The following is a 60,567-nucleotide window of genomic DNA, read 5'->3' on the forward strand; positions in this document are numbered from 1 at the left end:
GCCTCCAAAGCAGTGGGGTTTGTCACATGTCTGTGTTTTCTGGTGACTGACCTCCAGCCTCTCTTCTCTCCCTCTCCTCACTGTGTGCTGCTGCTTCCCTTTGTTCTCCGGGGAATTCAGCCCGTGCTCGCCAGCTTTACTCCTGCAATTCCCCAGACACCGCGGCACTCGGTGCTTGCTGTGTTCTCCCTGTGCCTCAGGGGCCACCCGCGGCTGTGGCACCCCGCAGCAGCGCTGGGCTGCAGCCCCCAGGAGGTGCAGGACGGGCCCCGAGCCTGGAGCTCACAGCGGGCTCTGGAAAGGTGCAGGGGGAGAGAAACAGCAAAACAGTAACGGGCTGCGGCTGCCTGCTGCGTGGGGTTGGTGGGTTTGTCTGCGGGGCTCTTCGGGCATCATGACGGTGATGATGACGATGATGATGACGGGGCTCAGTCAGGCTCAGCCTGGGCTGCCCCGATGATGAGGGCTGTACTGCCCAGCCTCTCCTCCCGAGCGGGTGACTCGGTGGTGTCGGACTCGGGGCTCTCTTCCAGCCCGGTGGGCTCTGTGGCTGCGTGCCGAGGTGTGAGGGCGGTGCCGGGGCCGGGGCCGGCCTGACCCGGCCAGCAGCTCCCCCAGGGAGGCTGGCGAGCGTGCGCCCCTGGCCGCTCTTCCCCAGGAAGCGGGATACAGCGGGATACAGCGGGAGGGCTTTGTTCTGCGGCCGTTCCCACGCCCGGCCCGGCCCCGCGCCGCACCCCCGCCCGCCTGGGACCGTGCCAGGCCCGGGTAGGACCCGCTCCCCCCGCAGAAACCGGGCTGCAGGAGCTGCACCTGCCCGGGTGCTGGATCTGCCCAGGGAGCTGGACCTGCCCCGGGTGCTGGATCTGCCCTTGGAGCTGGATCTGCCCAGGGAGCTGGACCTGCCCCGGGTGCTGGATCTGCCCTTGGAACTGGAGCTGCCCATGGAGCTGGATCTGCCCGGGGAGCTGGATCTGCCCATGGAGCTGGATCTGCCCCGGGTGCTGGTCCTGCCCATGGAGCTGGATCTGCCCCGGGTGCTGGTCCTGCCCATGGAGCTGGATCTGCCCCGGGTGCTGTCTCCTTCCACCCCCAGGTGCATGTGTGTGTGTTCATGGCTGCTCAGCCCCTGGACGTTTCTAGGCACACAGGCTGCCTCAGCTCCCTGGTGATCACCAGAGACGAGGCTGGAAGCCTGCAGAATGCTCTGAGCAGCCCTGACTAAATCTTTCTTGCTCCAGCCTTAGTGGTAAATCCACCCAAGACGACCAGGCTCAGCTACCCCAGAGATGTACTGGGAGCAGGGACAAAGTACCCCAAAAGGGGGGACTATTTAGGGGACTGTTTGCCCCTGGTGTCTGTTCCTGCTCAGTTTGAAGCATTGCTGGCCCTGGTGCCACCTCCAGCGTGTCACAGTTCACCTCAGGGCAGGTCCCAAAGGCAGCAGAGCCCTCAGGCCCCTCTTGCAGCCTCCCCCACCGTGGCAGCCCAGGCCCTGCTCTGGGGCACAGGGGTCATTCGGGGCAGAGGGGTGCACGGGTCAGGGCAGGCACTGCAGAGCTCTGTAACCCAGGCCCTGGGGAATCAGACTCCTGTCTCATTTCTGGCTTTTCACCCAGGGCCCTCCTTGTATCTGCTTGCTGGCTGTTGTTCAGCTGTGCCCCCCAGGCCTGCAATTATCCACATCCACGTGCTTGGCTCCCGTCTGGCCCCACAAATCAGCGCTACCCGCACCACTCCCCTCCCTGCAGAAAATGTCCCAGCCTGCCAGCCCCACACAGCTCTCCCATCCCAGGAGGCACACGGAGGTTGCAGGAGGGGTGGGACAGGCAGCAGGAGAAGCTGGAGAAGAGGGCCAGGACCCCCAGTCTCCTGGGATGGGGCAGTGCTGCCGAGGGACTCTGCTCCCAGGGAGCTGCTGCTGCAGCACAAACACACGGGGAGCAGAGATGATATCACAACCTGGCTTTGTGTGAGCTATTTAGGGCCCTTTAATTATTATTATTATTATTATTATTTGTCTTTCCCGTTCCTCCGGCTCTGAACAATGCCCGTCCCGGCGGGGCCGTGGTTCACACCATTGTGTGGGGCTGCCCTGCCTCAGGAAGGGGCAGATCTTTATCACCCCGGCCTGAGTGAGTGAGCTCATGGGGGCTGAGGAAAGCAAGGAGCACCTTGCTGGCAGCCTGGAGGTGCCCTCCATGCACCTACCCCCAAGCCCTGGGTTCGGGGGAGGCCCTGGGTGCTGGGTTAGCTCCGCCAGCAGCAGGAGCCCACCCAAACCAGCCGTGTCCCACCCAGCCCTGCAGGGCCACCAGCCAGCAGAAACCACCCCAGGTGTGGTGCAGCTCCCCAGGCTCTGCTGGGGCTGCCTTCTGCCTGTCCCTGTTCCCAGCTGGGCACAGTGACAGTGGTGGCATGAGTGCCTCTCCCAGTGTTTACCCAGGAACTGGTCTAACCTGCCCACAGGCGTTTGTTTTCTCCCCAGCCCTGTCCAGCCCTAAAACCGTGGCTGTGGGGCACAGAGGGAAGGTGGGGAGCTGCACCCAGGAACAGCTGGCAGTGCTGAGTGTGTCCCAGAGCCAAGGGAAGGCAGGAAGGAGCCCTGTCCCCAGGAAACACCCTGGGTGGCACAGCACAGCTCCAGCGCCCCAGGCACAGCAGGTGACAGCTCCTCCTGCACACAGAGGCTTTTTGGGATGATGCTGGCTTTCCACCATACCAGCAGGCATCATCATCCCCAGGCACTGTGCTGGTGTGGAAAGAGCCTGGAGCCATCAACCGCTCCCCATGGCACCACACATGGCCCCAGCATTGACAGAGGGATCCAGGCAGCATCTGGGTGACAGCATGGCCTGTGTGGCACCATGCCACTGTGCCCCAGCCCACCCAGAGATTACAGCCCCCACCTGCTACATCACCTGCAAGAGCAAGGGGGGCCAGCGTGTCCCACCTCACCGCCTGTCTGTGAGGTGACCCTGCAGCCACTGAGCGTGACAGGGACCTGCCCATCCACTCCGGCCAGGGGGAGCGGGCTGGCAGCACTGCAAGCCACCCACCAGGTGAAGAGGCCCCCGGGGCCACCAGCAGCACAGGGAGCTGGCTCCTGCCCACGGCTGCCCCGCTCGTCACCCTGCCCTCCCTAAGCGGCCGGTGCGTGCCGGGGCACACGGTTCCTCTCGCTGTGGCCTTTGGCCGTCCGTCCCTTCCTGGCCACATCCACACCAGCCAGGACCAGCTTGGCCTGGGCCAGTTTGCCCTTGCGGTGGTGAGGGCGGCTGCTGCACCAGAGGCGGGCACAGTACTCCTCCACCCGCCGCGGGCTTTGGGAGCTGACGAGGTGCATGATGTCCTTGAACCAGGTTTTGGGAGCCTGTGGCACCAGCCGGGGCTCGGGGCAGAGCAGCTGTGGCAGCTCGTCCCCTCGTCCCCGGGGCAAGGCGTGTGCCAGCTGCTCGCTGGGAATCACCTGCAGGGCGGTCTTGGCCACGGTCTGGGTGAAGCCGTGCTCCAGCGTTTTGCAGTAGTAGATGCCGGCATCGCGCCGGTGCAGCTTGCGGAACAGCAGCCCGTGCTCCGTCTGCAGGATCCGCTCGTCCGTCTTCACCTGGGGGCCAGCGCGGGGTCGGGAGGGTGCAGGTCTGGCCCCGCGGCCCTCCCAGGTCCCCACAAGGGGAGCAGGTGCAGGGGAGCCTCACCTCATCGCGCTGCTCGTCGGGCGGCCTCTGCACGAACCACTGCACGCTGGCCTGCGGGGAGCGGGGCGCGCACTCCAGGAAGGTGCTGTTGTCCTCTGCCCCGTAAAGCACCTTCTCCTCAACGCTCTCAAAATCGTCCACTGGGGCAAACAAAGGCACGGGATCGCAGGGAGGGCAGAGCCAGGCTGCCACCTGCCCAGGTGCCAGCCCCTTCTCTCCCAGCCCCAGCCCCAGCAGCACCCACCTTCCCTTGGGGCACGCCCTGGTCTATGAGGGTGCCCATATGGAATGGCCACAAGCCCCTCTGTGTGCTAGGGCTGTGCGTGTCAGGCCACCTTGGGGCACTTGCAGGAGCCCCTCAGCCCCGTGTCTCACCGGTCAGGTTCTGGTCCAGACACTGGTGTGCAGGGTTGCCGTGGTGGGCGTCCTGGCGGCGGTGGCGGCGCTTGCCGGAGGGCTGGGAGTGGGTGCAGGCAGTGCCATCCCAGGCGCAGTAGGGATCCCTGGCCAGGCAGCACTCGGCACAGGCAGTGCCGTAGGACTCGCACTGGTGCAGCCGTACCTGGGCCACCCCTAGGCTGGAGCCCACGTAGAGCGTTTGCTGGGGGAACAGCACCAAGGTGATGGTGTTGGCATCCCCCATGGGCTTGGTGCCCGGGGGCCCAGCCAGGACACCCCAGGGCACACATCACATGGCTTTAGGAGGCTGGTGACACAGCTGGACACCTGCCCAGTCCCCAGCCCCGTGGCCGAGCTGTGTCTGTACTCACACGCTTGACAGAGATCTCCATCTGGGTGATGGGCACAGGCATCTGCAGGGGAGGGGAGTGGACATCAGGCTGGCATGATCCTCACCACAGACAGCCAGGCTCATTCAGAGCTACCAGGGCTTGGCAGAGCATCAGCAATGTTTTGGGAGGGTGAAAATACCCCCAGCCACCCTCTGCCCTCACAACCCTGAGACCTTCCAGTGACCAACAATGCAGGGACAGCCCTGACCCTCCATCCCCACATGTGTCCCCAGCCTGAGCCCACCCCACTGCCCCCTCCCTTGCAAGTGGGGCAGTCACCTTAAAAACCTGCAGGTCCTCCAGGATGACTTCTTCAGTCACGGCTGGGCTCGTCTTCTGCATGACCACCACCTTCAGCACCGAGCCAGCATCTGGGGGTCGAGGAGGATGGAGGTGTGAGCACCCTGCATCCCACAGCCCAGGGGTGCCCACCGGGACCCCCAGCTCTGCGGCTCCTTCCTGCCCTCTGCTCCTGCTGCTCACCTGAGCCGAGGAAGAGGACGTCGTGGTGCCCATCCTCGGCCTCCACCCTGTCCACCACGAGCTGGCGCAGCCGGTGGGGCAGGTCGGTCTTCACGAGGAGGGGCCGGTGGTGCCGGGGCTGCACGGGCCTGTACATGAGGGGGTGAGCGCGGGCAAAGTGCAGCACCTCGTCGGGGAAGTCCTTGGTGGTGCCATACTGCCGCCGGGGCTGGTTGGTGGTCTTGCTGGGACACTGCAGGGACAAGAGGGGACTAGCTCAGCACAGCCACCCCAACACCCATCACTCCTTCCATCACCCCTCAGAGATGTCTCGGGTTCCTCTCTGCCTTCCAGTTTGGCATCCATCTTTTCCACCCCTTTGCCAGACCTTGGCAAAGCACCAGCTGACCTCTCCAGCAGGTGAGAAGATGGGGGAGGCTCCATCTCCACCCCAGAAGAGCAGCTGGAGCAGGGGAGGGGACCTGGAGCTGCAGGGAGTCACTCACCACGCCCGGGCGCGGGTAGGGCACCCTGCCCTCGTAGGCAGCCCACTGGTGATGGGGGCTCTCTCGGTGGGCAAAGGGCCCGTTGAACACCTCCCGGACGTCGGCCATGCGGTACACACAGACAGCAGAGCCCCGGAAAACGTGGCTGAAACGGGATGGAGAGCGGGTTGAGCAGAGCCATGCTTGGCACTGCTGGCAGCACTGACATCCCCAAAAGACCAGGGGAGCAGCCAGCAACCCTTGGTGACAGTGACAGTGACAGGGCAGGTCCTGGGCAGCTGTGGATGTCCCCAGAGCTGGAGCTGGACCACCCACCTGACAGTGCTGAAAAGGGCATAGATCTCCGGGCTCTTCCCATCCTTCGTCCTCAGCAAGAAGACATCCTCTGGAAATGAAAGAATGTTTTTTTTCCTGAAATCCAACTAAGTGACTAGCCCCAGTGAGATACAGCTCCAAGCACACCTTACCCAGCTCATCAAAGTAGGTGTCGATGCCACCAGGGCCGGGCACTGAGCACACCAGCCGGGCCTTGTTGAAGGTACTCCACTTGTTGACCAGCACCCTCTGGCCACCAGCATCATTCTGCAGGGACAGGGAGTATCAGGGTGACTTGTGCTGTGACTTGGTGCACCGCTGTCCCCCACGGTCCCCACCAGCATCTTACCACGCAGACACGCCCCACCCGGCTGACAATGGCGTGCTCCTTGCTGTCTGCCTCCACCACCTTCTCCGTGAAGAAGAAATAGGCTTTGTCATTGTCCCGGTCATCGTTGTCTGGGATCAAGTGGGCTGCCACAAATTTGGGATCTGCAAGCAAGAGCCGGTCATGTCAGGTGGGGACATGGCACAGCCACCACCCCCAGTCCATGCTGGGGCTGGATGCCAGCCAGGAGCACCCCCAGAGTTGCTGCCCTGGCGCCTTTCCCTGCTCTTAGCTGGCATGGGGGATGTGCACCATGGCCACAGATGCTGTGGTCCCTGGCATTAGCCCTGCTGGGGGAATGGAGGGGCAGAGGGAGGTTGTCACCGTGGAGCAGGCGCTGGTCCACCTCGGTGCGCAGGGCGGAGCGGGTCCCCATGCTGCGGAAAACACCGGGATCGCGTCCCAGGAAATCCGCCGTGAGGCCGGCGTACAGCTCCCCACCTGCAAAACACCCAGCTGGCTGGCACGGGGACCATCCCTGGCACACAGCCCAGGGCTCCCAGGTCCTGAGAAACACAACCCACCGATGAGGGTGCTGGCGAAAGCGCGGCTGGGCTCATGCGGGCACCTGCCCCGGCCGCTCTCCACGCTGGCAGCGTCCAGGCTGAAGGTGTGCTGGGGAGGGGAGCAGGCAGGTCAGCCCTGGCTGTGCCCGGCCGTGCAGGGGCCAGCTCTGGTCCCTGCCCAACTTGCACCTCACTCAGTGCACCCAGAGGACCATCTGGAAGCAGGATCCACGCTTTTTGAGGCAAGGCTGATCCCGTGAGGGTGCACGGCAGCTGAAGGGGAGCGCCAGCCCCTTGCTTGCCTGGTCAGAGTCATCATGGTACAGACAGGGCTCCTGCTGCCAGAGGGCCAGGCTGTGGGGAGGGCTCTGAGGGGTGTCCTGCCATTCCACCCCAGCCAACTTGATTTATGAGCAGTGAGCTGGAGAGAAGAAAATGCCACTCCCACCTCAGCCCCTGGCAGGACACCAGCCCCTGGGGACATATCTATATAGGGGATCCCAGGCCAGACAGGTGGGAAAGCTGGACAGGGGGCTAGCAGAAGGACAAAGGGACAACAGGGAGCTGGTCCCTGACACTCCCCGCCACCAGCATTCAGGCTAGAGCAAACTGCACATCCAGCATCCCCATGCAGTCCCAAGGCCCCTCAGGGGAGAGGCAGGCAATGGGGACCTGCATTCCAGGGTGTCCTGCCAGGGATGCTGCCCTACCTCACCACGGTGCCCCACGTAGATGAAGGTGCACATGGGGTGGAAGGCGCCTGTCCCGCAGGCCAGCAGGTGTGTCCGGTTGTAGGGATGCAGCACACGGACATAGTTGGCACAGTCAGTCTGGGGGGACAGCAGGGGGGAGGAAGAGTCACTGGGTGTTGGTGCTTTGCCCCCCGCAGCTCCCTGCCCTGCCACAGTGGGTGAGCCCCAGCCCTGGCTCCCTGGGCTCTGCCCAGGCTCCCAGCCTCCAGCCTGGTGCCAGGGATCTGGGGTGGCACTTGTGCCCACTGACAGGGCTTGTATGGACTTCATCTGGGTGGGCCCCAGCCCACTGCAAAACAACAGGGCTTCTTACTGCTCCTCCTGCTGCCAAGAGCATCCCAGGGGAGCCACACAGGATCCAGCTGCCACCTGGGCATCTCCTCCCCACAGGCACCTGTGCACTCACCCTGTGGCACAGTCCACGCTGGCCAGGGGAGCAATGTCACCTGCCCTGCAAGCTGCAAACCCTGCCCCAAGCCCTGGCGCCCAGGACGTGACCAGATGCAGGGACATCCTTCCCATCATGTTCCTGCTTACGCCAGGGATGAAACAAAAGGAGGAAACAGTGGAGACAGAGACAGAGACCCACAGGCATCCTGGGCTGCCTCCAGAACAGCCCTGGTCGCTGCCGTCTGGAATTGTCCCCTTCTCTGAGGCAGCAATGACATTCCCAGGGCTGGAGACCTGCCACCTCTGACTTTGTGCATTTTCTCCTGGCAGTTCCCACTGGAAAAGGGCTCCCATCCTTCTCCACCATTAGCTTGGCAGCTCCCCCTGGCCAGCCCGGCCCTGCCTGCCCTCCATTGTCCCCGGCACAGCGGGATGGAGGCCCCTCATCTGCTGGGAACACCGCTGCCGAGCCGCCCCGGGGGTTCCCAGCCTCCTGCTGTTTATTTTCCCTTTGCAAAGAGCCTCTAAAATAGCAAGTGAAAAAAAAATATACGTTCAAGGAAAACAAAAAGTTGAGCCTGCCCTGGCTTGGATCTGTCGGTGAGAGCTGGTAAAACAAACACAGAGAGCAGAACAGGGACTCCTGGGAGCAATTTGTCTGGGCCAGGGGAGCCTTGGGGACTTTCTCCCCGCCACAGTCCTGTTTCATATCGGGGAGGGGGATGCAAAGAGGGGTAAGGTTTAGGGAACAAGGTCACCAAACCTGAGCCAGTTACAGATTTCCCACCATCGGGGACAGCCAGGATGGGCCAGGCAGTGTTGCTGAGGTCTGGAGCACAGCATGGGGGTTTGGGTCCATCCCAGAGCCCAGCTATCCCTGCCTGCTCCTGCAGCCACATTGGGACACACTGGCCACCGTGGCCACAGGGCTGAGCAGCAACTAAGACAGGATTTCCAGAGCCTGGAGCAAGCCTCTTGCATGGCCAGGAGTGGCCACAGACTCCCTGCCTCAGTTTCCCTCTTGAACCAGGATTAACTGGCCCCTGAGCCCCAGGGCCATCCCTGGCAGGTGACATGGCACAGCCCCAACATGGGGGGAACCATCTGGCACAAGGGGACCCATCTGGCACCCCCAGCTCACAGCAGAGCACACATGGGGAGAGACTCACCCCTGGGTCCTTCCCCTTCTGAAAACACTCCTCCGTCTGCCCAGGGCGGGGCGGCCAATAGATCTGGAACACAAAGGGTCTGTTGGAGCAGGGGACTGCAGGCACCCAGCCATGCAAATCCACATCCCCAGGCTGCCAGTGGCAAGCAGATAGAGAGAGGGACAGACAGAGGGACAGAGAGAGGGACCACAGCTCCCTGGAGCCCACCCAGCCCAGGACTCCACCCCACACCCCCAAGCAGGACCATTCTTCCAGGGGAGATGCATCCTGGCAGTCACAGCCCACAACCGGGCTGGATTTGGGTGGTCATGCTGGGAATGGCTGGAGCTGGCCTGGAAGGGGGTGGGCTTGTGGGTGGCCTGGGGAAAGGGTGCCCAGGGGACAGCAGGAGTGATGGAGTCCATGTCCCCCACAGCCTTCAGCAGCTCTTGGACCGAGGGCAGCTTGGGTACACAAGCCCTTGACCCCACCACAGTGACCCAGCTCACTGAGGGGCACTTCATTTCCTCCTCCTCTTTCTTCAGCTAGAAACAGCCCAGAGCCATGTTTGAAAAACAAAAAGTCAAAGAGGAGAGGGTGGAAGTGGAGGGGAGCCACCATCCAGCAGCATCATTCCAGTCCGTCACCTCTCCCACCAAGGAGCCAGGAGAGATTTGGGGGTTTTGCCAGCTGAACCCTGGCACAACTTCTTGCAGTGATGGATCCCTTTAGCTCCTTGTCTCCGCAGGCTTTCAGCCAAATATGTGGCCTGTGAAGGGGATGCCCAGATAGGGATGGGCATCAGTTGATCTCCCAATGGCAATTTTTTAGAAGAGTGGGGTCCAAAATAATGCTCAGTGCCCAGGAATCACTGGTGAGCTGCACCACCAGTCTCCTAGGCTGATGATCATGACTAATTGCCAGCTAATTTCCCTCCAGCCTGCCCTTGCCAAGCACTAGTTTATGGAATAATTTTGAGGCACTTGAGATGTGGCCATCCCCAGGGCAGGTCTTGTTGCAGAGCGACTTTGCCCGGCTCAGCTGGACACCAACAGGTCCACAGGGGGCCAGGGTGGGCACAGACAGCCCAGGGTGCTCAGCAGCACCCAGCTCACCTCCTTGGCATCTGCGCTGGCCCCGTCCAGGAGCAGGGAGTAGAGCACATCCTTGCCCCCGATGAAGAGCCGGTCGCGGTACTCGTCCAGGTAGAGGGAGCGGAAGCCCAGGAAGCCGCGGTGGCCGAAGAAGGGCACGGAGCGGTTGGTGCCTAAAAGCTCTGCCAGGAAGAGATGAAAGCATCAGCAGAAGCCATCCCAGCCCCAAGGGTTCCTCTGAGCTGCTGTTTCTGAGTGTCGTGGAGTTGTGCTGGAGTCAGCAGAGCTGCTCACAGCCACCCCAGACTGCAGCATGTCTCCATCCCCTCCTGGGCATGGACATCCAGCCTCAACCTGCCCGGGCTGCTGTTCACCTGCCAGCCAAGACAAAGCTGCAGAGCCAACAATCAGCAGCAGGGTCCCAGGAAAGGTGCCACCCCCAGCAAGGTTTGGCTGAAGCACCCCAGACTCCTCCTGTGGCCGTGCCACAGCAAGCTGGGCTGTGCCATCAGCCCCAGGCTGGGATTGGTGAGACCGGACACAGGGTGGGTGCAAAGCAGGTCCTGTCCCTGCTGGGTGCCAGCCAAGGACACAATAGCAGGCACCCAGCCAATGCCATGGGGAAACTGCCACACAGAGCCCGCTGCTGCCACCAGAACTCACTGACAGGGTGGCTTCCTCCATGGCACAGACAGGGCACCTGGGGAGAGGCACCAGCACGGGGTATCCCAGGGATGGATGGCTGCATCCCTGGGATGGACACCACATCCCAAACAACAGGGTCTGACAGCCAAAGCCCCCAGAGCAAGTCCAAGCCTGAATCTCACACCAAGGGGACCCTCACAGTGACGACAACACGGGGGCAGTGGCTCGACTGGTTTCCAGTGGAAATTACTTACAGGGTCATCAAGCCAGCACAGTGGTGCCCACAGAGCTGCCACAGCTGCCAGAGAGAAAGGGCCAGAGGGAATGGCTCAGCTTCACAGGGCTCTGAGAACCCATCCCGACCCCAGCAAGGCCACTGTGCCTGCCAGACAGGGAAGGAGGAGGACAAAGCGCCATTGATGAGCACAGCTCTGTCCCCAAACACCCTCCAGCCCGGAAGACTGCCAGCCACTGCTGCTGACCCTAGGGAAAAAGCCAGCCTGACCATCTCCCACTCATGTCCCCAGAAGAGGGGAGGTGGTGCTGGGACAAATCCAGTCATCACAGGTCAGGACACTGGGCTACCAAGTCCTGCTGTTGCTGGGGGGACATTTGTCACTTCCAGCAAGGAGGTGGCCGGCGACATAATGCCCCATTCTGGTGGGAAATGCCACTTCTAGGCCCTGCAAGGGAGGCAAGGTCCATCCCCAGCAGGGGACAAGAGACACCTTCCCCCCACCACACACACGCTATCCCTGCTCAAGGGCAGCCCCAGTGCCCCAGCTGGCAATGCCAGTGGCACAGGGGTGCAGCCCCAGAAGCTCCATCCTTATTGGGAAGACCCCTGTGCTTGCAAGCAGAGCTGCCCCAGGCAGTGGTGGTCCCTCCACCCAGTCTGGCACCCTCCTCCCTGTGTGCTCCCTCACGGCCGGGTCCCGCCCAGGAAAGCGCTGTCGTCTCCTTCTATTCTTGCCCAGCAATAATATTTTCCCAGCTCCAAACAACACTGGCAAAGTCGGCAGGCTCCTTTTATTGTTTCAGGCAAGGCTTTCCCTTCTCCCCCAGACCTGGAGAATTCCTCCTGCGCCTCGGGGGCGCCTTCCTCTGCAGCTCCCCAGGGAACAGCCCTTTGCCATGCCCCATCCCTCCCTGGGACACGCTGGCCCCCGGGTGGGGGTCCCTCAAAGAGCACAGGGCAGTGCTTCTGGTCCTCACAACAGCAAAATGCTCTTTCCCCTCTCACAGGAGCCACGGCTGGAATTCGGAACAAAAGGAAAAGAGTGGCTGGAAGTGTGAGGGAGAGCTGGGTGCCATCACTGCACCCACAGCACAGTGCCTGTCCCTGTCACCCCACAAAGTCACTTCACAGCCAGAGCCAGCAGCCACGCAGAGCCCGGGTCGAGCAGCTCTGCACAAAAAGCCTCAGCTCACCACGGTTTTCATTTCAGAGACTCTAATGTCTTTAATTGAAATTTTTTTTTTTTTCTTCCCCCAGGGAGAAGGCGGTGGCAGAATTTGTTTCATGGGAAATTTCAGTTGCTGTTTCCAATTTGGAAGACGAATGGAATAATCAGCTTAAGAAAAAAAAAAAAGAAAAGAAAAGAAAAAAAAGAAGCTTCCAAAGGTGGCTCACTCCCCGTGGGAGGCTGAGGAGCTTCCACCCCGCCCCGGGCAGCTCCCTGCACCTGGGAAACGGCCCTGCACGGCTGGACTTTGTGCTGGAGTGGATCAGACACTGAGCCAGACACTGAGCCCCAGGATTCACCCCTGCTGAGACCCCAGATCTCCTCACCTGCTGCCAAGGCCAACCTGAGGACACCGGGTCACATCCCGGGCAGAGCCATGAGCCACCCCGGGCTCCCAGATGAGGGATGGGGGCACCGCGTGCCTCAGTTTCCCGTCCAACAGAGACAGCCCCTGGGGTCACTGCTGTGCCCCAGGACAGAGCACGGGATGCAGGCAAACCCGGGAACCCCTGTGCCAGGCAGCAGAGGAGCAGACTTGCCCTGCCCAGGTATTTCTCCCTTCTGGGAAGGAAGGGGGAAGATGTACATTATGCAATTGATTTTCTGTTGAGTTTTTTAGAGCAGGTTCATTGCTTTGAGGCCGGGAGGAGATTGGGGCGCCCCAGGCTCTGTCAGGTTTGGCTGGAGCAGCCCATGGATTAGGCTGGCAGAGCGGGGGATGCGGCGAGCCAGAGCAGGATCACAGGGAGAGTTTTAATTAAAACCAAGCACGGCCCCCGCACCCCCGAGGGGCCCCGGCACCGCAGCACCGCACCCCAGCACGGCGGGCCCGGGGGGTGCAGCCCGGGGACCCCCACTCAGCCGAGGGCAGGGTGCTGAGCCCCCACCCCGCCCGGGACCACCCAGCCCCGCAGCACCCACCCAGCACGCTCGAGCCAAGGCGTGCCGGGCCAGCGCACCGCCGTGCCTCAGTTTCCCCGCACGCCGCGTGGGAGACGATCCCCCGTGGGAAGCGCGGGGCTGGCGCGGAGCCCGGCGGCACATCCCGTGTCCCCGGCACCCTCTCTTCTCCTCCTCCTCCTCCTCGGGGATCCTCCGTCCCGCGTGGGGAGCGGAGGGTGCCGGGCAGCCACCCGCGGAACCCCGGCCCGAGCCGCAGCACAATTCGCCCGCCACCCGCACCAAACCCCGCACCAAGCCCCGCATCGACTCCACATCAAACCCCGCACCAAGCCCCGCACCAAACCCCGCACTTGGGTGCAGCCCCGCACTGGGGCTCCCCAGGTCCCCCCCGGCCCCGGAGGCGCACCCCGCGGTCCCCCCTCGGGGACAGCCCCGCTCCCGCAGCAGGTGCCCCGGCCCGGCTCACCGCGGTAGGACAGGCGGAGCCGGGGCAGGCTGTGCCCCGCCGCCCAGAGCCAGCACAGCGACAGCGACACCGCCACGGCCGCCCGCATCCCGCCGCCGCGCCCTCGGCCCGCCGTGGCACCGGGCTTTTATGGGGCCGGCATCCGACCGCCCCCGGCCCGCCCCGGCCCGCCCCGGCCCTGGGCGGCGGGGATGCGCGGGGGGACGGCCCCGTCTCCCGGGGGACCCTGAGGACTCCGCACACCCCGAAGTGTCCCCTGCCAGCAACGCTTTAGACCCTGCTGCAGTCCCCTTCCCCGGCTGTGACCCTGCCAGCACCTCTGGCTCGTCCCTGAGGATGGGGAGCGAGGCAGGGAAGCTCTGGTCCCCAGCCTCGCACTGCTGGAGGAGCAGGACAGGGCATACAGACCTGCCCCCCGGGAAGGATGCTCAGCGTGGTGTGATCTCCAAGCACCAGCAGGCACACAGCTGTCAGGTCCCATCTCAGTGCCAGGCAAGCTGGGGACAGCAGGCCAGCTGGGGAAGGGGACTGAGTAGGGTCGGAGGGGCATAGGGTGCCACAGGTAGCCCTGGCACACCGACAGGGCAGGGGAGGCACCGCTGCCTGCTTGCAAAGGTGCCAACACCCCGGGCAAGGATCCTGGCCAGCAAGGACCCCACGGTACCCACACCACTCCCCTGCCATCCTCCCCAGAGGTGCTGGGTCACGGGATGTAGTTGTACGAGACCTCAGAGAATCCACACCAGCTTCCCCTGGGAGCCTCATCACACAGCAAGTGTGTCCTGCACCCAAAAATGTTGGACTTCCCCCTGCACAGGATGGAGGGGAAGGAGTGAAGGAGCTGGTGGCTTCTCCCTCAGTGCTTCATCACCACCAGCCTCACCTCTTCTCCCAGCCCAGCACAGGGCACCCTCATTATCCCCAGCCCCCCAAGGTTTCTTAATTAAAACAGAGGTCAGGAGGCTGGGGAGCCCTGGCTCACCCCATCCTTTTGTAACGGAGCCGCTCTGGAAGTCTCCTGAGCGGTGTAAAACCACCCCAATTCTCTCAGCGGGCCCTTGGTTTCCCCAGGAAGCCACAAGGCTGGGACAGATCCCACAGCCCGGGGCACTGGGAGCCACCCAGGGCTGGGAACAGGCGAGGAGGAGGCGCAGGATGGCAGCTCTGGCAGGTGAGCAGAGGCGCCTGCCCAGACCCGCGCGCTGCCTGCCCTGAGCTGAGGCTCTGGAGGGGGAGCAGGATGAACCCAGCACCCGTCCCCCGAGGCTGGTGGGGAGCAGAGGCCCTCAGCCTGCCCGGGCAGGATCCTGTCTGTGCTGCTGTCATGCAGGCAATGAGCCCGGGGCAGGAGATGCGTCCCAGCAAACTCCACTGCACCAGAAATCCAGAGTGAGACTCTGTGGGTAGCACCAGCATGGACAGACAGACAGACTGTCCTGCTCCAGGCTGTGCTTACCAAGATTTATTGATAGGGAGAGTGAGCAGCACTGGCCCCAGCTCCCCCAGCAAGTGGGCAGGGAGGCAGGACAAGGCATGGGGAGGCAGAGTAGGGCACAGGCCAGCCCCTCACCACCCAGCCAGTGCAGCCAGAGATGGCACAGGGAGAGGGGGAGGCACTGGCAACACCAGGAAAGGCTGGAGGCACCCGGGCATGAGGCTCTACTGGCACCTGACCAAGGGGGACACAACCCCACAGGTGTCACCATCAGGCCATCCCTGAACAGAGCCAACAAGGCATGATGCCATCTACATCCCCAGCACCGCAGCAGGTATTTGCTGTGCCCAGCCCCTGCCCCCCTTTTTCAAGCCTTGGGTCTCTCTGCTTGGCACTCCCTGCCCCTCGCCAGGCGCTCAGCCCTCGGCAGGCAGCGGGGGCACTGAGGCCAGGGCAGTCAGGAGGCGGGCGTAGATCTCGATGCCCCGCAGGAAGACTTGCTCGTTCAGGAACTCGTTGTGGTCGTGCAGCAGCACCGGGGTGCGGTTCATGGGTGAAAAGCCAATAGCAGGGTGTCCTGCCTGGAGATGGGGAGACACAGAGTGAGGGCACAGCTGGCACAGGCACCACATGCCCCCTTTCACCTGGACACAGCTCCTGCTTGGGGCTGCAGGTCTCACCGTGGCAGGCTGGCATCACACTCACCGCTCGGATGTAGCGGCTGTCGGTGGCAGCCGGGAAGATCTCGAGCTTGAGCTGCAGCTTCCTGCCAAGAGAGACTCTGTGTCAGCATGGACACACAGCCAGCCGAGTCCCTGTCCTGCTCATACCCCATGGGCAAAGAGACTGTGCCAGGACATCTCTAGCCCTGCAGGACACTCAATCCCATCCCTTTTGGGGGGCAACAGGGAGATGCTGATGGCAAATCCCCATCCCAACCCCTGACATAACCTCAGAGACCCCCCAGGGACCACCTGGCTTCCACCAGAGGATGTCCCTGCCAGGGTCCTGCCCTTCCTAGGGACACTACTTACATGTCCCTACAGACCCCACTGAAGGCCTTCCACCATGGGTCCGACTCCTCAGTGGAGGTGGTGTGTTGGTCCATGCATTTCTGACAAAGGGAAGAGGGCGGATGAAGGGGTGAAGGGGTGGCATTTGGCAGGGGAGGGACAGGGGAGGCCAGGTGGCAGAGATCCCTCACCTGGTGGAACTCACAGGTGACACCTTCCCCAGCGTCACGGCACCACGTGGCCACCTGTTTCTCAAAGGCCTGGGCAGAGACCAGAGAGGGGTGTGAGCAGGGTACCCTCACCCCAGTCCTCTCCTGGGTGGGGCTGGCATGGTGCCCACCTTCAGGTCCATGGTGGGTGGGATGCGGATGTCAAAGCTGGCAGCCATCTCGGAGGGCACCACGTTGAAGGAGACTCCTCCCTCCAGCATGGTCATGTTGAGAGAGGTGACATCCCCTAGGGTCAGGCTGGAGTCGGACTTGAGCCTTGGAGGATGCAAGGGACACTCACTATCTGCCACCTGGGGAGAAGTGCTTCCCTACCCTGCCGTCACCCAAAATGGGGAAACTGAGGCACAGGGCAGCAGCACCAGATCACAGCTTGGCTTGGGAACCTAAAGGCCCCCTTCATGGACTGAACTAAGCCACTGCCATGCTGCTGCCCGTCTCCTACCTCTGCTTCTCGCTCTCCCTGAAGGCCAGGAAGGAGTTGATGACTTTGTGCTGAGGAGGGAAGGGCAGTGGGTGAGCACCAGCCCTGTGGGCAGGGCCTGGCAGCCCAGGGCGGGCATGGGGGTGCACAGGGGTACCCCTCTCTTACCATCTTCTCAGCCGCCGTGTTGCTGATGAAGCGGGACCCGTGCCCGGGGCTACCCACACACTTCACCTTTATCCCTGCAGCAGTAGGTGCAGAGGGTTGAGCAGAAAGCCTGGCATAGCACCAGTGCCCCAGCACCCAGGAGACCCAAGGACAGGGCAGTGGACACACAGATACTCACACCATGGGCTCCTCTCACCATAGAAGACACTGAAGGTGTCAGATGGGCTGGCCAGGCCTGTGGTGGGCACAGACAGAGGGTCAGGGGGACATGGAGGTACCATGATGTGCCCCCTCTGCTCTGTCCTAGCAGCACTTTTCTCCAGATTGGCACTCCCCACTGCCCAGGGGAAGGATTCCCCAAGGGGGTCCTTGGAAGCATGTGGGGTGCTGGTGCCTGGGGAGTGATGCCAAGAGGAGACACGTCCCAGTGCCAGCCCTACCAATACTCACCCTCATCCATGGCAAAGCCCACGTTGAGTGCTTTAAACTCAGGGCGCTGCACGAACATCTCCATGCCCTTGTGTCCGCCCACCTCCTCATCTGTGGGCGAGAGCCTCGCATGGAAGAAGGAACTGGGGCATCCCCCAGCCCACCACCCCTAGTCCTCCTTCCATGCCAGCCTGGATGCCACCAGCACACCTGATGTCCTCTCCAGCCTTGAGCTAGGGGAGGTCAGAGTCTGGGGAGCCTGGCTGGGTGGTGCCTGGCTGCCACGGGAGACTCCACAGCACCACCCAGCTGCCAGCCCCTTCTGTACCTCCTCAGAGGGGACAGGGGGGCAGCCTGGGGACTCACCAGGCACAAAGGTGAGGTGGATGGTGCGGGCAAAAGACTTCCCTTCTGTCTTCAGCCTCCGGATGGCCTCAAGGTACCTGGCAAGGGAAGCTACGGTCATTGTGGAGGAGAGGGGCTTGTGTGCTCTGAGCCACCTCGGGGCAGAGGTGGCACCTCTGGCTCCAGAGACCCTGGGGATAGTGGCATCCTGTCCTGCATCGCTCAGACACCAGCAGCACCGTGCTCACCCAGCAGGTGCAGAGCCCTCCACTCACTGGATGGAGACGCACTTCATATCCTGGGCACCCCGGGCGTAGATGTTGCCTTGCGAGTCTTTAACTGCCTCGAAGGGTGGGTAGGTCCAGTGCTCCTGCAGGGAACAGCACCCACGATGGCAGAAGGGCACAGAAGGCACCAGCTCCCCTCCACCCTGTCCTCCTCTCCATGCCCTTCCCACCCCCGGCTCTGTTCCAGCACCTCGAAGACAGGCACAACGTCAGTGTGGGAGTTGAGCAGGATGGAGCGCAGGCGGGGGTTCGTGCCCTGCCACGTCAGGATCAGCACCACACGGCCCTGGCACACCTGTGGGACAAGGCAGGATGTCACCAGGGTCCAGGATGGAGACAGAAAGGCCAGCAAGCTGGAGCCAAAAAGCATCAGCTTGGGAAAAGTTCCTGGTTGCCACCTCCCTTCCTCCACTGGGAGAGGGCAGGCAGCAGGAGCAGGCCTGCCTGACCCCCACAGCCAGACAGAACCCGGCTGCAGGTGCCAAACCTGGCTGAAAATTCAGAGGAGGGAAGACAAACCCAGCATCTTCCCCTGGTGCCCAGGAGTCTCCCAGGACAGCCAGGGCCCAGCAGGAAGGATGGCCCCAGGCAGTGTGACGCTGCCAGGTCCCCTGCTAATCATAGCACAGGCAGCTGCAAAGGTCAGCAGGGAGCAGCCGGAACACTGGCTTAAGGAAGGGCTCAGGTCAGCACAGCATTACAGGCACAGGGGATTCACTCCTGCCTAGCTCTGGGTGCAGGCACAGGAACATCTGGGTCACTAAGGTCCCGAGAACAGGTGGATAGAGGGATGGATGGGTGGGTGGACAGACTGAAGGCTGCTTCTTGGCTTGCTCACCTCCACTTTTTGGCAGGCCAAGCCCAGCTCGGTGCCGACACGTTCCAGAAACTGGACAGCCGCATCTGGGGAAGAGTGGGGATGCCCATGGTTACACTGGTGTCTCTCACTGCAAACCCCCAGGGACCCCAAGGCTCTGTGGGATTCCCAGACCAAGGAAAGAGGTGACAAAAAAGGACAGGTGCCGCAGGTCCTGGACACAAGAAGTGGCCATGAACAGGGACAGGAGCAGCTCATCATGATCCCTTTGGGGTGAGGACTAGGGAAATATGAAAAGAATAAAAATGGAAGGGGGGTGAGTTCAGGGGGAATGTTTCTCCAGTGGAGTTTAGGGAGCTCCTCACCAATAAAATGCACTTTATTGGGAAGACATAAATGTTCACAGAAGGAGATCTACACAGAAGGAGATCACCCATCCCAAGGCAGCACGGAAAGGGGAGCAAGGGGCACGGGGCTAGAAGAAGCAAACAGAAGCTCTGAGGGCACTTGAGATGTCCCTGCCCCAGCCAAAGGCACCAGCAGAGATAAGGCACAAAGGAGTTCACTCCTTAACACCACGATCAAAACAGCCCCAGCACAGGACTTGGGCACCTGGGTCCAAAGATCAGCAAAGCTGCATTACCCAGTCCCCACATGGCTCCCCGTCCTTCCCCCATCCTCACCATAGTCAGGTTTAGGGTGGACAGTGTCAATCCTCAGGTACTCCCGGAAAAGCGTAACCGAGGGGTTCTCTGAGGCCCCCGTGCTCTTCCCAGGCTTCCCAGGTGCCATGTCTGGGACCAGGGCTGCAAAGCTCTGGGGAAAGAGCTGCAAGATGGTTAATCACCCACCAGCCCCTCCAAAGTCCGCCCGCCTGCTTGGTCGTCACAGAAACCAGAGGGAGATGGGGCAAAGGTCTCCCCCATGCGACTCCTGGGACACTGCCACCACGGGAGAAATCCCCCCACTTGGGTACAGGGCAGGATGGGGTGTGCCCCCCACACTGTGCTGTCATTCTTCCCCCAAAACACATGTTCCTGCCCCAAACACAGTGCCAGGACAGGCTATGGTGCCCAGGCAAGGGGTGAAATCCAGGGAAGGGCTGGCTGGGAGGAAAGGGGACAGCTAGGTGGGGGAGTATGAAGAAGGGTAAAGGGGAAGAAGGATATGTTGGGTAGGGAGACATGGTAGTTGGGATTTTCCAGGGGTTAGAGGTTTGTGGGAATGCTGGGGGGTGCAGGCAGGGAAGGAAGCTGGTGTAAGGGGGTGCAGGTGGGGAAAGGGGGCTACTGCCTGGCTAGGGGGTGCAGGAGAGCTGCAAGGAAAGGCTCTGGGGGTGCAGGGAAATGGGAATGGTGAAGGGGGATTGAGTGCAGAGAGAGAGAGAACAGAGGTACTGCGGGATCACATTAGGGTGACAGGCTACTGTGGGAGCTGTTTGAGGGAAGCTGGAGGAGCAGGAGGATGTGGGGTGCTTAGGGGTTCAGCAGGAGGGGTGCACGGGGGTATGGGAGCAGGGGGTGCAGAGAGGATATGAGGGGTGCAGTGGGACTGTGGTTAGGGGCAGGGGTACGGCGGTTAGGGGTGCACAGGTGGGGTACAGGGGGACCATGGCTGGGGTGCAGGCAGGGGCCACAGAGGTCCTGCAGCTGGGATGCAGGCACACGAGGGTTAGGGTCGAGGGCAGCGCAGGGGGCACTGTGGGGTGCGGGGGTACCGTGGCCAGGGGGGTACGGGGTGAAGCAGGGGGTACGGGGTGAAGCAGGGGGTACGGGGTGAAGCAGGGGGGTACAGGGTGAAGGAGGGGGCACGGGGTGAAGCAGGGGGGTACAGGGTGAAGCAGAGGGGTACGGGGTGAAGCAGGGGGGGTACAGGGTGAAGCAGGGGGTACGGGGTGAAGCAGGGGGTACAGGGTGAAGCAGGGGGTACGGGGTGAAGCAGGGGGTACAGGGTGAAGCAGGGGGTACGGGGTGAAGCAGGGGGTACGGGGTGAAGCAGGGGGGGTACGGGGTGAAGCAGGGGGTACGGGGTGAAGCAGGGGGTACAGGGTGAAGCAGGGGGTACGGGGTGAAGCAGGGGGGTACAGGGTGAAGCAGGGGGGTACGGGGTGAAGCAGCGAGGTATGGGGTGAAGCAGGGGGTACAGGGTGAAGCAGGGGGTACGGGGTGAAGCAGGGGGTACGGGGTGAAGCAGGGGGTATGGGGTGAAGCAGGAGGTACGGGGTGAAGCAGGAGGTACAGGGTGAAGCAGGGGGTACGGGGTGAAGCAGGGGGCGGGCAGGACACCATGGTTAGGGCTGCGGCAGCTGCGTTACTGGGGTGCAGGCGTAGCACGGGCAGAGGGGCAGAAGGGTGCTGGAGAGCGCGGCTGGGAGCGCAGAGGGTGCCAGACACCACGGCTAGAGGCAGAGCAGCGCGGCAAGGGAGGCAGGACAGCAGAGGAGGGGTGCAAGGGCGGGGGTGCAGGGTGCCTCGGCCCGGGTTTGAGGGGGGCGAAGGCACCGGGGCACCCACCCGCGGGCTGCCCGGCCCTGCCCGGCCCCCGCCGCCCCGGCCCTACCTCAGCGCCGCCGCCGCTCCCCGGCCGGGCCCGCTCCGCCCCGGCAGCAGCGGCGGGAGGCGGGCCGGGGCGGGCCGGGGAGGAGCGGGGGGCGCAGCCGGGCAGGGCACGCCGGGGGCACACGGCAGCCTCCCGGCCCCACACGGGCTGCGGGGAGATGGGGCTGGAGCTCGGGGAGCCCCGCGGCGCTCGGGGACACACGCAGAAAGCAGAGCAGCATCAGTTTATTGGCCTCGCGACAGACGGCACCCGGTCCTGCCAGCAAGGGACACCGCCGGTCCCACCCCCCGCCATCCTGGGGACACCCCAGGAGGAAGCAGCATCCCTCATGGCAGCTGTCTGTGCCTCCCGGCCCCCCGGAGCCCCCAGCCCCGCGGCTGGGCAGGGAGGAGGCGGCGCTCACTTCAGCTGGTGCAGGAAGCCCAGCAGGGCCCGGTGGAAGTCGTCTGGCTTGTCCAGGTAGCAGGCATGGCCAGCACCGGACAGCACGGCCACACGGTGCTTAGGGAGGTGCTGGAGGTTCTGCAGGGCCTGGGGAGCCAGGCCAGTGTCACGGTCACCATACAGGATCAGGGTGGGTGTCTTGGAAAGGGGATAGAGAAAACAAGAGCAGCTGTCAGAGGGGTAAATGGCCACCACACTTCCCCTGGGCTGTGCCCACCTCCATCCATCACCACGGGGGGCTGCAAAGCTGAGGGGAGGCAGGTGCCAGCACCCCCATGAGCTGGGGGTCACAGGTCCCCTCACTTACCCCAAAACAGTGCCACCCTCCACAACACCCGGCAGCCAGCTGGCCCACAAGGCTTGCCAATACCCAGGACGGTCCCCAAGAGCCCAAAAACCCACCTGGACTCCCCGGTACTGCTCGGCAGTGTAGTCCCTGGTGCCCACGGGTGCGATGGGCACAAAGCCGGCCAGCCGGTCCCCGTGCGCCAGGAGGAAGGGCAGGGCAAAGCGGCCGCTCATGGAGGGGCTGATGAGGACAGGCCTCTGCATGCCCAGCTCCTGGAGGATGCGGTCCAGGAAAGCCCTGCGGCCCTGTGCTGTCAGCGCCATCTCCACTGGGGGGGATTCCCCGTAGCCTGGTATGGGGAAGAGGCATGGGGTGGTCAGGGGGCATCATGCAGCCTGCAATGGTCTCTCCTCACCAGGGTTCAATGGCCTGGCAAAAAACGGACGCTTGGTCAAGCCCCGGGGCTGTACAGTCGCAGCCATCAATGCCCAGGACACAGACAATCCCAGGCACACTGACCCAGGGATCACCAGCAGCTACCCAGAGCCCTCCCTGAAGAGAGCCAGAGCCCAGCAGTGACTAAGGCGAGGGACTGGAGCTGCCCAGAGAGATCAGCTAAGCACAGCGCCACGCTCCTACCGGGCAGATCTATCGCGACCGCACGGTAGCCTTCTCCAGCAAGCAGTGCCAGTGTGCCCAAGGCCTCCCACGTCTTGGAGGTGAACGCCTGGCCGTGCAGGAGCAGGACATCGGGCCTGCGGGGGGGAGACAGGCGGGAAGGGGTTCGGGCAGGCTGCCGAGCCCGCAGCGCCCACGGGGCGGGTGAGGACCGGCCCCAGGCCCGCGCCCCGCTGCCGGCGGGCTGACCCACCTCCCGGGGCCCCCGGCTGCGGCGGGCACCTCCCTGTAGAACACGGGCGGCTCTCCCGCAGCCATCCCCGTCCGCACCGTGCCGTTGGCCGCCCGCCAAACGCGCCTCTCCTCGTCAGGCCGTGAGCGCCGGGCGGCCGGCAGCAAGAGGTACAGGAGGAACGTGAGCAGCGCCCCGAGGAGCAGCAGCCCCAGGCGGCCGCGGGCAAGCAGCATCTCCGCTCGCGCTGCAGGACAGCGGCAGCGCGGGGCTGCGGCACGCCAGCCCCGCTGCTGCGGGGAAACAGGTCCCGGTCCCCGCTGCTCTGCTCAGCTCCGGCCCAGCCCGAGCCCCCGCCCGGCCCCGGCCCCGCTCGGCCCCGCTCGGTCCCGGCCCGGCTCAGCCCCGGCCCCGCCGCCCCCGGCCCGCCGCGCACGGCGCCGCTGCGCCCTCGGGCCCCGCCTGGCGGCGGCCCGCGCCACTACAGCCCCGAAGGACAACGGCCGGGGCCCGCAGCGGAGCCTCGGCTCGGGCGATGGGCCGGGGCTCGGCCAAGCTCGGCCGAGCTCGGCAGAACTCGGCTGTGTTCGTCAAGGGCTCGGCGGCTCTCGCCACAGTTCGGGCAGGGCTCGGGTTGGGCTCAGTACTGCAGGGCAGAGCTCGGGTTCTGGTCGACAGGGCTCGGCCTGGCTCGGTAGAGTTCGGGCAGGGCTCGGTTTTGCTCGGCAATACTCGGCTCTGCTCGGCTTCGCTCGGCGGGGCAGGGCCCGGCGCGGCGGGGCCCAGTGGTTCCCGGGGCCGCCCCGGACCTTGCGCTCCATGACGCGGTGCCGCCGTTCTCTCGCCCGCCCCGCCGGTCTTTGGCCCCGGGGCGCGGCACCCCCAGTCCCGTGGTGCGGCGGGGAGGAGGCGAGCGGCGGCCGGCCCCGTGTGCGGAGCAGCAGGTAAGGGCTGCAGGCCCAGCGAAGGACGGGGAAACTGAGGCAGGGGCGGGCCCGTCAGGCCGCCTGGCACGTCAGTGACCCCGGTGGTGCCACCACAGCGAAGATGATGCCAGTGTGACCCCCTCATAGCCCTCTTGCCAGCACCGGGCCTGGACGGGGCAGAAGGCCCATCAGCCCCCTGTTCCCACTCCTCACCCCACTTACAGCCCCCCGGCATGGCCACGCCGCGGGTCACCGAGAGCACGGTCACGGTGCAGGGACAGACCCTCTTCTACCGCCAAGCTGAGCCAGCCCCGGCAGTGCCGAAGCTGACCGTGCTGCTGCTGCATGGCATCCGCTTCTCCTCCGAAACCTGGCTGCAGGTGGGGACGCTCGCCACGCTGGCCGAGAACGGCTACCGAGCCGTGGCCATCGACCTGCCGGGTAAGGTGTGCTGAGCACAGCCCCGGAGACAGGCGGGGTAGCCACCCGTTTGTGGTGCAGGGTGGCACCCCGGTGTCCTGCCGTGCTGTGCCGGCTTCTCTGTGTCATTCAGGCCGTGTGGAGCCTGACAGGGCCACTTGTGTCTCGCACCATTCAGGGCTGGGGCGCTCGAAGGATGCTGTGGCCCCAGCACCCGTGGGCCAGCCGGCACCGGCGGCGTTCCTGAAGGCAGTTTCAGAGGCTGTGGACTTGGGTCCAGCTGTGGTGATCAGCCCATCGCTCAGTGGCATGTACTCGCTGCCCTTCCTCTTAGAGCACAGCCAGCTGCTCAAGGCCTATGTGCCTGTGGCGCCCATCTGCACTGAGAAATTCACGGCGGAGCAGTATGCCCAGATCAAAGTACGGCCTGGAAGGGCACTGGGGAGGTCGGGGAACTGGGAGGGGATGGTGCAGAGGGGACCCTGGCACCGGGGTTGAGCAGGGGAAAGGCCAAACAGGCCAGAAACCCTGTTGCCACTGAAAGAGGAGAACCTGATGATGAAGGAATGTAAATGTGGGGTAGTGGGAGGTAAAGAAGAGACAACTGGAGACCCAGGAGTCTGAGCTTCAGTTTCCCTTTGTCATGCTGGATGGGGGAGAAGGGCAACTGACTCCTCTCCAGGGTGTCCCTGGCAAGGAGAGCAAGTGCCTGGGTGACCCCTGTGGGCTCAGGGTGCTTTCCCCCTCTACAGACCCCCACGCTGATCGTGTACGGGGACCAGGATGCAGAGCTGGGGCACACCAGTCTGAACAACCTGCGGCACCTCCCTGAGCACCAGGTGCTGATGCTGCAGGGTGCAGGGCACGCCTGCTACCTGGACAAGCCCAATGAGTGGCACCGTGGACTCCTGGCCTTCCTGCAGCAGCTCAAGTGAGCAGGATGGGACCACAGAGCAGGAGGATGTGGCAGCCCACCCACCCCTCTGCCTGCACATGCACCCTTGTGCCAACACTGCACTAGCCCACACCAGCACACACATCTCTTGAGACCAAATAAAACACCAAGCTCTGCCACTGCTTTCCTGCCACCTTCCTGCTTCTTTTCCACCTTTCCCACCTCCTTCCCCCCTCCCTACCTCCATGGCTGCTGTCCCACACAGGTTTGGGGGTGACAGCAGGGAAGATGGAGCCACTGAGGGATGGCACATTTGGGGATTGTTGGATGGGTGAGTGCCAGCCTTGCTGCAGCCCACCCATCACTTCTGATGGGACCCTCATGAACCTCAGAGGGTGCCCAGGGAGCCCTGTGGCTGTGTTCTGGGACAGGTAGGTCCCCCAAGGTAGTGACATCCGTGTCCCCAGCCGGCCAGCCTCCTCTTCATCCTCCTCTTCCTCCTCCTACCCCTCCTGGCATGTGCCCAAGTCCAGGGTAATCCACAGGGGCTTAAAAGGGAGCTGCCAGCTCTGGGAGGCTCCTGCCCACGGCAGCATCCGCCCAGCACCCTGGGGAGGTGCGGGGTGATTTACCCAAAGAGTGGCTGCCATGAGCAGATGAGGGGGTGGGCAGAGAGACCTGACAGACAGGGGACAAGACCCCTGCCTGCCACCTGCCTGCTCTGCCTTCGGTGCTGCTGCACGGGCACTCGGGGGCACAGATGGAGCCAGCAGCAGGGTGCCCCCCCAGTGCCCCCCCTTCCCCAAGCTTGCCTGGGCTTTAGCTGCTTACGCCAGGGCCCAGGAGGATTTAGTGGGGGAGGTAAGGGGGGGGAGGGCACTTTTCTGTGGGTGCAGGATGCCCGTGTGGGGGACACAAGGCAGTGCCAAGGGTGCAGGAGCTGGTCTCTGCCCTGGCAGTCTGGTAGGACCCCTGTGTGGAGCATCCCTGACCCCCCAGGTGGCTCAGGTCCCCTGTTGCTGTCCCGACCCCCCCCATACACGGGTGCCTCCTGCCCCTCCAGGCACCACCTGGCAGCAGCAGCCCGGGGTGCCAGCGGGCCTTGGGGTGCCAGCTGCCCCATCCCTGCCCGCTCCGGTGTCCTTGAGCCCTCGAGCCCTGCCAGCTGATCGGCTTCCAGGAAAAAAACCACGCAATTACAAAGAGGGGCGATGTGTGAGCCAAAGGGAGGGGGGCCGGGGGGGCCAGGAATGTCCCCAGCGGTGGCAGATGGCCTTACCCAGGGTGCATTGTTCCTTTTAGTGTCTCTTATCCGCTGTAATAGGATCCCGGAGGGAGGGATGTGGGAGAGGGGAAGAGCGAGGGGGGCCCCGGCGTGGACCGGGGTGGGGGCCGGGGCTGCCAGCTTGGCCCTGGCCTGTCAAGCGGCTCATTGTTCCTGCCCCGGGTGTCACTGGGCGCCGCCGGGGACAATGTGGCACTGAGAGGGGCGGCCGGCGGTGGAGGGACGAGGCGCACGGAAAGGTACCCGCCAGGCCCCGCTCCCGCGGGGACCGGGGGGCTCGGGGCAGCCGGGAGGGCGAGGAGAGAGAGGTTTCCCCGGGGACCGGGTGGGGGCTTCCTCCCGTCGTCCCCCCTCCCTTTGTCACCCGAAGGTGCCCGAAGGACGGGCGGTGCCCGGCTTGGTGGCTGTGCCAGTGCCAGCCATGGCAGGTGGCCTGTGCCCATCACCGGGGCCTTTGGCGTCCCTGCCAGCCTGCCTCACCTGGGGGGAGCCCCCCTGCCCGCAGACCCCCAGGCGTTGTCTGTGGCACGGGGGGGACATCCGTGGCCCCGCTGCCTTCCCCCGTGCCATCGCCAGCCTGATCCCTCTTCCCCCGGCGGGCTCTTTGTCCCGGCGGATTCCCGCTGCCATTCATCCCCAGGGGCACTGGGGACCCTGGCCGGCTGCGCGTCCCCGCCGGCACCCCACACATCTCCGGATGCCGAGAGCAGGGTGCATCCCTCCCTCCGCCCCACTTCAGGCTCCCCTGCACCGGGATCGGGCATATTCCCCCTCTCCAGCCTCTCCACCTTTCTCCAGCCCGCGGTAACAGGGGGGTTCAATGCCGGGGGCCGGAGGTGGCAGGCACAGCACCGAGGGGCTGCGCCCCCGCCCCCCGTTCCCCCGATGCAGGAGATGTGCCGTGGCGGTGACGAGTCCTGCCAGCACCTAAAATAGCCGGCCCCCCCGCCATGCCCGCGGCCGCGGCCCCAGCCTCAACACGGGTGCTTTGTTTCAAAGCCGCTTGGCATCGCCCGGCTTGCCGGGAGCCAGCGGTGCCGCAGCCGCCCACCCGGGCTGGACACTCAGTAATTGTCCTGCTCCCGGGGGCCCTGGCCGCCCACGGCCACCCGGGCACCGGGTCCGGGGGGCCCTGGGGTGCTCTAGGAGGGGACGTGCTGCAGCCGCGTCAGTCAGCAGGCATCGTGGTGTGGTTTGGGTGGGGTGGTCCCTGTCTGGGAGCTTGCCTCAGTGTCCCCTGGGGCTTTGTGCATGGGCACGGGGAAGGGAGAGAAAGTGGCTTGCATAGCCTGTGAGACCACCCAGGCCACCTCTGTTGTCCCCACTCCAGCAGGCATTTGCAAACAGAACCCTATCCCACAGCCATGCTCCACACGCCTTGCATCCTCCCCCTGTATCCATCCAGTTCCTGGCTTTGTGCAGGACAGCTCAGAGGCAGCTCAGGCAGACACATAGCAGCGGGTCCCTTTTGGGGGTGCAGGGTGCCCGTGGGGTGCCATGGGGCCATGTGAGCCTCGCCTGCCAGAGGAGGGCACAGTGCTGCCTCTGCCTCAGTTTGCCCATTTCCCAGGCATGGGATATTGAAGCTGCAGATCTGGGGCTGTGGGGTTAGCTGGGCATCCCCCCTTTCTGAAGACCACCATGTCCCACAGGCTCATCTCTCCCTCCCGCCATGGCATCGCCGGATGGAGCCAGCGGCGTGGGCGGCAGTCCCGAGGAGACAGAGCTCAGCATCACCCTGACCCTCCGCATGCTCATGCATGGCAAGGTAATGGCAGGGGGCCACTCAGGGGTCAGCAGTGCCTAGGGTGAGGGGCCATGCCCTCATCATGCCCTGTTTTCTGTGCCCTGATTTCTCCCATGCTCCCAGTCTCCCCTGGGAATAGCATTCCCAGAAGGATTTCTGTCCCCATCCTAAGCCAGGGAGGGGCACATTCCCATGCCCCTGTGTCACTAGTTAAGTCACCCAGTGTCCCTGGGGCAGGGTCTGCCTGTTGCCAGGCTGTTGGCAGAGGAGGGATGTGGCATGCAGGGAGCCACCTCCTGACAGTGCCACTCTTCTCTGCCTTTTCAGGAGATCGGCAGCATCATCGGCAAGGTAAGATTTGGGGTCCTCTGTGTTGCCAGCACTTGGCTCCCCTGGACCTGACCACCCACCCTGTTCCTTTACCTGCAGAAAGGAGAGACTGTTAAGAGGATACGAGAGCAGGTAAGGGCATGCTGGTGGGCTGCCAGGTCCTGCTGCCTGTCGTGCCTGTACCTGGCGGCTCCCACGTGCCTCTTCCCCTAAATCCCAGGTGGAACCAGGGAAAAGAAAGCAGCACCCCAGGGAAGGCTGCCTGGGGAGAGGTGGGAAGGGCAAGGCTCAGACATGAAGGCATCAGTCTCTCCCATGAAGCTATCCCTGGGGGAAGTCATGAAGCACAGGGCTTGTGACATCCCTAACGGGGTGTGGCACTGTCCCCAGAGCACTGCACGCATCACTATCTCGGAGGGGTCCTGCCCCGAGCGCATCACCACGATCACCGGCTCCACCGACGCTGTCTTCCGCGCTGTCTCCATGATCGCCTTCAAGCTGGAGGAGGTAGACAGCCCTCCTAAATCCCTGCCAGGTGCCCCACACCTGCGGGAGCCTGGGGGTCTGACGCTGCATCCCACATCCCTCACAGGACCTGGGAGCAGGGGGCGATGGGGTGTCAGCAGGCAGAGCGCCGGTGACCCTGCGCCTTGTCATCCCCGCCAGCCAATGTGGTTCCCTCATCGGCAAGGCGGGAGCGAAGATCCGGGAGATCCGGGAGGTGAGGCTGAGGGCAGCCTGCATGTGGGATCCCCTTTTCCCCTGGGGGCACAGAGCCCTGGGTGTGTGGGCTGCACAGTCCCACAGGGGCTGGGGGAGGTGATGCAGGAGAGGGAGCATCACCCTGCAGGTGCTGCAATGGTCCCTGGGGGCTCAGGAGGGGGACAAGGGAGGTACGAGGTGCTGAGCCCTGGCAGGGAGTGGCTGGGGAATGCCAGCATCTCTCTCTGCTTCCTGCAGAGCACAGGGGCACAGGTGCAGGTGGCTGGTGACTTGCTGCCCAACTCCACTGAACGGGCTGTCACGGTCTCGGGGGTGCCAGACACCATCATCCAGTGCGTGAGGCAGATCTGCGCTGTCATCCTGGAGGTACCTGCCAAGCCCCCTGCCCAGCCCAGGGGGCATCTGCTACCCACCTCCTCCTCCCCAAGGCTTCCCATGCCCATCGGGACCCAAACACCAGGGTTCCCCTGTGTGGAAACCTATAGGAGCACCCTGCCTTCGTAGTGCTGGGGGCTGTGCCCAGCTTACTGGGGGCATAGGGGGCAGAGGGTCCTTGGGGCTACAGGGGCTTTCAGCTTCATCTCTCATCTCCTCCACCTCCTTCCTTCTGTCTCCAGTCGCCTCCGAAGGGGGCCACCATACCCTACCACCCTGGTCTCTCCCTGGGCACCATCCTGCTCTCTGCCAATCAGGTAAGAGGCCACAGCATCTCCAAGGGCATGAGGTGGCCAGGAGGGCAGCCTCCACCAGCAAGGGGCAACTCTGGTGGGCTCAGGGTAGTCTCTCTGCCTCAGGGGGGAGTGACCTGAGACAGTGGTCCCCACCTGGCTCCCCACTGATGCCCCATTTTTCTCTCCCCAGGGCTTCTCCATGCAGGGCCAGTACAGCGGGGTCTCTCCTGCAGAGGTGAGTTTGTCCACCTGGCAATGGGGTCTGTGCCCACCAGGATGGGTGCTGCTGGGAATGCCTGTCTTGGGGGGCACTGGGGCACAGCTGACCTCTGCCATCACCCCTAACACCACCTTCCTCCTCTTTGCACTGTCTGGGCAGGTGACGAAGCTGCAGCAGCTGTCAGGGCATGCGCTTCCCTTCGCCCCCCTGGGCCATGCACCCACCATGGTGCCAGGTGAGCATCTCCCATGCTCCCCCAAGGCTGGGTCTGCCCCTCCTGATCCACCCTGACACCTGGCCCTGATGAAGGGGTTCCCTTCCAGCCACAGCCCCCCCAGCATGTCTACCTGCCCCCCCAGCATAACCTTGTCATTGTTTTCCTGGAGTCATGACACCCACCAGTGCTCCCCAGTCCTGCAGTGGGAGAGCACCAGCACCAAATCACGACTTGTGTCTCTGTCCTGTCCTCCCTTCCTCTCCCCAGCAATCCCTCAGGTTTGTCCCCAGAGCCACTCACCATCCCTGTACAGGGCCGGGGTAGGGGCTACTGAAGAGCTGCCCCTTCACTGCTGACATCCCTGTCTCTCTCTCCAGGTCTGGATGCCAGCTCCCAGAGCAGCTCCCAGGAGTTCCTGGTGCCCAATGATGTACGTATTGGTCTGGGAATGATGAGGGGGACCACAGCTTATCCCCACCCATGTGGCACTTTGCAGAGGCCAGCACCCACTGACCCACACAGTGGAGGCTCTGCCAGAGCTTAGGAGCAGGAAGGAGTAGCTGGGGTAGAAGAGAGGGGAAACTGAAGCACAGGACAGGGGGAAGAGCTTGCCAAGGAAAGGCCTTGGCATGTGACACAACGCCAGCAAGAGAGTCTTGAGTGAGACCAAAAAGCAGGGTCTGCCCAAAGAAAGCAGTGCCCTGCCCTCCCAGTGTCTTCCACAGTTTCTCCTCCGAGGTGTAGGTGGTGTCCAGTGAGCCCCTTGGAGCTCCCTGCCTGGCAAGGCTGCCCTGGCTGCTGCTGGCTCAGCCTGTCCTGCCCTTTCAGCTCATCGGCTGCATCATCGGCCGGCACGGCAGCAAGATCAGCGAGATCAGGCAGATGTCGGGTGCCCACATCAAGATTGGCAACCAGACTGAGGGCTCCAGTGAGCGGCACGTGACCATCACGGGGACCCCTGTCAGCATCACCCTGGCCCAGTACCTCATCACAGCCTGGTAGGTGTCAGCCTGAGGGGGACTCATGCTGGGTGTTAGTGAGGGGTGCTCTTCTCCAGCACCTCAAGGCAGCTTTTGGAGGATCTACAGCATCCTCAGGAAGAATGAGCTGGGTGGTGCTTTGAGATCCTGAGGTGGTAGGCGCAAGACCCGTGACCCACCAGATTTGAGGCCCAGTTTTTTAACCCAAGATATGCCATGGATACATGTGCCAGAAAGGATGGGGTGCGCAGTTCCTGCACCCTAAGCTTGTGGTGGGACAACCACTCTGTCACCATGGTACTCACCATCATTCTTCTCTCTTACTTCCCCAGCTTAGAGACTGCTAAATCTACCTCCCAGGTGCCACCAGGCCCTGGCTCCATGGACCTCGGCATGGGCTTCTCCCAGCCCCTCGCCCCAGGCTCCGGTGCGGCTCTTCCCGCCGTGGCCCCAGCCCCCCCGGCCCTGCTGGGCACCCCCTACGCCATCTCCCTCTCCAACTTCATCGGCCTGAAGCCGGTGTCCTTCCTGGCACTGTCCCCATCCTCCGTGGCAGGTCCCAATGGTGGCACCACCACCTACACGACCAAGATCTCGGCGGCCAACGGCACCAAGAAAGCTGACCGGCAGAAGTTCTCGCCCTACTGAACCCCACTGGTGGCTGGGCCAGGGGGTCCAGGGTGCTACACAGTAGCAGGGACACCTTCCTGCCACCCACCCTGACCTCAGCCTCTGCCAGTGCCCCATGTCCCCCACCCCAGGGAAGGGAAGGGCCTTCCTGGTGGTGATGCCTGCTGGAGGAAGGGGCTGTTTTGTTGCCTGCTGTCCATCCCAGCAGCTCTGTGCCCCCCTCCTTGATTTTCTGCACAGAGACCATGTGTCCTAGTATTGGGTGGGGGGGCTGTCCCTGCTGGCCTAGGGTCCCTTCTCCCAGTGCTGGTGTGGGACCCCTACTTCCTGCTCCTCACCCTGCCTCCCCTGCCATCCTGCTCATGCCCACACTCCATCTGGCACCCAAAAGCCAGGTTCCACTGGATGAGGACTGCCTGGCCTCTCCAGGAGTTCTGCTTCCACTGGCTCTGGTGGGGGCCCTCCCTGGGCCACCCTGGGGCAATCGCCTCCCAGCAACCCCATCCAAGAGCCAGTCCCTGCTGGCTTGGAAATGCTGTATATATATGAGTCTATATTTTTTCCTCCTTTGTAACTTATCAATGGTTTAATAAAAAGATAAAATTTACAAGAAAATAACAATAATAATAATATTCCCCACCCTGGGTGGAGACTTCCCCCACAGCAAGGGTGGCCCCAGGTTCTGGGTACTTGGGTGGTGGCTGGAAGGGCATCCCTGTGTCTAGTGGGGGATGCTGGCCTTCAGCCCCATCTCTCTGGGGGTCTTCCTGGAGCCCCTTCCTGCCACAGGGCAGTTAGAGAGGCCATAGGGCAGTTTCCCTCAGGCCTTCAGTTACTGCTGGAGCAGGACATCTCCAACCCACCATGGGGCCTTTGTGGGCAGGCAGAGGGTGATGTACCCCTGCAGCATGCCCCAAAAGGGTCCAGTCCCCTTTCTAGCAGTGGGACCCTATGAGAGTGTCCCCAAGCCCTTCAAAAGCAATGAGACTGAAGAGGAACAGCAGGTCCTGATCCCCTCTGGTGCTGCTGCCCTGGGGCAGCCCACACAGCCACCCCCCACCACCCTGTGTCACCATGTCCAACCCAGCGTGCCCTTGGCTAGCAGCCCAACTCGGCTGGCACGTGGCACTGCTGACCAGGCTTCAAACTGGGCAGCTGTGTCCATAAACAGCCTGGCACAGACCCCCAGACAGCCATTTCCCCCCCAGGGTGGTGATCACTGCCAGCTGAGAGGGACAGAGAGCACGGCCAGCGTGGCCACGGGCATTGCATGCTGCCATGCCAGCAGGACAAACAGTGACACAGCCAGAGCCAGCCCTGTAGGTGTGTCCCCCTGATCAGTGTCACAGGGAGCAGAAGCCCCTCCACACAGACATTAGTTTTGGGTTAAACAGCCAAGGATGGAAGTCTCCATCCTGCCATCCAGGCTCAGCAGGGGCTCGGGGCCCTGGTGTTACTGGTGTTAGTGGCATTAGCTGGAACATTGCTCCTGGATAGAGTGCAAGGGACATCGGCCCTTCCCCGCTGGCCAGGCGTGCTCCACGGGGCAATGGAGATGGAGGGGTCCCATCCCCTGCCCCTGCACGGTCCATGTCTTGAGGAGAGCCCATCCCTGGAACTGTGCTGGTGGAGCCAGAGACAATTCCAGCCTGCAGAAGAGAGATGTGACTTCCTCAGATCTGTTACCTTCTCCCAGGGGAGACACCACCTTTTACCATAAGCTCAGAGAAGAGGTAAAGCCTGCACAAATCCAAATCCAAGAGGTTTGGTCCAAGCAGGTCTGATGTGTCCCTGGCAGGTCTCCTGCCCAGCACAGTGGGACAGAGCCTCCTTCTCAGCTGTTCTCTTCGGGAACTTGACCTGGGGTGGGGAAGCCCATTGTGGTCTGGTCCAGCCTGTTCCTGGGGCTGGGGCTGATGCAGCTGGTGTGGGTCTCCAGTGTGCAAGTTGCTCTCTGGAGGAACTGCAAGAAGTTTTCCTGAACAGAAGCCTCTGAGATGGAAAGACAGAGCTCCTGACCAAGTGGATGGTTAAGACAGCTGCGCCGGAGCCGGGCCAGCTCCTCACGGATTTGGCGGTTCAGCAACCCATAGAAGAAAGGATTAACAGCAAAGGAGGAGTAGGCAATCCAGGTGACCACCATCTCCCCGTGCCCACCACCCACAGTGCCAACAGTGACAGAGGAGTGCAAGTGGAAAGCAAAGAAAGGCAGCCAGCAGCACAAGAATTGTCCCACAATGAGGACCAAGGTGAGGATGGCCTTGTTGCTTCCTAGAAGGCGATCCGGGATCAGCCTGGGCAGCATCAGGATCCTGGCAGTGAGGATGGTCACTTGGCTGGCGATGGAGTCACATCGGTGTCTGGGTGCAACTGCCTGTGCTGGCACAGGTGCCTGCTGCAGGGACGCAGTCCGGGCCACGCGGTAGATGCTGGAGTACACAGCGAGGATGATGATGGTGGGCAGAATAAAGCAGGTGATGCTGAAGAGGATCACAAAAACCTTCTTGTGGGCCCCGGGGCTCCAGTAGACTGTGCAGCGGCTGGCACTGGTGGCCCCATTGCCATGAGGCCATGCCACTAGTGCCAAGACAGTGATGAGAACAGACTTGACCCAAATGAAAACCACTCCAGCCACCGCCAGCCTGATGGTCATCTTGACCTCATACCTCAAGGGATGGACGATGTAGTAGTACCGCTCCACGCTGATGATACAGATGGTGAGAATGGAGGCACTGATGAAGCAGATGTTCAGGAATATCACAGCCTTGCACTCAGCAATGCTGTAGATAACCCAGTTGAAGCAGGAGGAGCTGGAGATGATCCCCAGGGGCATGAGGAAAATGGCTGAGAGGAGATTGACCACACAGAGGTGGCAGACAAAGATGAACTTCCTGAAAAGGGGTGTTTTGAGGATGATGACCATCACCACGATGTTGGCCACCAGGGCGGTGAGGGTGAGCAGGATCATGCAGAAGAGGCCCATCACCTCCTCGCCGATGGAGTGCTTGGGGATGGCGAGCAGCTCTAGGCTGTCCGTGGTGTTTGACCCCGTCCAGCTCGGCATCCCCCTCCAGGGCTAAGCCAGCAGCTCTGGTGCCTGGGCAGCAAGGGCTCTTCTCCTGTGTCCCAGAGAGGGTAACCCCACCACAACCATGGCTGATACCTTCTCCTTGCCTGTTGGGATCAGGAACCAGATGTGAAGGGAACGAACCAAAATGGAGAAGAGCCACAGAGAAACGCAGAGACAACCAGCACACTTCCAAGGTGCTGGAGGAGGGAGCGGTAGCCAGTGAAGTCAAATCACCCTGGTTCTCCCAGAGCTGCCACCCAGGCTGTTCCCAGTCTGGCCAGGGATAGCATAGCTAGGTCCTGTGGGCACCCATGCCAGGCTGACACCCCATCCCCCCTCTTCAATGGCACCAGTATGTCCTGAGGTGGAACAGCACAACTTGCCTGTCCCAACCCTCTTGCTCTGGCCACAGGGGACCCCAGGGTGGGTGGGATTCAGCGCACCTTTGCTCCTGGGGAGGTGGGTGATGCTCCTCTCCTCAGCGGGGTCCTGCTTGCTGCTGGTGCTCCGGCAGCAGAAGCGGGGCTGCCGGCCCTGTGAGGCCACGCTCGCCCTTCCCCGCTCCCGTCACCCGCTCGTCATCCTGTTTGCCTGCAGCCCGCCAGCTGCGGATGGCACCAGCTGTCACTCCCGGCGCTGCCTGCACCCGTGGCAGTCCCACGGGGACAGCTGCTGGGTCCTAGCAGCCGGCGGGGGCTCAGGGAGGGGGGTTCCTGGTGGCCCCCCCAGAATGGCCACCCCCTGCACCAAGCCTGGTCCTTCCACAGGAACACCTCAGCACTCAATTTCCTTGGGCTCAAGGGACAGAGCTACAGGCAGGTCTGCAGCAAATCATCTCCACTGGCACAGGGTATCAGGGTAACTGACACCCGGGGCATCAGGGTGGCACAGCTGGGAGTTGCCCTTCCCTGGCAGCCTGAGCACCCGGACGTGTGCTCAAGGGGCACATGTGAGCACAGAGAAGGGCTTGGCATGGGTGCCAGGCTGGAGCAGGACAGCAGACATGGCATGAGGCATGGCACTAGAGGGGGGCAGGCACTCGCACTCAGGATGGATGAATTCCTCTGTGCCCAGGCAGGGCAGCAGATCTTGAGATCTTGCTCATCCTCTGTAGCTCTGATGCCACAGGGTGGGCATGAGCCGTGTGCCTTGCTAAGGTGGTGAGAGCAGCTGCCTCCCAAAGACACCAGCTTTCATCTGAAGGCTTCAGCCCCTCAAGAGCCACCCATGCCATCCCTTCAGGGACCCACTGACACCCTTCCCTACAGCACACCCGCCTGCTGGGCAGGAAAGCAAGAGCACCACCCAGTGCAAGGCACAGTGCTTTTATTCACAATCAAAGCAAGCTCAGTCCCCATGCCAGCCTGTCCCTTGCCAAGCCCCAGGTGGGATGGCCAGAGTCCAGATCACTGTGCTCTGGGCTGGTGGGTGTCCCCTCCTGGTGCTGGGCCAGGGCCGTGGTGCTCCCACACACCCTCAGAAGCGGAGCTGGACAAGGTAGCGGATCCGGCACTGGCTTTCCTTGTAGATGAGGTACTCGCTCTGGCTGAAGGAGGAGTCCTTGTAGGCGGGCATGGGGATGGGCTTGCCCTGGCACACCAGCACCTTCTTGCCATCCAGCAGCACCTCCTGATCCTGTGCAGGATCTGGGCCAGAAGACACCCCAGCACCACATGAAACCTGAGATCTGGCCTCTCTCCCCCTGCCCTGTGTGCAGCACAGCCCCGGAGCTGCCACAGCCCTCCTGCCCCCGGCTCACCCGGCTCTGTCCGGCCACAGGCCAGGACACTGTCATAGCCAGCAGGTGGCTGACACAGCGTGGGGTCATCGCAGGTGATGCGGTAGGGCTTGCCCAGGGCCACCTCCGTCAGGAACATGATGCCAACATTCTTAGATGTACGGCCCACTGCCATGGGAGAAACGGATGGGAATGATAGCACCACCCCTGGTACTTCCAACTGGTCGTGCCCAGGCCACGCTGGAGCACAGGGACCAATTACCATGGCAGGGAAGGGGCTCGGCAGGCCCACAGCTGCCTGGCAAGGGGTATGCAAAGGCAGCCATGCTCACACAGAGCCTGTGGGCATCACAAGCAGCCCAGCCCATCCCAGGACCCTCACCATAGCAGGCTGATTTGCTGTTCTCTGAGGCAAAGTAGATGCCCTTGCCCACGCGCCCGCCGGAGTGGGGCATGATGCGCAGCCCGCTCTTCAGGATGGCCGCCACCGCCGCCACGCTGGTGCCGTGCCACAGCAGGCGCCGGTGCTCCAGGAGGTCATGGGCCTTGAAACGCTCAGCCTGGAGAGATGCACAGCTAAAGGCTGCCCACAGAGGGACACACGGGTGCCCAGGGGTGGAGGACTGCCACCCACCTCCCCCAGACCAGCCCCAGTGCCTGGCTGGAGGGGCAGGAGAACGGGTGCCTGTTTGGCCCTGGCCAGCTGGGCTGAATCTCCTCCTGGGTGGAGAAGCCCTACAGCAATCCTGGGGTGCAACCATGGCTTCCCCAGTGTGACATGGGGAGAATCACCTCCTCCTCACCTCACCATCTCGGGCCACCTGCCAGATGTTGAGGATGTGGAGTTTGTGCCCAGTCTGTGTCACATAGGTCTGGATCATCTGCCAAGGGGGAGGCAAAAACGCTGTGTCACTCCAGGCAGCCATCTCAGCAATGCCCATGGTCCCCCTGGGACAGCAGGAACCTTTGGGTGCCCACAGGTCTGACATAATTGTTTCCCATTATGGGACACTGTGGCACAAGCAGCACCTGATATTCCCGGGAAGCTGGGTCAAGCAGGGAGAGCTGGCAGCACAGCAGGGCATAATCCCGATCCAGTGGGTGGGCAACTTCTTTCTCCTCCTCCTCCTCCTCCTTCTCTTTCTGTGCCTGCAGGCTCTGTGCAACCTCAATGTCAGCCAGCACCTGGCAGGGACAGAGCAGGGACATCCTCAGCACCAGTGCTGGGCACTGTGCCGGGGGAGCAGGGCAAGCTCAGTCTCCTGCCAGCAGCTCCTGCCCCACCAGGAGGGGATGTCACATGCTACATGCTCTGGCATCTCACCAGCAGCATGTCCTTCTTGGCACGCAGCAGGTCAGGGGAGTTGATGGTGGGCGGCCGTGCCCGCCCAAAGTTGTGGGGGATGATGGTGTAGAAGCGTGAGGAGAGTTCCTCCAGGTGAGTGGCCTGGGGGTGCTGCTCCCTCAGCGCTGCCTCCAGCTCTTCCAGTGCCTCAAAGCCCCTTGCGATCTGCTGCTTGCTCAGCTTCCCCAGAGGCATCTTCTTCACATCTACCAGGGAGGACAAGGTGAACCCCTCCACCCCACTCACCCTGCAGCTACTTCCAAGAACCTCCAGTATCACTGTGGGCAAGTGGGGGCACCCAGCATGGGGTGTCCACAGTCCCATCAGGTGCCAGGATATCAGAGGGGATGCTCTCAAGTCCATCAGCACCTCTGCTCCATTCACCTCTCCACCTGCACCCCCCAGAGGGAGCCCATGCCAGCCACCAACCCAGCACCTCCTACCGATATTCATGGTCTGCATGGCATCCCGGAACATGTCACTGCTGAAGATGAGGGACACCAGCTCCTGTGTGGCGCTGTCCAAGGTGCAGGGCAGCACCCGCTGCTTGCAGACCTTGTTCCCATCCACGGCATCCACCTGCAGACACCCCACATCAGCTGTGGGCCTGCAGGAGGCTGTGGGAGCACAGCACCAGGGCTGCCCGCCTCTCTGAGGAGAGCCTGGTCCTGGGGCAGCACAGCAGTGGGCAGGTGCTGCCTCCACTTTTCATGGCTCATGCCACCCACAGGCCCATGTTCCTCATTCAGGATGCCCTCCCACTCCATTTTAACCCATTAGCCCCAAACCTCTGCCAGCAAGCTGTTTCAGCAAGCACCCAGACCCCCCTCAAAACCCATCCCATGCTGCTGACTCTCTTGGATGTCCTGGTGTTCAGTGGGCCAGGAGTGCAATGAGGACCATCCCACCATGGTGACAATCGCTCAGTACTCACCCTGAGTGTAGCCTCCACCTCCTGCCCAGCCCCTGGCTGCACCTCAATGAGCGTGTACTTCCCTGGGTGGGCAACAAAGTTCTCCCTTGTTGCCCAGCTGTTCTTGGTCTTCTCTCGAAACTTCTTCTCAAAGTCCTTCTTGGCAGCTTCCAGGGAAGCACAGGGCATGAGCTTGGACTGGCCTGTCTCTCCCTGGCAGTGGACAGCAGTGGTCAGGACCTCCCCTGCATTCCTGCTCCACCAGCCCCATGCCAGTGGAAGCAGGCAGGCAGGAACAAGGGAGGCTGTGATAGCAAGGCTGCAGGGCAATGAGCAGGAATGTGCTGAGCCACGAGCTCAGGGAGACACCCCAGGACACCTTGCTGGGCTGTCACACTCACATTCACTGCAGGGACAGGTGCCACATGCCCCAGACAGGCTGACTATGTTATGTTGAAAAGTCCTTAGAGCCCCCCCCATTAAAGAACTATAGCAGGACACTTGGGTGCTTGCTTTGGGACCAGGGACCCCCAGGTTCACCCTCAATTTTTGGGGCTCTGAAGGCAGGGTGGGGACAGCTGAGGTGCAGGGGATGAGCAATGCCCGGGTGGACTCACCACACGGCCCCAGCGGCTCCACACACTGTAGGCACCATCGTGCTCCAGGAGCTGGATGATGTAGAACTTGTTGTTGTTGGCACTGATGTTGGTCTGGTTCAGGGTGCAGGCATAGTCCTCATAGACCTATAGAGAGTGACACGGCCTGGGCTGGCACCTGGGAGCGTTCGGGGAAGGAGAGGGTGCAGAAATGTCCCAGCGGGAACACAGGGGGTCTGCATGGAAAACTGGGGCTGACCCTGTGTCAGCAGGACAGGGGCAGGTCTGAGACTCCCCCAAGCCTCCCACCCCTGCCCCTCTGAGCAGCTCAGCCCTGCTCTCACCCGGGCACCCGGTGCTGTGCTCAGGGGGCACAGCCCATCAATTGTGGCAGGCGGCTTCTCCTTGGGAGCAGTTTTCAGCGTTGCCAAGGTGGAGCTCCAGGTGTCGTCCTCCTCTTCCACTTTCGGTTTCTTTTGCCGGCTGTCTGGCTGCTTCGAGGAAGAAGCTTGGCGCTTCGAAGCCATGACTGAGCCCCCCCGCTGCTGCCGGGTCAGCACAGCCTTAATGCCCCAGAAAAACCCTTGGAGACAGCAGAGGGAGAGATGAGAGATGCCATGCTGCCCTTCCGGGAAAGTCCGGTGGGCTGTGCCTTGCTTTCCCTCCGCCTTCAGCCCGCAGCAGGGCTGGAGGAGGGGATGGGACCTCTGCCCACAAACTGTCTCTGTCCTGTCCCTGTGTTCGGGGTGGGTGGAAGAGCCTCTCAGCCCCCTTCAGCCCTTGAAGGACCCCAAAGTGGGAAGAGCCCAGTGGCACAGAGCTGAGGGGGAGCACAGGGGTGCTGTGCCCCCACCTCCCCTCACCAGGAACCCCCGATCCAAGGAGTGTGTCCCCAAGGCTCGGCCAGCTCTGTACCCCCCGGGACAGTCAAGATGGGAAACGATGCAACAACATGCCCCCAGACATTAAATGTCATCCCCCCCAGTTGCTGTCAAGACCAGGGAAACGCTTTGATTTGGGCAGGAGGGGGCTCGGACAGCCCCTGTGTGCTGTGCCCCCTGCCAGTCCCAGCTGAAGGACAGCAGTGGGGACAGAGGTACAGGCAGCAGCCCTGTCCTACCTTCTCCCCCTGCCCAGGGCTGCCTGCGAGGAGCTGCCGAGAGCCTTCAGGCTGGCCGGGCAGCCTGCCCAGAGGAGAAACTTTTTCCTTAGGCAGCATCTACGGATGACAGCGGAAACAGCTGTGACGCCTCCGGGTAGCGCATGCACCCTGTGACAGACCTGCCTGCTGCTGGACTCCACTGCCTGTCTGTCTGTCTGCACTGCCTGTCTGTCTGTCTGCCTGCACTGCCTGTTTGTCTGTACTGCCCGTGTGTTTGTACTGCCTGTCTGTCTGTACTGTCTGTCTGCACTGCCCGTGTGTTTGTACTGCCTGTCTGTACTGTCTGTCTGCACTGTCTGTGTGTCTGTACTGCCTCTACTGCTTGTACTGCCTGCACTATCTGTTCTGTCTGTCTGCACTGTCTGTACTACCTGCACTGTCTGTCTGTACTGCCTGTGTGTTTGTACTGCCTGTCTGTCTGTACTGCCTCCACTGCCTGCACTGCTTGTACTGCCTGTACTGCCTGCACTATCTGTACTGTCTGCACTGTCTGCCTGTACTGCCTGCACTGCCTGTATTGTCTGTCTGTCTGTACGGCCTGTCTGTCTGTACTGCCTCCACTGCTCGTACTGCCTGTACTGCCTGCACTATCTGTTCTGTCTGTCTGCACTGTCTGTACTGCCTGATTGCTCTGTACTGCTTGCACTGTCTGTACTCTCTGTCTGCACTGCCTGTCTGTACTGCCTGTACTGTACTGCCTGTCTGTCCTGTACTGCCTGCACTGCCTGTCTGTACTGCCTGTACTGTACTGCCTGTCTGTCCTGTACTGTCTGTCTGTCTGTACTGCCTGCAGTCTCTCTGTAGCCCCTGACTGCTCTGTGCTGCTTGCCCTGCCAAGCAGTCCCTGGATGAGGTGTGACCCTGACCCCACCCTGCTCCCCAGCCAGCCCCACTCCGCCATGCTCTGAGACTAACAAAACTGTCTTGAAAAAAATAAAGATGGCACCATTTTGAGTGTTAAACATCTTTTCTTGGGTCTCAGGCAAAGTCTCATGGCTAAGGTCAGACTGCGTTTGGATGTGGTTTGAAGGGTTCTCAGCAGCCTCTGGCAGCAGTGCCGTGCTCCGAAGGGCCCAGGTCCAGGAGGAGCAGTTGTGCAGGAGCAGGGGCTGCTGCTGGTGTCACGGGAAGGGGCAGAGGTGCCCTTTGTGCTGGGAATATGGAGAGGACAACGTTGCTGGGGCCAAAGCCTCGTTGGCTTTGCAGCCCCTGGGCTTGGCCATAAGAGCCCAAGCAGTGCAGGCAGCGGTACAGTCCCATGTCCTCCCTTGGGGACAGAGATTATTCACTTTTAACTGAGGCAGGCCATGACAACTCTTTAGCTATTGACAGGGGGCAGGAACTGCAGTTCTTCACTCTGGAGAAGAGATGACTCAGAGGGAACATGAGAGCCCCTTCCGATGCCTGAAGGGGCTCCACATCGGCTGGAGAGGGGCTTTGGATGGGGCACAGTGACAGCACAAGGGATAACTGCTTTAAACTGACAGAGTTTTGGATTGGACACGAGGAAGAAATGCGCTGTGGCGAGGCACGGGGACCTGTTTCACAGAGCAGCTGCGGCTGCCCCGCTCCCGGCAGTGTCCAGAGTCAAGCTCTGAGCACCCCGCTCCCGTGAGGGGGCAGGCCGGACCGCAGAGCCCCTAATGGCGGCAACCCCCAACTACATTTCCCGGCGTGCCGCGCGGCCGCCGCGCCTGCGCCCCGATTGGAAGCTTCCAGTCGGGGCGCGAGGTGGCTGCTGGGTAGAAGACGGGCGGTCCCTGAGGCGCCATTTTGTGGCGAGGCAGCGAGAGGGACTGCGCGGGTGTGCTCGGCGTGTGGTGCCGGATAGAGCTGTGCCGGGTGCCTGCGGATCCTGAGCGGCGCCATGGGCTCGGACAAGCGGTGAGCGGCGGCGGGAGGGCGAGGGGAGACGGGAGGGGGCGGGCAGTGGCGGGGGTCGCGGCGGGCGCTTCACGCTCTGAGCTCGGCCCGCTGTGCCCCGCAGGGTGAGCAGGACGGAGCGGAGCGGCCGCTACGGCTCCATCGTGGAGAGGGAGGACCGCGACGAGCGGGAGTCCCGCAGCCGGCGGAGGGACGACTACAAGCGGTCCAGTGAGGAGCGCCGCGGTGACCGCTATGATGATTATCGCGACTACGATAGCCGAGACTACGACAGCCGGGACTACGACAGCCGCGATAGCCGAGACTGCCGCGACTACGACAGCCGGGACTACGATAGTCGAGACAGCCGGGTCTGCCGAGACTACGACAGTCGCGACAGCCGCGATTGCCGGGACTACGATAGCCGAGACTGCCGCGACTACGACAGCCGGGACAGCCGAGACTACGACTGCCGGGACTACGACAGCCGGGATTGCCGGGACTACGACAGCCGCGATAGCCGCGACTACGATAGAGACTACGACAGCCGCGATTACGATAGCCCCGAGGTGAGCGGGGCGGGGGCGGCTCTGCGGGGCACCGGGAGCGGGGTGGATCGTGCGGGCCGTGGGGAGCAGCCCCGGGCAGGCGGGCGGTGTCCGTGCCGCCCTCCGTCCGTCCGTCTGTCCGTCCGTGTGGCACTGTGGGGACGCGCTGCGGGCAGTCGCGGTGGCTAACCCTGGGCGCTGGCTTCCAGAGGGAGCGGGAGCGCAGGAACAGCGACAAATCGGAGGACGGGTACCATTCCGATGGCGACTACGGCGAGCACGACTACAGGAACGATATTAACGATGAAAAAGAAAGCAAGACCATCATGTTGCGTGGGCTCCCCATCACGGTCACGGAGAACGATGTGAGTAGCCGGGCAGGGCCGTGCCGGAGCGGTTGCTGCCATTTTGTTGAGCCCGCATCATGGTGGCCTCTCTCCAGCGCTGTCGCGCTGCCATTTTGAGTCCTGAAAGCATTTAAACTCCCAGCGTTAAGTAATAGAGGTCAATTCAATGTTACAGTCCCTTTCAAACGGAACGAGCTGTGAATACTCGTTTTTTCGCAGATGCTTTCCCTAAGAGTGGATTTTAAACTGTCTGCTCTTTGCTGCTTTTCCGTGTGGGAGGGAAGAGGCAGGTTTTTATGCTGCTTCGCCCCGCTGCAGGGACGGGGACAGAGACAAAGAGGTGACAATCACAGTTTTTCTGGTCTTTCTCGAGGCCAGAACTTGTGACCGATGGGGTCACACACAGTCACCGAGCTCCTTAGGCGAGCCCAGCCCCGCACAAAGCTGTTTTGTGTGGGCACAGCTGTGGGAGTCAAAATGGCTGCTGCCGGGCTGAGGGAGCAAGTACTGACGAGCTTGGTGCTTGCTTGTCTGACGTATTTATTAAAAAGATGTTAAAGCTTGAAGGTTTTCTTATCTATGGTAACTTTTTAGGGTTTTTTTTTGCTTACCTTTTCTTCTTGGGGTATTTTGGTTACCAAGCCATAGTTATTTGAAGGGTAAAAGCTGAGCTATTCCAGTTTGTTTTCAGTCAAGACTCCACCTCTGCCTCCGGTGTGTATATACACCTTAATTGCTAACACAGGGAATACATTGCACCATTTCTGCAATGGAGACTTTTTCCTTTGCTTTTTCGTTGATTACTTGTTACTCTCCTGATACTGAGGGTTCCTAATCACCATATACTGCTCTAACATTTTCATGAGTGTTTGAAATCAAATGTAGGTTCCTGCATACAAATTAGCCCAGTCAGACATGATACAGAACACTTTAGAGCAGTTCTTGTTTCTAGATACTGGTGTAGCTCTACAGTTGTGCAGTATTTTTAGCATAATTTACATGAACGTTTAATTCTGGACTCAGAGTGCAGACAGTGCATCTTGGAACATAGTTGAATTCTTACATTAACTTCTGGCTGTGTACACAATTCTCTTTTTTTCTTATACATTTTTCATAAGAAAAATACACTTGCATATCTGATACTATTTCCAGTCAGCATGTAAATGGGCAGCTTTAGATAAGTTTTGATTCTGCTGAGCAGCCCTGTTTCATCTATTGTAGTTTGAATTCTGTGAAAGCTGCTGAAAAACCTTGTGTCTTCTGCTCTAGAATAAGAGAATTTGTTTTTCCTCCATGCCTCTGCACAGTGGCTGAGGCTGCCATCTTTGTTACACTGGAAGAAATGACATTTCTTCAGCTTTTTTTTTGACACGTTCTTCACAAATCTACTTTATCCCAAAAAACCAGTGGGAGTCAGCTAGATGATGAGCTCTTTAGCATGAGGCTTAGGAATACATTCATCGTGGAGCCTTGCAGTGCAGGCTTCTTGTTTTTCAGTGCTAGGAGCAAAGGGTTTCTAGACATGCAGGAAGAGTTCTTTTTAAAATCTTGGGCTCATGCCCAGTCTTTGCCAAATCCTGACCAAATAATCTTGAGAACACACAATTGTAGGGATTGGGGTTCTGGGTGATTCAGTGTTCTGAGTGAGGATTACAGTTGGTTTAGTCTGTAGCAAAAGATTATGTGGACTTTGATGCTCATCAGTGCCCTGTTGGGTTCTCAGCAAATGTTTTGTTTGTCTTTGAGATAGTGTTGAAAACATTGTTTTGTGTATCTCTTTCATGGTACTGCAAGGTAGGTGGTTTCTGTGACTTTTGTCTGCCAAGTTATGAAAATTTTAACTGTTGGATCAAAATCTCCTACAGATTCGTGAGCTTATTGAGTCCTTTGAAGGTCCTCAGCCTGCAGACGTGAGGCTGATGAAAAGAAAGACAGGTGAGAGCTCTTAATCCAGTTTTTGACATCACCTTCCTCTTCCCCAGCCCAAAAGAGTATCCAGAATTGTCCCCAAACTGCAAGCACATGCAATAAAAAAAAAAAAAAGGTTTGCCATGGCTAAGGAATGTGGCTTTTTGGAAGACTTAGATAGCTGGTCAACATGTTAAAAGAAGTCTGTCTACAGGGGGTTTTGTTAACAGGTATTGGTAAGTAATAATAGTGTAAACCCATTTAATAGTATGTAGTGTGTTGCATGGTTACCCTTAAACGTGGATTCAGATGGAGTGAAATGTAGCCAGTTAAGGCAGCTTGGTTCCTTGCCATGGCAAAATATCGAGCAGATCCCAGCAGTTGACGTCGCATTTGTAAAGCTGCTTTGTCATGAAGTAATGAAGCAGTTGGAGAGAGATTCACCTGTTTTAAAGGAACTGACTAACACAAGTATCCCGTCTATATCTGAATGCTGTCTCTAGGTGTAAGCCGTGGTTTCGCCTTCGTGGAGTTTTATCACTTTCAAGATGCTACCAGCTGGATGGAAGCCAATCAGGTTGCTTCACTCACCAAGTCTAGATATTCCTGAAAATGGAACAAGTCTGTACAGTTTAATGAGAAAAAAAAAAAAAAGGAAAAAATAGAGGTGGAAGGAGTGGTTTGTTCCATAACAGTGATTTAAAGAATAAAAGCTTTGTATATATTAAAATTTGTAACATATAAGACAAAATTAGGAGAGAAAGTTCTACTTTGGTAAAAGGTGCCATTGTATTAAATGACTTTGTTTCCATTTAATTGGTTTATGAAGATTTGGCTAGCAGTTGTTAAAAAAGCCTAGCTTATTTCCACTTGATGTTTCCTTCTCTGTTGTCAGAGAAAGCACCACATCTCTGTGTTGCATTGGTATTAACCCTGAAAGAGAAGTGTCAGTTCTTAGCAATAATCTGCTATCCCAGTTAAAGAGGGGGAACTGGCTCTTCTAGAGAAAAAAAGCATAATCATTTCAACTAAATTAGGCAGACGTGAGATCTCACGTCTGTTAGGCTCTGTATTTTGGCTTTTTTGTTACTGTGACTTGATAAGGAGCCAAAATGCAGTTAGAATCCGCTGGTTTGTTTTCCCATGAGATTTTCCTGTAGCACTAAAACAGTTTTGCTTGCTTTCACTACTTTGAGTATTCATAACCTATTTTAAAAACAGAACTTAAAAATACTCTCAAAGCGATCAAAGTGACAAATCACGGGTTTTTTTCTTACACCTGAATATTTGATGCAGTGGTCCTATGACAACATTATGACTGGTTTTCTGCTCTGTTGATGTTGTAATAAAGAAATGGCACCATCATGGGATTCTTGGCAGTTCCAGCAGATGGAAGCTGTCATATGCCTTGTGCTGGAATAGTGTTTTGTGTGTCCCACACTATGGGTGAGATCCCCAGCCAGGGAGCAGCTTTCAAGTTCTGTTTTCCTGACATGCTGCTCAGTAGGGCAGGTGGCTACAGGGGAAGGACTAATACCAAGAAATTAATGCTGAGCATATTTTCAGAAATTGATTTTTTTTTTAATATATACAAAGCTGTACTGATGCATAATTTATTGAAATACACTCAAATTCACTCCAGTAAGCAACCACCTTAGTAGTAGGGAAAACATAGCCTGTCCCCAGCAGCCGGGTTGCTGACTGTTAGATGACAGAACGATGTATTGCAACTATGCCAGCAGCCTTGTTTCTATGTGTGCACATCCAGTGAGTGCTGGGCCCTCCAACCCTCCCTCCTGCCGGTAGGAGCAATGGCTTTGCCCTGTTCAGTCGTGCAGAATGTGAGAGCCTTATTCATGCTACGTGCTAGATCTGTGTCAGACCCTGTTACCAGAAAAGCCACTGGTCCTGACACTGTGGTACCTCTGCAGAAAGCCAACCTGCTGTAAAAGTGGTTCTGCCGTTGCAGTGTCTGGGGTGTGGCCTCTAATACGCACTTCCTCACATGTGCTTCCACCTGTCTGACCAAAATATGTTGATAGCCATATTTTGAGAGGTCATTCTGCATACCCACGCTTGGCAAAGCGTGAGGCTGAGAGTCAAGGCTTCTTAATAGCTGTAAATTCCTAACTCCTCTGAAGTCAGAGTGAGAGGACATGCTGAAAGCATTATGAACTTTTCCTACCCCTGGAGAAGCTTCACGTGCAATCTAGTTACTCATTTTGGAGAGCTCTTGCCTGAATGAAGAACACAAACCTCTTGTGCAGGCTTCCAATTGAACTGATGCAGTAGTCAAATGAAACCACTCTTGAGTTATGTTTCGGTTGATGGCACTTGTAATCCAGCCTTCAAGAAGTCTAAGCAGGGTCCCTTTGGGAGGAATTACTGTATTTTCAAGGGGACACTTCTGAAGTGTGCTTGGAAAAATAAATCCAAATATGGTTAAAAGGTCTGGGGTGTTTGGAGTAGGGGATGAAGTGAAGCAGTCACCTAAGGACATGTTTAAAAAGTCTCTCAGTGCTATACCAGAAGTGAATAGAAATGTGGGGGCAAAGAGACTCCTAAAAATGTGTTAATCTGAATGCAGCAGATTAGGACTCTGTCTCCTTCGAGACACTTTCTGGTTCCATGTCAGCGTTTAGTGTTTGGCAGCTTTTTCTACACTCCCTGATTCTGTTTATCTTTGCTCCACATCCCATTCTCTTACTGCCCTCGTCCTCCTCTCTGCAGGATTGGATGGGCAGGGTGTAGGTGGCGGTGGTTGTCCTCCACATCCTCCCCATATGTTGTCCATTTAATTCAGGAGCACTGATTCCTCCGAAGGGTGCTCTGCCATGGGAAAATGGACATGTGTGTCTTGATACAGGAATAATTGAAACCACTTTTTTTGCAGAAAAAGCTGGTGATTCAAGGGAAGCAGATTGCAATGCACTACAGCAACCCAAGGCCTAAATTTGAGGACTGGCTCTGCAACAAGGTACAATGCATGTTTCTCTGTGAGAGTTTGTCTTGCTCTAGAGCTCACCACTTGCTCAGCGGTTTAAAGAGAGTGACACCTGAATCAAACCTACTCCTGCTCCCCATAAAGTTAAATTATTCTCCAGCATATGTTCTTTTCTAACACTGCTTTTTATAGTAGCATGCTTGGGATTGTAAGCCAAAGACTACACAGTTAAAATAACTAATTTGGGATGACTAGGGAGAAAGTAGCTGGGATGTTCTGAAAAGCCGTGGTGCACATAAGGGTGGCTTTTGATGTTCCAGATTATTCTGGTGGGTTTAGCTTTGTTGTGTTACTTTGTGTCAATGTCTGGGTTTTGTTAGTGTACAGCAAATGCAGTGTTATTAAAATTACCCAGGTTCTTACTAGGTTTCTCTTGTTTGTCACAGTGCTGCCTGTACAACTTCAGAAGGAGGCTAAAATGCTTCCGCTGTGGAGCGGACAAATTTGGTACGTTACCATCATGGCTTTCGTGTTCAGTTGGTGGGAAACTTTCTGGCCTATGTAGGAACCAGAGTTCCATGTAGGTTCTAGACTGGCTTATGAAATGCTGAGCTTGAAGTGAATGAACCATGTCCTGACTGAAATATTTTCTCTTCATATGAAGATTCAGAGCAGGAGGTACCACCTGGGGCAGCAGAAGCCGTTCAGTCTGTGGATTATTACTGTGATAGTAAGTGATCTTTGACTTACTCTAGAATGTGAAATGTAAACACACATACTAAAAACCCTTTCCATACCTCAGCCTGCCAGCTGAAGGACTTGAAATGCTCTGCAAAGCCACGGTGTGCTCTGCTAATGTCATCCTTTTTCTCCCCAGCCATCATTCTTCGAAACATTGCTCCTCACACAGTCGTGGAATCCATCATGACTGCCTTGTCTCCGTATGCATCTCTGGCAGTCAATAATATTCGTCTTATCAAAGACAAGCAGACTCAGCAGAACAGAGGCTTTGCGTTTGTGCAGCTGTCTTCTGCCATGGTGAGGACTTTACTGGTGTTTTGGAGAGAAACAGCAGGTTAACTTCCTTCTCTCCATTGCAGCATTTAGAGCCCTGAGCTGTCTGAAGGATTGTCCCCCTTCAGAGTGTTGATGGACGCAGTGTGTCAAAGCTGATAATATGTAGCTGCAGTTTGAAAGGTGGTGGGATGTTGGGAGCACTTTGAAATCTATTTTGGTAGCAGAGTTCTGTTCTGGATTGCAGCCTAGCTTCGTGTTTTGATTGCAGAAGTACTGGTGCAGGATCATACTTTTTTGACAGATTCTAAAATCTGGGGCATACAGTGTGGGATCTGGTGCATAGAATTAGGCTTCTTCTACCTTGAGAAGAGAGGAGGAGGCAGATGTTGCTCTTCTTCAATGCAACATCCATTGGGAGGGTGTAAGGACAGCAGAAACATTCTCAGGGATACATAAGGAGAGGACAGTAGGGAGCAGCCATAAATCAAAATACAGGAAATGGCAGAGGTACGAGAAAAGCCTCCTGAGTTTCAGGGAGGTCATGTGCTGGCATGGGGTCCGTGAAGGGCAGTGAATCTCTGTTCCTGGGTGTGCCTCTGAGGGATATGGCATAGTGCTGGCTAGGTTAACCATAGGACTCAATGATTTTAAAGGTCCTTTCCAACTTGAATGATTCATTGAGTCTGTATATCAAACTCAAGCAGCAGTGTGATCTGTTCGGACCTGCTTTAACCAGAGGAAAGCAGGTAGTTGGATTAAAACAGGTGCCTAATCTCAGTTTTTGCTGATGACCCTTTTGGAGTAGTTTGTGTCTTGATAAAGCTAAGCTTTTGAAGAATATTTAATACTTAGTGACCCAGGGAAAGGCTCAGTATTTTCACATGGGCTGTTAGGGGTCTCACTGTGCACTTCTGCATGCGTGTAATGTGAGGAGATGGAGGTGGTTTTACATCTTTAGCTTTTCAGTGGCTCTACATGAAAAGGTGGAGTTTGGAGGACTTCTGGATCCCCCACAGTAAACTGTCCTTCATAATAATAAGTTTTTTTTTTTGTAGGATGCTTCTCAACTGCTACAGATTTTACAAAGTCTTCAGCCGCCGTTAAAAATTGATGGCAAAACAATTGGTGTTGACTTTGCAAAGAGTGCCAGAAAGTGAGTGTGACAGCAGTCATTTGCATTTTTGTTTTTTGCCTTTTTTTTTTATTCACATACCCACCCCTTCCCTGTATATTGGATGGTTTCTTCTTGTCACCCACGCGTTTATTAAGCTTGTTCTAACTCCAAAGTTTTGCTTCCCATAAGTCACTTGTGTTGCAAGCATCCTGCTCTTCACTGTGTACTGGCAGAGTGAAAACAGGGTTCCCCGCACCCCTGCTTCCAGTGCTCTGAGGATAACACCATAACTGTTTGTGTGCTCAGCACATTTGTTTCCTTGGAGACCTTCTGACTTGTTACTGACTCAACAATGAACTTGAAGTTCCTGTACTTGCCAAGCAATGTTTTGGCTCATTCATTACATTCTGAATGTTTCATAACTGCCAAGAAATCCATGTGTGAGGGCACACTCCACCTCCTTGCATGGGGAGACACTTCAGTAAAAAGCAGTACTTAGGTGCCTGATCTTTGTGATTGCAGAGACCTGCTTCTCCCAGACGGTAACAGAGTCAGCGCCTTCTCTGTGGCGAGTACAGCCATTGCTGCAGCTCAGTGGTCATCCACTCAGGTATGATTTGGAGACTGTTACTCATAGTCCTGCTTTCCTGAACATTAAAATGCAGACCATGTAATTGCCCTGCAGGCCACCTGCTTGCTTCAGTTGTTTGATGGCAGATTCAGCCATGACAGATCTGGTCCACGCACAATCTGTTTGGAGCCTAGGCAGTGGGGTGCATGAAATTATTTAATAAAGTTGTTTACTTACCCCTGACAAATATTATCTTCGTGAATTTCAGCCACAGACTGGAGAGGGCAGCACCCTTGACTACAGCTATCTCCAGTCAGGACAGGATGGATACTCACAGTATGCTCAGGTTAGTAGTAAGAGATGGTGCTCTAAGGAGTAGGTTGTCATAATTTGGGTATGCAGATTGTTCACCTTGTGTTGTCATTTCATTTCCCTTTACAGTATTCCCAGGATTATCAGCAGTACTACCAAAATCAAGGAGGAGTGTTGGACACAGACACAGCTACCATATCAGGTACTGCTTCCAGCATCTTAGAAGTATTGTTCGTAATGATAGTTCTGTAGTAGTATTTTGCCTATTTTTGTTGTTTTGCTGTACAGAAGAAGACTTGGCTCATTTTGCTCTTAGGATGTCTGAATGAGGATGTATTACTAAAGAACTGTGACAGGTTTGTTGAAGTGGAACCTGTCATGCAAGATGAGAGAGAAGCCTTCATTTCAGACTATTGACAAAGGCCTTGAACTTTTGCTAGCAGTGTAAGCAGCTCTAGCAATGCTCAGCACTAACAGCTCTAGAGGCCAGAAATTGCTGACTTTGGGAGCAGAATGTTTCCTCCTGAAAAGGAAACTATTCCTTGTCTGGGTAGAAGATACCCACTGTGTATTTATCTCCTTTAGAACATTTATTGCCTTGTTTGGCTGCTGGAGCTGGAATTAGTAGCTGAAACTATAAACAAAGTAATTTTAGTCCTAGGATGCAGTAGTTTTACAAATTAGTTGGTTTATGCATTGCTGCTCTCTTTGGCAGGAGCTCCGGTCACTACAACAACAGCTGCAGTCGTGTCCCAGAGCCCTCAGCTCTATAATCAGCAGACAAACTCACCTGACTCTCCGGTAATTACAGCACTGATGAGTCCTTGCTTTCAAAGCCTGGGATATGTGGCTTAGCTGTTGTAGCCTTTGATTTTTTAAGTGGGTGGTACAGCAAAGCTTCTGAGTGTCCGTGGGTTAGTCACAGTGCTTGTGGTCATAAGTCACCTGCCATTTCTTCTTTGGGGTGGTTTTGTTCTTTGCTGAAGGTGAGTGCCAGGCATGCTGGTGAGGAGGAGTTAGCTGTCGTATGCGTAGGGTGCGCTGCTCACGCCTTGGCTCGCTGTCCTTGTTTTCTTGGTGACAGATTTTCTAATTGAGGTTTGTGGTTTGGGTTTTTTTCAGACACAATCAGCACCACCTACCACTAGCACTCAGGCACAGGCAGCTCCTCCGACTGGCGTGGTGCCTGGAACCAAGTATGGTAAGTGCTCGGGAGCTGCTCTTGGGGACAGTTTCTGTCACTGTAGCAATAAAACTCTGCTTTGGCCAAGTGCTCCATCACCCTGTCATGGTGAAGCTGCCCCTGGAGAGCGTTGGCTGCACGGGTGGTTAAGAGCCCTTTACAGACGTGTCTGCTGTTGTGGCTGCTATAATCTCCGAATTTTACCTGAAATGTAGAAAGATACCTGTCTGAATTCGTCTGGAACTACCATGTCCCACGCTTTAATTTTTTTACAGCTGTCCCTGATACTTCCACCTACCAATATGATGAATCTTCAGGATATTATTATGATCCTATAACAGGGCTCTACTATGATCCTAATTCCCAGGTAAACACAAGTTCTTCCCACATGTCTTAACTGTTAAGGTCCATTAGTTTCCTATCTCTCATCATACGAGTGACATTTGAAGTGCACAACATACCAAATGTTGCGGATAACTCTCAGCAGTGTGTATAGGGCTGGGACTTGATTTCCCTCTGGTATAGCCCTGCATTTTTCTCTCCTTTTCCTTAATTTTCCTCCACATTTGGCCCATATAGGATTAGCACTTGTCACAGCCACTGTATCTGAGCTATCTCGTTGCGGAGTGCCCAGCCAAGTGCACCCAGCTCTGGGCTCTGGTGGGTCGTCTCCTGGGAGAAGCAAAAGATTCTCCATAGTGCTGTTGGGCAGAACTGCTGTGTTTGGGGACAGAGGCTTCAGCCATTTCCTGCCTTTCGACTCCTCTCTGGAGTCTGCAAAACTTGTTTGGACTCCACAAAACATCTTCCCGTGTGGTGCAGTAGTGTGAATCAGCTTGTTTGGGTTCTCCCGTGGACACTGAGCTTGTGTGAGGTGTTTAACTGTCTGCCTCTCCTTCCCTCTGGCAGTACTACTACAATGCCTTAACCCAGCAGTACCTGTACTGGGATGGCGAAAAGGAGACCTACATGCCTGCAGCAGAAGGTGTCACGTACCAACAGACAGCTACCACAACCACCACCAAAGAAGTGAAGGAGAAGAAAGAGAAGCCTAAAAGTAAAACAGCCCAACAGGTAAGAGACAGAATGGGATCATAACTGGGATGAAGTCTTCTCTGTGGAACAGGATATTTCTCCTTTCTCATGAGAAAGGAAATCCTAGGTTATTCAGTGGGGTGCATGCCTTCAATTTGCAGGCACTGTAGGGGACTGAGGAGAGGTGGAGTTGGCATGGCTTCAGTACAGAAATAAGCTCTGCATAGGAGGAGTGCTTATGGAGTCCTGCCAGGATCAGTGGGAGTATAACTGAGCCATCACATAGAGGATTAGCTTGATAAGAAGGGCTTGTACAGTAAAAGCAGCAAGCTGTGTTATCTTTGAACACTGTATACAGGGAAACACCTGCACTACATCCAGTGTTCTGTGGTTTAAAAATAAAAGGTAGTGGGTTGACTTGTTCTGAAACTGCATGTGAGATTGAATGGGTGTCATAAGAGATTGATTGCTTTGAGAGGAGCTGTGTGAGCAAACCACTCTGCATTTCAGATTGCTAAAGACATGGAGCGCTGGGCAAAGAGTTTGAACAAGCAGAAAGAGAACTTCAAGAATAGCTTCCAGCCACTGAGTACCAGGGAGGAGGAGCGGAAGGAGTCAGCAGCTGCAGATGCAGGCTTTGCCCTCTTTGAGAAAAAGGTGAAGGTGCTGGCAGTGGTGTGTGGTGGGGTTCCTGTGACAGAGAGCTCTGTGCTCATGGCATTCTTTTGTCATCCAGGGAGCTCTGTCTGAGCGACAGCAGATCTTGCCAGAGGTGTTGAAAAATGGGGATGATGAAAATCCACTAAAGGTGAGTATGGTAGAGGAGCTCTAGCCAAGACTTGCTTTCCAACCTGGATTTCCCTGGCATTACCTGTAAAAAGTGGTGCTGATGATTGCAGCGGTGTGGTGCAAGTGCAGCAAATGCAGTGACTAAGATACACTTAGGACAGCTGTGGTTCTTATGAGCTCAGTTGGGGTTTTGAGGTTTCTGCATAGGCTGTACTTAGAAGTACTGTTTGGCTAATGAGAACTGTCTTCCAGCTGCTGTGGTATGTGCTTCTTCTGAGTTGCAGTACTTCAAAGTGTGGGCCCAGTACTTAATAGAACTGGGACCCTGCAGCAGAAGTGGCAGAGAAAGCTGAAACACCTTTGTTTCAGTCTTCACTGCCAAGGCCAGCCCTTAGGAATCCATGACACAGGGGAACATGAGAAAAAGAGCTAGCACTGTGAGAGTGACTGAGCAGTGGAAGGTTTCCTAGAGAGACTCTGGAATCTCCTTTCCTAGAGATCTCAGAGGTCATCAGGACAGAGTCCTGAGCAGTATGTGCTGGGGGACCCTGCTTAAGCAGGAGGGTTGGACTGGGTGACCTCCAGTGGTCCTCTCCAACCTCAGGCATTCTGTGATTTCATCCTTAGTAGTGGGAGCATGCTGTTCCTCCTGTGATACACATCTACAGCCTTTGTTCCCTCTGTGCTCTCTGAACTGTGGCACTCTGGCACTCCCCTAAGGCTGTCCTTCCTTTTCAGCGTGGCCTTGTGGCTGCCTACAGCGGTGACAGCGATAATGATGAGGACTTGCTGGAAAGAATGGAGAATGAGGAGGAGAAGCTGACTGACTGGAAGAAGATGGCTTGTCTGCTGTGTAGAAGGCAGTTCCCAAACAAAGATGCTCTGATTCGTCACCAGCAGCTCTCTGACTTGCACAAGGTAGTTACACTATGGAAATACTGGGTTGTCATAATTTAGTGTGTAAACCAAAACCATGAGGCATGTTGCTGTTTGGAAAACTGTTTTTCTTAAAGCAAAAATCTGCAGGTGGATTGTTGCTCTCCCAAAAGTCAGCTACTTCATTTAAGAACTGTTGTGCATTTCATGTTGTTAAAGTGAATCTTTCTTCTTTTTTCAGCAAAACATGGATATCTATAGGAGATCAAAGCTTTCCGAGCAGGAACTTGAAGCCTTGGAGCTACGTGAGAGAGAGGTCAGTGTTGAGATGAGCAGATGAGTAGCTAATGGAAAACCTGTGCACAGGTGATCTGTTGAGCTCTCCTTATCCTGACGCACGTCACTCGAGATAATCCTTGTAAGCCAACCCCTTTTCCAGTCAAGGTTCAGAGCTGCCCTGTTAGATGGAGAGAAGTGTCCTGTATCCCACAGATCTGGCTTAGCATGGAAGGCTCATTCCACCTCTAGCTCAGGGCTGCCAGGCTGGGACTAGAGACCTGCAAGTCTCTTTGTGCCCCATTGCTGGTTCAGATGGTGCTCCAGGGACTTGGCTCTTGGGCTCTGCTGTTAGTGGGCTGCAGTCTGCAGCATTCTGCAGTAGCAGGCATTCATCTGACTCACACAGCTCAGAGCTGAAGTGTCTTGAAATGCATGCTGACTGCAGTTGCTTTGTGCAGATGAAATACAGAGACAGAGCAGCTGAGAGGCGGGAGAAGTACGGCATCCCCGAGCCGCCGGAGCCCAAGCGCAAGAAGGTCTACGATGCAGGCACAGTGTATGTATCTGAGAGCCCCTCAGCAATGCCTCAGTGCACTGTGAGCAGCGTGGGTGACCTGTTGACTCTTCTTCTTCCTGCAGGAATTACGAGCAGCCCACCAAAGATGGCCTTGACAACAGTAATATAGGGAACAAGATGCTGCAGGCCATGGGCTGGAGGGAAGGTTCAGGCTTGGGAAGAAAATGCCAGGGCATCACAGCACCCATTGAGGTGAGTAAAGAGAGATGTCACCCTTGAGGAGGTTTGGTGCCTTTGTTTTTTTCTTGTTTAACCAGAAGCACTTGCTGCTGAAGGGCTCTGAAGGAATAAACTGCCAGCCACTGCAAAGCTGCCTCTCTTTATGTTGGCTCCTGCTCATGTTTGTCCCATTGGATGCTGAAGCAGAGGCATGGCTGTGCCTTCCTCCCTTTGGCATTTGCCTCCTGAGGCACTGTGGACCCAGTACACCAAGAGGGGCTGCCTTCCCTCCAGTTGTTGCCTTTCCTGGCCTTGCCTGTGCTCCAGCTTGTGCTGTTAGGAAGTGCTCTGTGCAGTTGGAGTGGGGCCAGCGTAGTGTGAGGTGTGGGTTGTTACAGGTGCTCCAGTCACAGGTGTCATGGCTGTAGCCATCCCCAGGGAAGCTGGCTGCATTGATGGGATTTGTGGTGGTGCCCTCGTGGTGCTTTGGCCGAGCTGAAGTGTGTCTCTGTTCCCTTGCAGGCCCAGGTACGAATGAGGGGAGCTGGCTTGGGAGCCAAGGGCAGCTCCTACGGCGTCTCCACGGCGGATTCGTACAAAGACGCGGTGCGGAAAGCCATGTTCGCTCGCTTCACGGAGATGGAGTGACCCCTCCGGCCTGCAAGCACTTCTTGTTAGCAAGAACTGACTGTTAAACTCCGTAGCCTTGGTGACCTGGCTGTATCCTGGCTTTGGTTTAGAGTTGACCATTTCATTCCCTTGGACGTTGTTCCCTGCTCAGCATGTAACAAACACTTCCATGAGCAGATTGTTTGAACTGACTCGACTTCATGCTGGAGAGCTCCTGGTTAGACTAAAGGGGATGGCTGATCTTTATATGGTCGTGTATATAGTGTAATGTATTCTGTGTTATAGCATGTTGTCCAGGTGCTGCTCCTGCCCCCTGGAGCAGCAGCAGGACCTGTTAGCTGTGCTTTCAAACTGTCTCTGCTCTCCTTTTGTTGTATTGTCTGTCTGTTTTTTTGGAGAATTTTCCTGTACATTTTGTATGATACATCTTTGTATAGACTTTTTGAAGACTTTGATTCTAGTTGCCAATTTGGCTCATTTCCAAATGAAATACATCAAAAAATATCCTATTTCTGTTTCTCGGTGGGTGAATGAAGAATTAAGTTGCCAATGCTACTTGTCCTTTCTGTCATTCTACTTCTTTCTTTATGAGACTTCATCCTGGAGTCCTGGAGTCTCCGTTCCAGCTCTCCACTCGCCTCCCTCCTTTCATCCCTGTGCTGTGCCTTGTTCTCAGCATCTTTCTCATAGCCCAGCATGGATGGTGGCTGGTGGAGCATCAGATCTCTCTGCAGCCCTTCTTCCCATCACTGTAGGAGCAGGAGAGGTGCAGCAGCAGTGTGCACTTGCCCAGGAGCCCTGGGTGTTACCTGCTGGCCCTTTGGTGGGCAGGGAGGAGAGTGACACATGTGGCACCTCTGGGAGGGTTCATGTGTCCACCTCGGCTGCTTCTGGCTGCCTCCATGCTGTGGGGGAGCTGTGGCAGGCTGGGTGATGGGAGGACGAGGTGCCCTAGAGGTGTCCTGCAGCTGTCCCATTGCTGCCTTTCTGTCCTCTGCCTGTGCTGTGCCTTGTTCACACTCCTCCTGGCAGGAGCCAGGATAATCAGAGCCCATCTCGGCCCCGAGCTCTGCCTTTGCTGATGCTATTGGCTGTGGTCTTCCTCAGCCTCCACACAAAGCTGAGCCAGCAGTGGGCTTATAGGAAGAGGGGTGGGATGAAGCAGGAGCAGCTTCACCATTCACACTTTGTGCTAAGCCCTTCTAGGGGTCAAGGCCAGCATCCTCTGGCTGCTTTTTGGAACGGGTGAATCCTGCTTTGCCGGCTGCTGCAGCTGCACCTCTGCCCCTGTTGCCCCTGTAGCACTGTCAGGCCGCTGCCTGGTTTTTGAGGGGTGCCTGGCTCGGGCTGAGCCAAGGTGGGGAATGTCCCCACCCTGCATCAGGGCTCGGGGACCCTGCCGGCGTGGCCGGGCCGTTCCACCAGGTGGCAGCGTGGCCCAGCCTGAGCTTTGGAGTGTTTCCTGGGCCGGGCTGCCGAGCATCGCTGGGGCTCCAGGGCTTCTCCCTGGCGTGTGACATTCCCTCTTCGGCTCCACAGAGGAAGACGAAACCTGAAAGTGGCACTCCCTGCCCCAGCGTCCCCCCCGGGTGATGAGGGGAAGGCGGCCCTGGTGCACTATGAAGGGGCCCCGTGTGCCTTTGGCAGCCTCCCTCCCTCCCTGCGTGTCCCGGCTGGCGACACTGAAGTGCTTTGCTGCTCTGGGCTGTAAATGGGGGGGTTTGTTTCCCAGCAGGTGGGTTCCATGGATCGATAAAGTGCATTTGTGTAGCTCAGCTTCTTCCCAGCTCATCGATCCCTGTCCCAGTGCACCCTCCTGACAGGGGTGATGCTGCGGGCACGGGGGGAGGGCGTGCAGCGGGCACAGCACTGTTCTTCTGTCAGATTCACTCCTTCCTTGCTGCAGCCAAGTGCTGCCCCAGTGCCAGGAGCTGAGCAGCCCCAGCTGGTCCCTCCTGCAGAACAGTTGCAGTGGGGAGCCAGGAGCATGCTGTGGGGACACAGGGATCTGCTGGTGGGGATAACTGCTAGGACAGGATGCCCAAAGCAGGCTCCCTTCCTGGGGCAAGGCTTTACTGGGGTCCTGGGCTTGCAGCCACCCCCTCTTGTTGGATGGGTTAAAGCCCACCTTCCTGGGCTAAGGCACTGCTGCTGGGTGCCCAGGGAACAAGAGAAGCTGGGGGGAAGGGGTTTGCAGCCCCCCCACTCCCAGGCGTGCCCCTGAGCCCCATGCCAGGCGCTGGAGCAGGGCATGGAGGCACTGCTGCCTGCCAGCACCCGCGCCTCCAATTTAGGCAGCACGGCGCGGCTGTGCGTGACTGAATGCACCGTGGCCCACAGCCTTCAGAGGGACACGGTGTCCCTGCCTCCCCGGGGACCGACCTCTGTGGGGGCGGGAGGAGAAGCCCTGGGATGGGGCCAGCCCCAGAAGTGTGCAGTGACAAGGCAGGATCCCCCCCGGAGCAAGGGGGGGAGCTGCCTTGGGCACGGCTCACTGGGCTGCCAGTGCGCCGGTCCCGCTGGGGCTGAGCAGCTGAGCCTGAGCCAGGATGCCCCAAAAAGGTGCCAGGCCACCGTGAAAATGCTGGGGGGCTGAAGCTGGTCCCTCCAGGAGCGCAGAGGGACACAGCAGACTCGAGAGAGGCTTGTGTAGCTGGGCAGTGCCAGGAGATGCAGCTCAGTCCCTGCATGAGCAGAGCTTCACTGCACTCCTGTGCCTCGGTTTCCCTGTCACTGAGCAGCCACAAGGGCTCTCTGTGGCTGACAATGGAAAAGTAAAGGCACCAAGCCCCAGAGCAGGTGGAGAGCCCAGGCTAGGGAGGAAGGGGGGACACTCAAAGGGACCCTGTGCCCTTTGCCATGGGAAATAGGTACATGAGAGCAGGACTGCAGCCAAGGACTCCTTCCAGGCACAGGGCAGCTGCAGGATGACTTTTTTGGGCTTTGGCTCCAACAGGCCTGCAGCTCCTTCCAGCACCTGCAATATGCAGAATCTGAGGCCCCTGTTGGAGTAGTTACAAAGTTTGGGATTTTTCTGGCTGGCTTTCAGCATTATTAATATTAAAACTCCCAAGCCTGCTATGCCCTGGCTTTCCGGGAGGCCTTTGGAGCTCCTGCATGCTAATTGAAGCGAGGAAAGCAGCCAAGTCATCAGTGTGAACAGCTTTCCTCCTGAGTATTCCTTAATCGCTGGAGTTACCAACCCGTGGCAGAGCTCAGCACTCTCCATGGCCAGCCCCAGCCTGCCTGGTTCTCCTGCACTGTCACTGAAATTCTGCTTGCAGGCAGGAACACATCCTTGTGCCACTGTTTGGGGCTGCCAGAGGCACCAGGACTCTGTGTGGATGGGGTTGGCTTTCCTGAAATCCCCCTGCCAAAAAGCCCCTTTCTGCTTCCCTTTCTCTTCCCCACCATGTTGGTCCATCCTCCCCTGAGCTACTAAACGTGTCCTAACTTCGGAATTGCCCTGGAACAGTTTTCCCTATTTTACCCAAATGCCCCACAACCACCTGGCTCAGGTGGGAGGATGGGCAGGGCATCCTGCCAGCACACCATGGGCACTGCTGTGGCACCCCAGCAGCCTGCCCTTTTGGGGTGCTCAAGGGGCAGGAAAGGACAGCTGAGGGGGAGTGTGCACAGATAGAGGGGGTTGGGAAGGGTGTGGGCACCCTGCTCCATGTGCCAGGTACACCAGCACCCCTCCTGCCCCTTGGCATGGAACCCCTGTGGC

At 58.5% G+C, this 60,567-nt stretch overlaps 8 protein-coding genes across 10 annotated transcripts; 3 read left to right on the top strand and 5 right to left on the bottom strand.

The window, feature by feature from the left end:
• Positions 1 to 1,953: 1,953 nt before the first annotated feature.
• Positions 1,954 to 14,789, bottom strand: SEMA3G (semaphorin 3G). Its single transcript, XM_064432479.1, has 16 exons — positions 13,531 to 14,789; positions 10,072 to 10,232; positions 8,978 to 9,040; positions 7,377 to 7,496; positions 6,685 to 6,775; positions 6,485 to 6,601; positions 6,122 to 6,264; positions 5,925 to 6,039; positions 5,773 to 5,842; positions 5,458 to 5,602; positions 4,973 to 5,204; positions 4,769 to 4,860; positions 4,469 to 4,510; positions 4,074 to 4,299; positions 3,699 to 3,838; positions 1,954 to 3,607 (listed from the first exon to the last, which is right to left on the bottom strand). The coding sequence occupies exons 1-16, from the start codon at positions 13,616 to 13,618 to the stop codon at positions 3,143 to 3,145; spliced, it is 2,310 nt and encodes a 769-aa protein (XP_064288549.1). The 5' UTR covers positions 13,619 to 14,789; the 3' UTR covers positions 1,954 to 3,142.
• A 131-nt stretch (positions 14,790 to 14,920) lies between these two features.
• ACY1 (aminoacylase 1) lies at positions 14,921 to 21,319 on the bottom strand. 2 transcript variants are annotated; one of them, XM_064432482.1, is made up of 15 exons: positions 21,235 to 21,319; positions 19,359 to 19,503; positions 18,697 to 18,761; positions 18,049 to 18,153; positions 17,847 to 17,941; positions 17,593 to 17,669; positions 17,248 to 17,337; positions 16,976 to 17,032; positions 16,798 to 16,871; positions 16,651 to 16,700; positions 16,319 to 16,463; positions 16,170 to 16,238; positions 16,000 to 16,079; positions 15,671 to 15,731; positions 14,921 to 15,546 (listed from the first exon to the last, which is right to left on the bottom strand). In XM_064432482.1, the coding sequence occupies exons 2-15, from the start codon at positions 19,465 to 19,467 to the stop codon at positions 15,382 to 15,384; spliced, it is 1,242 nt and encodes a 413-aa protein (XP_064288552.1). In that variant the 5' UTR covers positions 19,468 to 19,503; positions 21,235 to 21,319; the 3' UTR covers positions 14,921 to 15,381. The 2 variants fall into 2 exon arrangements, with proteins under 2 accessions (XP_064288552.1, XP_064288551.1); XM_064432481.1 differs by having other exon boundaries at positions 19,359 to 19,491; positions 21,235 to 21,312.
• Positions 21,320 to 21,442: 123 nt separating this feature from the next.
• ABHD14A (abhydrolase domain containing 14A) lies at positions 21,443 to 23,546 on the bottom strand. The gene is made up of 4 exons (XM_064432483.1): positions 22,839 to 23,546; positions 22,607 to 22,722; positions 22,081 to 22,316; positions 21,443 to 21,816 (listed from the first exon to the last, which is right to left on the bottom strand). Exons 1-4 carry the CDS (start codon positions 23,051 to 23,053, stop codon positions 21,634 to 21,636), a joined length of 750 nt encoding a protein of 249 aa, XP_064288553.1. The 5' UTR covers positions 23,054 to 23,546; the 3' UTR covers positions 21,443 to 21,633.
• Positions 23,547 to 23,563: 17 nt separating this feature from the next.
• ABHD14B (abhydrolase domain containing 14B) lies at positions 23,564 to 25,241 on the top strand. The gene is made up of 4 exons (XM_064432484.1): positions 23,564 to 23,761; positions 23,968 to 24,184; positions 24,342 to 24,583; positions 24,916 to 25,241. Exons 2-4 carry the CDS (start codon positions 23,977 to 23,979, stop codon positions 25,096 to 25,098), a joined length of 633 nt encoding a protein of 210 aa, XP_064288554.1. The 5' UTR covers positions 23,564 to 23,761; positions 23,968 to 23,976; the 3' UTR covers positions 25,099 to 25,241.
• Positions 25,242 to 26,384: 1,143 nt separating this feature from the next.
• Positions 26,385 to 32,422, top strand: PCBP4 (poly(rC) binding protein 4). The gene is made up of 13 exons (XM_064432485.1): positions 26,385 to 26,582; positions 27,996 to 28,111; positions 28,418 to 28,441; positions 28,520 to 28,552; positions 28,811 to 28,927; positions 29,013 to 29,141; positions 29,381 to 29,509; positions 29,761 to 29,835; positions 30,005 to 30,049; positions 30,194 to 30,269; positions 30,629 to 30,681; positions 31,080 to 31,249; positions 31,564 to 32,422. The coding sequence occupies exons 2-13, from the start codon at positions 28,016 to 28,018 to the stop codon at positions 31,877 to 31,879; spliced, it is 1,263 nt and encodes a 420-aa protein (XP_064288555.1). The 5' UTR covers positions 26,385 to 26,582; positions 27,996 to 28,015; the 3' UTR covers positions 31,880 to 32,422.
• Positions 32,423 to 32,428: 6 nt separating this feature from the next.
• LOC135307910 (probable G-protein coupled receptor) lies at positions 32,429 to 35,635 on the bottom strand. Its single transcript, XM_064432486.1, has 2 exons — positions 35,375 to 35,635; positions 32,429 to 35,035 (listed from the first exon to the last, which is right to left on the bottom strand). The coding sequence occupies exon 2, from the start codon at positions 34,923 to 34,925 to the stop codon at positions 33,696 to 33,698; it is 1,230 nt and encodes a 409-aa protein (XP_064288556.1). The 5' UTR covers positions 34,926 to 35,035; positions 35,375 to 35,635; the 3' UTR covers positions 32,429 to 33,695.
• Positions 35,636 to 36,240: 605 nt separating this feature from the next.
• Positions 36,241 to 41,358, bottom strand: PARP3 (poly(ADP-ribose) polymerase family member 3). Of its 2 annotated transcripts, XM_064432490.1 has the most exons (11): positions 40,644 to 41,358; positions 39,868 to 40,106; positions 39,545 to 39,670; positions 38,949 to 39,140; positions 38,458 to 38,593; positions 37,994 to 38,220; positions 37,699 to 37,854; positions 37,473 to 37,550; positions 37,052 to 37,229; positions 36,691 to 36,837; positions 36,241 to 36,577 (listed from the first exon to the last, which is right to left on the bottom strand). In XM_064432490.1, exons 2-11 carry the CDS (start codon positions 40,048 to 40,050, stop codon positions 36,408 to 36,410), a joined length of 1,593 nt encoding a protein of 530 aa, XP_064288560.1. In that variant the 5' UTR covers positions 40,051 to 40,106; positions 40,644 to 41,358; the 3' UTR covers positions 36,241 to 36,407. The 2 variants fall into 2 exon arrangements, with proteins under 2 accessions (XP_064288560.1, XP_064288559.1); XM_064432489.1 differs by lacking the exon at positions 40,644 to 41,358 and having other exon boundaries at positions 39,868 to 40,417.
• Positions 41,359 to 42,416: 1,058 nt separating this feature from the next.
• Positions 42,417 to 57,346, top strand: RBM5 (RNA binding motif protein 5). Its single transcript, XM_064432487.1, has 24 exons — positions 42,417 to 42,569; positions 42,673 to 43,117; positions 43,306 to 43,461; positions 45,309 to 45,378; positions 45,855 to 45,928; positions 48,245 to 48,328; positions 48,742 to 48,802; positions 48,960 to 49,025; positions 49,173 to 49,333; positions 50,368 to 50,465; positions 50,949 to 51,036; positions 51,266 to 51,343; positions 51,439 to 51,511; positions 52,025 to 52,110; positions 52,432 to 52,510; positions 52,768 to 52,859; positions 53,402 to 53,566; positions 54,038 to 54,184; positions 54,264 to 54,335; positions 55,055 to 55,234; positions 55,434 to 55,508; positions 55,930 to 56,027; positions 56,111 to 56,240; positions 56,730 to 57,346. The coding sequence occupies exons 1-24, from the start codon at positions 42,553 to 42,555 to the stop codon at positions 56,853 to 56,855; spliced, it is 2,721 nt and encodes a 906-aa protein (XP_064288557.1). The 5' UTR covers positions 42,417 to 42,552; the 3' UTR covers positions 56,856 to 57,346.
• The last annotated feature ends 3,221 nt before the right edge of the window (positions 57,347 to 60,567 follow it).

The sequence above is a fragment of the Passer domesticus genome, chromosome 9 (genome assembly GCF_036417665.1).
Source record: "Passer domesticus isolate bPasDom1 chromosome 9, bPasDom1.hap1, whole genome shotgun sequence".
In the NCBI taxonomy this organism is placed as follows: Eukaryota; Metazoa; Chordata; class Aves; order Passeriformes; family Passeridae; genus Passer; species Passer domesticus.

Coding starts and splice junctions, on each gene's coding strand:
- SEMA3G (XM_064432479.1), bottom strand. CDS start 13,618: ATGCGGGCGGCCGTGGCGGTGTCGCTGTCGCTGTGCTGGCTCTGGGCG. Junction 6,040..6,121: donor GGGTGGGGCGTGTCTGCGTG/GTAAGATGCTGG, acceptor CTGTCCCTGCAG/AATGATGCTGGTGGCCAGAG. Junction 4,511..4,768: donor AGGACCTGCAGGTTTTTAAG/GTGACTGCCCCA, acceptor CCTCCCCTGCAG/ATGCCTGTGCCCATCACCCA.
- ACY1 (XM_064432482.1), bottom strand. CDS start 19,467: ATGGCACCTGGGAAGCCTGGGAAGAGCACGGGGGCCTCAGAGAACCCC. Junction 17,670..17,846: donor ATGAAGTGCGTCTCCATCCA/GTGAGTGGAGGG, acceptor TTCCCTTGCCAG/GTACCTTGAGGCCATCCGGA. Junction 16,701..16,797: donor ACACGGCGGCTGAGAAGATG/GTAAGAGAGGGG, acceptor TTCCCTCCTCAG/CACAAAGTCATCAACTCCTT.
- ABHD14A (XM_064432483.1), bottom strand. CDS start 23,053: ATGCTGCTTGCCCGCGGCCGCCTGGGGCTGCTGCTCCTCGGGGCGCTG. Junction 22,317..22,606: donor GGTCGCGATAGATCTGCCCG/GTAGGAGCGTGG, acceptor TCCCCATACCAG/GCTACGGGGAATCCCCCCCA. Junction 21,817..22,080: donor AGCAGTACCGGGGAGTCCAG/GTGGGTTTTTGG, acceptor CCCCTTTCCAAG/ACACCCACCCTGATCCTGTA.
- ABHD14B (XM_064432484.1), top strand. CDS start 23,977: ATGGCCACGCCGCGGGTCACCGAGAGCACGGTCACGGTGCAGGGACAG. Junction 24,185..24,341: donor CGTGGCCATCGACCTGCCGG/GTAAGGTGTGCT, acceptor CGCACCATTCAG/GGCTGGGGCGCTCGAAGGAT. Junction 24,584..24,915: donor AGCAGTATGCCCAGATCAAA/GTACGGCCTGGA, acceptor CCCCCTCTACAG/ACCCCCACGCTGATCGTGTA.
- PCBP4 (XM_064432485.1), top strand. CDS start 28,016: ATGGCATCGCCGGATGGAGCCAGCGGCGTGGGCGGCAGTCCCGAGGAG. Junction 30,682..31,079: donor AGTTCCTGGTGCCCAATGAT/GTACGTATTGGT, acceptor CTGCCCTTTCAG/CTCATCGGCTGCATCATCGG. Junction 31,250..31,563: donor CAGTACCTCATCACAGCCTG/GTAGGTGTCAGC, acceptor TTACTTCCCCAG/CTTAGAGACTGCTAAATCTA.
- LOC135307910 (XM_064432486.1), bottom strand. CDS start 34,925: ATGCCGAGCTGGACGGGGTCAAACACCACGGACAGCCTAGAGCTGCTC.
- PARP3 (XM_064432490.1), bottom strand. CDS start 40,050: ATGGCTTCGAAGCGCCAAGCTTCTTCCTCGAAGCAGCCAGACAGCCGG. Junction 39,141..39,544: donor GGAGCCGCTGGGGCCGTGTG/GTGAGTCCACCC, acceptor GTCCACTGCCAG/GGAGAGACAGGCCAGTCCAA. Junction 38,221..38,457: donor CATGCAGACCATGAATATCG/GTAGGAGGTGCT, acceptor CCTCCCTGGTAG/ATGTGAAGAAGATGCCTCTG.
- RBM5 (XM_064432487.1), top strand. Junction 52,111..52,431: donor CAAACTCACCTGACTCTCCG/GTAATTACAGCA, acceptor GGTTTTTTTCAG/ACACAATCAGCACCACCTAC. Junction 55,235..55,433: donor AGCTCTCTGACTTGCACAAG/GTAGTTACACTA, acceptor TTCTTTTTTCAG/CAAAACATGGATATCTATAG.